The sequence below is a fragment of the Ambystoma mexicanum genome, chromosome 7q, assembly GCF_040938575.1.
Source record: "Ambystoma mexicanum isolate Mex_15411 chromosome 7q, UKY_AmexF1_1, whole genome shotgun sequence".
NCBI lineage: Eukaryota > Metazoa > Chordata > Amphibia > Caudata > Ambystomatidae > Ambystoma > Ambystoma mexicanum.
This window is the reverse complement of record NC_090941.1, coordinates 1,130,689,262-1,130,761,350: the sequence shown is the minus strand read 5'-3', so window position 1 is coordinate 1,130,761,350 and position 72,089 is coordinate 1,130,689,262.

The following is a 72,089-nucleotide window of genomic DNA, read 5'->3' as shown; positions in this document are numbered from 1 at the left end:
GAGACATGAGTGGGGGCCTGGTGGAGGGTGCCCCTGCACTGCTGGGGGGTGGGGGTGGTGGGAGACATGAGTGGGGGCCTGGTGGGGGCTGCCCATGGTGGCAGGGGTGTTGGGGTGGTGGGAGACATGAGTGGGGGCCTGGTGGAGGCTGCCCCTGCACTGCTGGGGGGTGGGGGTGGTGGGAGACATGAGTGGGGGCCTGGTGGAGGGTGCCCCTGGTGGCGGGGGGGTGGGGGTGATAGGGGACATGAGTGGGGGCCTGGTGGAGGGTGCCCCTGCACTGCTGGGGGGTGGGGGTGGTGGGAGACATGAGTGGGGGCCTGGTGGAGGCTGCCCCTGCACTGCTGGGGGGTGGGGGTGGTGGGAGACATGAGTGGGGGCCTGGTGGGGGCTGCACATGGTGGCATGGGGGTGGAGGTGGTGGGAGACATGAGTGGGGGCCTGGTGGGGGCTGCCCCTGCACTGCTGGGGGGTGGGGGTGGTGGGAGACATGAGTGGGGGCCTGGTGGAGGCTGCCCCTGCACTGCTGGGGGGTGGGGGTGGTGGGAGACATGAGTGGGGGCCTGGTGGGGGCCGCCCATGGTGGCAGGGGTGTGGGGGTGGTGGGAGACATGAGTGGGGGCCTGGTGGAGGCTGCCCCTGCACTGCTGGGGTGTGGGGGTGGTGGGAGACATGAGTGGGGGCCTGGTGGAGGGTGCCCCTGGTGGCGGGGGGTTGGGGGTGATAGGGGACATGAGTGGGGGCCTGGTGGAGGCTGCCCCTGCACTGCTGGGGCGTGGGGGTGGTGGGAGACATGGGTGGGGGCCTGGTGGAGGCTGCCCCTGCACTGCTGGGGGGTGGGGGTGGTGGGAGACATGGGTGGGGGCCTGGTGGAGGCTGCCCCTGCACTGCTGGGGGGTGGGGGTGCAGGGGGACATGAGCAGGTGTGCAGGGTAGTCCCCTGTTTTGTGGGCTGCCTGCAGGGGCCGTGGAGGGTGTACAGGGAACACCTGTGAGGACCCACCCAGCCTAATTGCGTGTGATAATTCCCGCACACCCCTGTAATACACGTACCTGGCCAAATCGCGTGTGATAATTCCCACGTACCCCTGTAATACACGTACCCTGGCCAATCGCGTGTACAACTTCCCACGCACCCCTGTAATACACGTACCAAGCCAAATCGCATCTGATAATTCCCGCGCACCCCTGTAATACACGTACCTGGCCAAATCGCATGTGAGAATTCCCGCGCACCCCTGTAATACACGTACCTAGCCGAATCGCGTGTAGAACTTCCCGTGTACCCCTGTAATACACCTACCCAGCCAAATCGCGTGTGATAATTCCCGCGCACCCCTGTAATACACGTACCCAGCCAAATCGCGTGTGATAATTCCTGCGTACCCCTGTGATACACGTGCCCTGGCTAATCGCGTGTAAAACTTCACGCGTACCCCTGTAATACACGTACCCTGGCTAATCGCGTGTATAACTTCACGCGTACCCCTGATATGCATGTTACCCGCTTTGCGTTCCTTGTTTGGCAGCCCTGTGGACTGGTCCAGGGTTAGCGCTGCCCTTTGCGATGATTTAGCGATTTTGATGGCTTTTCCTTGCGCGAGGGCGTTCTTGGGGGCGTTACTGGCGCTGCTGCAGGTTCGCTGCGATACTCTGCACCACGGCTGGTTTGGGAGCCTAAAATCCATGAATACGCTGTGCGCGGAAATCGGTTTTAGCGCACGAACCTGGCGCAGACAATCGCACGCGGACACTCTGCGCCAGCCGCTTGCGACACTTTTCTGCAAAATTCTATGAATTACCCTGTCAACCTCTGTCACATGGAAAAAACATTTTTCCAACTTAGCGAATAGCCAATGTTGTTGAAGTTTCCCAAATACTTCTCGAACATGACTAACATGGTTCTCTTTGGAAGTTGAATAAATAAGAATGTCACCAATGTAGACGAGTATGCAAACATCCAATAATTCATGAAGTTTGTCGTTCATAAAATATTGGAATGCTGCAGGGGCGTTACATTAATGTTAAATGTTAAAGGTATTTGTACTGTGCACCGTCACCAACAGAGCTAGTCCCCAGGTGCTCTGGCGGATCTGCAAACGAGAAGGTGGGATGGGTTAATAAGGTGAAGAGGGAGCAGGATAGTGAGAGGAGTAGTGATCTGTTGGCAGCTTCAACTCGGTGTACACTGGGTGCTGAGCTTTGGTGCGTGTATCAGATCGATATCAGTCCACGTGTGCTGTTGGTGCGGCTTATGTGATGTTGCAGTGTTGTGAAGTGCGTGCGGGTTGTTGTGCGAGAGATGGTTGTGTGAGTTTTTTGAGTGAGATAAGTATGTAGAGGTGTTAAGTATTTTTGGTTAGTGGGTTATATGATATTTAACATACTAATATTCACAATTCTGTCTAAGTGTGGCATATGCTAACATTCACAATCCTGTCTAGATGAGGCACAGGCTAGTGTTCACAATTCTAGGTGTGGCATTTGCTAACCTTTACAATTCCATCTAAGTGTGGCAGATGCTAACATTCACAATCCTGTCTAGATACAACACTGGCTACTGTTCACCATTCCATCTAAGTGTTGGACATGCTAACATTCAAATTTTATCTAAGTGTGGCAGATGCTAATGTTCACAGTCCTATCAAGATGCGATGTAGGCTAATGTTCACAATTCTGAGCATGAGACATGCTAACATTCAAGATCTATCAAGTGTCACATGCTGACTTTCACAATACTATCTTTGTGTGGCATGTGTTAACATTCACGATCCTGTCTAGATGCAACGCAGTCTGAAGTTCGGGCCTCATCACGAGTTGGGCTGTATTCCCGGCTGAAATACCGCCGACTGTAATAGCCCTAGCACCGGCCGGCCTGGTGGTATTACCACCGGATCATGGATTGGGCCTTAACGGTAAATCCCCATTCCTGATTCGGTCCATTGGATCCAATGGGAAATTTTCAGTGCTAATACTGCGGGCTAATACAGCCGGCAGTAATACTGCCGAAAACAGGGATTTTCACCTCCAGAAAAAAGCTGGAGGTAAAACAGCCTATTTTGCACCCAACTCGTGATAGGGCCAGCCCTTAAATGCGGCGGTAATACCGTTACCACCGCATTTAAGGGCTACAGCCCAACTCGTGATGAGGCCCTTGTGGTGCTTGTTAGCCTTCATAATTCCATCTAAGTGTGGCACATGCTAATGTTCACAGGCCTATCTAGATGCAACGCTGGCTAATGTTCACAATTCTAGGTTAGGCATTTGCTAACCTTCACAGTTCCATCTAAGTGTGGCAATGCTAACATTCACAGTCCTGTCTAGATGCGACGCAGGCTAAGGTTCACAATTCTAGGTGTGGCACTTGCTAACCTTCACAATTCCGTCTAAGTGTGGCAGATGCTAACAATGCTAACATTGGAGGTTGGAGCAACGAAGCTCACAGCAAAAACACATGCTCACCTGGCTCCAGAGTGTTAAAATGCCAGGGAGAAAGGTTGGAGCTCTGGGGGACACTGCAGGCGAAGATCGAGGTGGGGGAGGAGAAAGCACCCAGGATAACCTGGGACCGACTGTCACTGAAGGTCAACAAGTCCATTGCCCGCTCCGAGACACCTAGGGTAGAGTGGAGCAGTTTTATGAGGATGGAGTGGTTGACCGTATCAAATGCAGAGGAGAGAGAGTAGAATGAGGACAACAGCTAGAGAGTTGGAGTCAAGAGAAGCGAGCAGTTCCTCACAGGTGTTCAGGAGAGAAGTTTCCGTGCTTCTGGGTGCTTGAAATCCAGATTGATGGTCATGGAGGCAACCAACAAGTTCAGTACGCTGGGTCAGTTGGGGGAAGACCAGCTCCTCCAAGAGTTTCCCAAGGAAGGGGGTGATGATATAGGGCAGTAGTTGGCAGGACAGGTCAGGTCTGCAGAATGTTTCTTTCAGGAGGGGGCACACAGGAATGCTTAAGTGAGGAGGGGAAAGATCCAGTAGCATTACAGAAATCAGCAAGTGCAGAGGCAAGAGAGCCAATATTGTCCTTAATGGTTCTGGAGGAGCGGGGGGAAACCTGTTTGGAGGAGACCTTCATGGAAGGGAAAACTCTGGTGACCTCATCAGGTGTGAAAGGAGAGAAGGTGGAGAGAAAGGCAGTGGTAGTATGGGAGGCCATAGGAGGCAGGGTAATGGAGAAGGGGAGAGGAGGAGGGGAGCAAGGGTGATCAGGGTGGCCTGGATTTTTGCTGTGACTTATGTGGCCAATGCGTTGCAGAGTGCCTGGGAGGGAAGGGGAGGAGGAGACTGCGGAGGGGTTGCCTAGTTCACTGCAGATTTTAACCCCTTAACTGCCAGGCAATTATGCAAGTCTATACAAAAAGGATAAGCATATTCGTCCTTGGCACTTAAGGGGTTAAAGAGTTCAGCCGTTTTGCTGGATGCATCAGAGTACCAGAATAGCAAAAGTTCCACAGGCTACTTTGTCTCTAGGATAAGATCACTGTCATGATGCCTACCCCGGGCATCCGGATCAAGCCCATCAGCCCCGGGAGCAGGCATCCAGACATTTACAAAAACCCCAGCAGCCCCAGCTAGGGGCTGTCTGGGTTCAGTCCTGGCGCCGTAGGCACCAGGCTCATAATAAAAATCAGTCCTGGCGCCATAAGCGCCAGGCTCATAGCCATTACTTACCTCATGCAGACCATGCTGCAAATAAATCCAAGCCAACGTGAGGCCTGGATGGGACTATTTTACTACAGGGACTATTTTTTACTCGGGTGTGGTCCTGGGGAACTTCTTTCCTGGGACTACTTTGGGGGCAATTTAAACCATGCCCGAACAGCAGCACATGCTTCGTGTTATTCTGCATCCAGCAGCGTGACTCTCACCGTGCCTGCAGCCAGCATCCAGTATTCTGCCACGCCCACCTCGAATCCAGAGCTCCAGCACGGCGCCATACTCACCAGTTCTCACAGCATCTTTCGATCCGGCACTGTCTCCATTATTTCTTCACCGTACTCCGGCCCCTAGGGCCACAAGAATAGCAAGGTGAGCCAAGGGAATCAACAAATACCTCTTACCACCATAGACTTACCTGATTTACCACCGGCGGTATTATTCTCCATATCTTCATATGCCGCATCTGTAAAGAGGGAGAAAAACAACACGTTAACGCATGTAATAGTTACCGGACAGCGTTGGGTAACACAGACTCTTACCTGAACGCCAGCAGCAGCTACGAGGCCTTCTTCTCACAAACTCAGTTGCAATTTAAGGAAAGAAGGGGACAGAGTGAACATCGGGCACGTTGAACTCTTTGAACTTGATACTTACCAATCCCGCCTGGGACTTCAGAGTCAATGCTTACCGGAACTCTCCCAACGCCTTCAAACCAGTGAAGTAACTGGTATCTATGCTCCCCTGCAAGACACGCAGGATGGAGAGCTCATCTTTTACAAACATAAGGTGAGGTTACTAAGGGGATATCAGAGGTGATTAGTGGGGGAAAGCGAGAACAGTTGGGAGGCCATCACTAAAACCCACAGGTGGCTAATGCCTGTCTCCACTTGCAGGAAAATACTTCTTCGGGTCCAGCAGACAAGACTAGGCGGGCCAGTCCAAACAGTCATCTCTGCACTACGCATCACGTTGACGGAGACCGCAGCTCTCCGGGTCCAATCGACACCCCTGTGGGGTCCAGGTGAGCGTAACAGAACACGAAGCCTTTCTAAAAATACCCACCCGGGTGTTATGGAAACCTCGGAAACCGACCACCTGGCCCAATTATTGGGGGAACTTAGGGCGGAAGTACATGCCACTCGCCAAGAGACTAATGCCCTGAGGAGAGAACTGATCGTCTCAAAGGAGCGCACTGATGATCTGGCTAGGCAACTACTGCAAAACCAAGCTGGGCAAATGACCATACCTGGATATGGGGGAAACCCAACCCCTGTTTCATCAAGCAATCCTGTGCAAGTGGTTTTACCAGGAAATATTCCGTTAGCCCCACCAAACGCTTTGCTGGGGACCCCAAAAGGTTTGCCGTGTTTATGAACCAATGCCGCTTGCACTTTTTATGCAGACCGGGAGCCTTTCCAAATGACCAAGCCAAAGTAGCCTTTGTATTGTCATATCTTAGTGGCAGCGCAGCGGATTGGTCCATTCTGTTAGTCAACCAGGATGATCCTCTTCTCCGGGATTTTCAGGGTTTTCAAAGGAGCATAGAAAAACTATTCGCCAGACACTCACAGGGTCAAGCCCTGGACCACAAACTTTTATCCTTACGATAGGGTAACCAGGATCTGCTAACCTATATTGCAACCTTTAATAGGTTGGTGGTGGAAACCAGGTGGCCGGAGGAAAAACAAATTACATTGTTTCATTATGGACTTCGGGGAGAGCTCAAAGACGTCTTGGCTCAAGTTCTGAACTCACCTCAGGATTGCACAGAATTTATAGACTTACTGGTCCAGCTAGACCACCGACTTCTGAACCGAAAGACTGATCGAGCTAAGTTCGAGAATCAGGTATTGGTTAAACCCAACGTTGCCCCCAAAGGAACAGATGCATCTGAACCTATGCAGATCGGTGGGGTTAAAGGACACTTAACTCAAAAGGAAAGAGAAAGAAGACGACAGATGCAGTTGCGTCTGTACTGTGGAACTTCAGGAAATTTTCTACGGGATTGCCCTAAAAAAACACCCAAGAAGGTGGTAGGAGTTGCTGATAAAAGCCACATAGAGCCTGATTCGGGAAACGACCACGCCCGACAAGCGTAGAGGTCCGCTTGCCGAGCTTAAAGAAGGACACTCAGACCTCGCATCTGATCATCCCAATGATCCTACTTGATCCCAGGCAGCCATCACGTATGCATGCAGTAAGGGCATACATAGATAGCGGGGCCGTAGGAAACTATATGGACCACAAATTGGTGTCAAGGATGAATCTACCTCTTTGCAAAAAGACCACTTCGGATGTCATCACCACAGTTGATGGAACTGAGATTGCCTCGGGGTCTGTAACTCATTCCACTACAGAGATGACACTGTTGAGTCAAGATGGTCATCGAGAGACTATTGTGTTTGATCTAATCAAAGCCCCACAGTTCCAGATAATACTGGCGATGCCATGGTTGGAAACACATAATCCTTGTATAGAATGGCGAGAGAAGAGAATAACCTTCCCGGATTGTGCACACACCTATTAACTTTGAACAAAGGCCTGGCTACAGTCGTTAAACCAATCGTGCAGTTACCTCAGGAATACCAAGAATTTCAGGATGTTTTTCAAAAAGAACAGGCCAATACATTACCTCCTCACAGATCATACGATTGTCAAATCGACCTCCTACCTAGTGCACAACCCCCATGCAGTAGAATCTATGCCCTCACGGAACCTGAAAATCTTCACCTACGGCAATACTTGGACCAATACCTTGCTAATGGCTTTATTCGTCCTCCCAAGTCTCCTGCATCCTCAGCTTTATTCTTCGTGCCAAAAAAGGAAGGTGACCTTAGAACGTGCATAGATTACCACGCATTAAATCAGAAAACGGTAAAAAACCGATACCCATTGCCTCTGATACCCGAATTACTAGACCAAGTAAAGGATGCTTGTATCTACACTAAGTTAGATCTCCGAGGGGCATATCATCTGGTACGTGTCAAGAAAGGCGACGAATGGAAGACTGCCTTTCGCACCAAGTACGGATTATTCGAATATCAGGTGATGCCCTTCGGGTTGTGCAATGCACCAGCAGCCTTCCAGTATTTTATGAAGGATGTCCTTCGTGAACTCATTGACGTCTGTGTCGTCGTATACATAGATGATATTCTAGTGTACTCCTCCTCAGAATCAGACCATGTGAAGCACGTGCGTGCAGTCCTTGAGAAACTACGCCAGCACAAGTTATATGCAAAATTGGAAAAATGTATTTTTCATGCTACGGAAGTTGAATTTCTTGGATTTATCCTGACTCCAAAGGGAGTCCGAATGGACTCTCGAAAGGTGGATGCAATTCTCAAGTGGCCATCACCCATTTCAGTCAAAGGGGTACAAAGCATGCTCGGATTTGCTCATTTCTACCGGAGATTCATTCTGGACTTCTCCCATGTTATACACCCCATCACAGCACTTTTGCGAAAAAACAAACGCTTCTTGTGGACCGAAGAGGCTGAAAAGGCCTTCCAAGAGCTGGAAGCAAAATTCACATCAGCACCTGTCTTAAAGCATTCACGCCCTGAGCTTCCATACATAGTAGAAACTGATGCATCCAGTTTAGCCATGGGAGCTGTCCTGTCCCAGAAGGATCCTGAAACCGGTCAACTTCACCCAGAAGCGTTTTAGTCCAGAAAGTTCTCAGCACCTGAGTCAACCTATGCGATTACCGATAAAGAGCTATTAGCTATCGAATCCACCTTTCAGGCTTGGCGGTACTACTTTTTTGGTGCCAGGCATGCCATTACCGTAATCACTGATCACCGGAACCTGCAGTATTTAAAAACAGCCAAAGTCCACTCATAGCGACAACTTCGATGGGCATTGTTCTTTGCCGAATTCGATTTCGTGATCACTTATCGACCAGGCCGCAAAAATGCAAAGCAGATGCCTTATCCCGAATAGGGATGGGAGAAGCATATGCAAACCTGGAACCGGTGCCAATAATTCCCGAGCAAAGAATTCTTGGCATAACTACTCTACAGACACTAGAAGATATTCATTCAAAAATCCAACAACTCTTCGATCCAGCAACCCTGCAGGACTGGGTAAAGAAAGGCCTGGAATACTCAGTCGTCAATGACCTACCTTACTATCAAGGACAACTATTTCTACCACACAAGGAAATACAAGAACTAGTCATCTCCAATTACCATGACATCCTGATGGAAGGGCACCCAGGTATCGCAAAAACTGAAGCGAAAATTAAGAGACAGTTCTGGTAGCCCACTTGGCGAAAAGACATAAAGTCATTTGTGATGTCTTGTGGCATTTGCGCCCAAAACAAAAGCCAGAAGAAAAAACCTACTGGCCTTTTACAACCTTTGGATATTCCACCTACACCATGGCACACCTTGTCTTTAGACTTTATTACAGATCTACCTCCATGTAATGGATTTAACACCATCCTAGTTATTGTGGATCTTTTTTCCAAGATGGCCCACTTTATTCCTTTAAAAGGATTACCTTCCGCTTCAATTTTGGCCAAGGAGTTCCTCGAAAACATTGTTCGAATACACAGATTTCCTTCCGTATTGGTCTCTGACCGAGGCAGTCAATTCATTTCACAATTTTGGAAGAAATGTTGTCAATTGGCGCAAATCGATGTGAGGTTATCAACCAGTCACCATCCCCAGACCGATGGTCAGACGGAGATGACCAACCAGACCCTTGAACAGTACCTACGATGCATGCTGCACCAGACCGAAAGCGATTGGAAGGATATTTTATGGATTTCCGAATATGCATGCAATAACTCAGTACATTCTCCGGACAAAGCCCCTTCTATACCATATATGGACATCACCCTCGAACCTCAGAACTCGATTTGCCTCAGCACTTAGAAATGCCTGCAGTTAGCCATTTACACTCTACTATTACACAAGCCTTTAAGGAGGCAACAGAACATTTGAAACAAGCGAAAGAGAAATATAAGAAAAATGCTGATCAACATAGAAGCGATGCTCCACGATATCAGATTGGGGATCAGGTTTGGCTGGCTACAAAACACATACCTCTAAAAGGAACTCAGACTTTTAATCCTAGGTATTTGGGACCTTACACTATTAAGGCCATTATCAACCCGGTGGCCGTCAAGTTGGAATTACCCTCTAATATGCGGATCCATCCTGTCTTTCATGTTTCACTTCTGAAACCAGTTCAACCCGGGACAAGACTTGCCAAACCACCTGACCCCATCCTATTAGATGGAGAACCTGAATTTGAGGTAAAGAATATTATGGACTCTAAGTTGGTTAACTCAAGATTCTTTTATTTAATCGACTGGAAAGGTTGCAGACCACAGGAAAGGTTATGGGAGCCCAGTGACCACGTTCATGCACCTCGGTTGGTGAAGAAATTCCATCGGAACTTCCCAGACAAACCAGGGCCAAGGGGAAGAACAACTTTAGGACGGGCCTTGTGGGGGAGTGCTGTCATGATGCTTACCCCCGGGCATCCAGATCAAGCCCATCAGCCCCGGGAGCAGGCATCCAGACATTTACAAAAACCCCAGCAGCCCCAGCTAGGGGCTGCCTGGGTTCAGTCCTGGTGCCCTAGGCACCAGGCTCATAATAAAAATCAGTCCTGGCGCCATAGGTGCCAGGCTCATAGACATTACTTACCTCATGCATACCATGCTGCAAATAAATCCAAGCCAACGTGAGGCCTGGATGGGACTATTTTACTACAGGGACTATTTTTTACTCGGGTGTGGTCCTGGGGAACTTCTTTCCTGGGACTACTTTGGAGGCTATTTAAACGACGCCCGAACAGCAGCACATGCTTTGTGGTATTCTGCATCCAGCAGCGTGACTCTCACCTTGCCTGCAGCCAGCATCCAGTCTTCTGCCACGCCCGCCTCGAATCCGGAGCTCCTAGAATAAAGAGGAAGAAAAGGACAAGGTTAGAAAACAAACTTATTTCAAATTCCTCACCTGATTCCGGATCCATTTCATCTCCCAACCTGGAAGTACATCAGTCCTGCACGCGTCGCTTTGCCAGCTCCAGCACGGCGCCATACTCACCAGTTCTCACAGCATCTTTCGATCCGGCACTGTCTCCATCATTTCTTCGCCGTACTCCGGCCCCTAGGGGCACAAGAATAACAAGGTGAGCCAAGGGAATCAACAAATACCTCTTACCACCATAGACTTACCTGATTTACCACTGGCGGTATTATTCTCCATATCTTCATATGCCGCATCTGTAAAGAGGGAAAAAAACAACACGTTAACGCATGTAATAGTTACCGGACAGCGTTGGGTAACACAGAATCTTACCTGAACGCCAGCAGCAGCTACGAGACCTTCTTCTCACGAACTCAGTTGCAACTTAAGGAAGGAAGGGGACAAGAGTGAACATCGGGCACATTGAACACTTTGATCTTGATACTTACCAATCCTGCCTGGGACTTCAGAGTCAATGCTTACTGGAACTCTCCCAACGCCTTCAAACCAGTGAAGTAACTGGTATCTACGCGCCCCTGCAAGACACCCAGGATGGAGAGCTCATCTTTTACAAACATAAGGTGAGGTTACTAAGGGGATATCGGAGGTGATTAGTGGGGGAGAGCGAGAACAGTTGGGAGGCCATCACTAAAACCCACAGGTGGCTAATCCCTGTCTCCACTTGCAGGAAAATACTTCTTCGGGTCCAGCAGACAAGACTAGGCGGGCAAGTCAAGACAGTCATCTCTGCACCACGCATCACGTTGAAGGAGACCGCAGTTGTCCGGGTCCAATCGACACCCCTATGGGGTCCAGGTGAGCGTAACAATCACTAGAAGATCTACAATTTGAAAATAACAAACATAACCCAAAGGGCATGTCTTGATATTCAAAAGGCCTGTATTTTGTGCAGAAAGCCATCTTCCATTCATCCCCGTTTTTTACTCTCACAAGGTGATAGGCTCCCCGTACATCCAATTTTGTGTAAATCTGGGCATTTTTTACCTGATACAAGAGCTAGGGTATAAGTGCTAGTGGGTATGTATTTTTTACTGCGATCTGGTAAATTACTCTATAATCTATACAGGTTCTTAAGTCACCCTCCTTTTTCGGTACGAAAAGGAGGCAGGGGCCTTGGACAGGTGTATGAAGCCATTAGCAAGGTATTTATCCAGACAAGTTTTGAGATGTTGGTTTTCCGGCTCAGTTAAGGCGTAAACCCGACTGCGGGGGATTTGGGCTCCGGGCACTAGGTCTATTTGGCAGTCATAAGGTCTATGTGGAGGCAAGACATTTGCTTGATCTTTCTGAAAAACATCTTGGTAATCCAGGCATTCAGGTGGTAGGGAACCTGTGAGCCCCAGTATGATTCCCTTCCTTGGTTTCAGGTTACTGACATCTTTATGATAACAGGTTTCGCTGCAGTCTTGAAGAAAGGTCAGAACTCGTTTTCGCAAGTCAATCCTAGGGTTGTGAGATTCCAGCCAAGGCATTCCGAATATCATCTGGAACTGAGGAGCACCGATGAGATCAAAGGTAATGTCTTCTTGATGGCCATCCTGACACATAAGCTTGACTTTTTCGGCATATTGCGTTACAAGCCCGGATGATAGCTGAGATCCATCCACTGCTGTGACGTTTTCCGATTTCTGCTTTAGTTGAAGGGGAAGGCCTATTCGTATAGCCAGATCTTGGTCAATGTAATTTCCCACAACTCCACTGTCAATGTATGCCTCCAAGGCATGTATTTTTGACGGTTCTTTGTGGTTGACCAAGAGTACCGGGAGGACTAGATGTGAGGTCTGCACAAATTCCTTCTTTGCACTGGACAAGCCGACCCCTACGCTTGCTGGGCATTGGAGTTTCCCAAGTCCTGTTCTTCCTCCTCTTCGGTTTTGTCTGTTGCTCCAACTACTTTCTTAGGCGGGTTCACCGGACATTCTCAGAGGAAATGCCCAGCCTTTCCACAGTACAAAAAGAGCTATTGTCTCCTTTTCTCCCTTTCTGCCTTGGTGAGGGGACTCCGTAAACCTCTGATCTGCATTGGTTCAGGTTGTTCGTGTGACTCGATCTGGTTCTCACAGGGTTGCACATAAACTTACCTTCCCTCTGTTCTGGCTCAATCCATCTTCATGTTCAGCAACCTATGATCGAGTTACACTGTCAGGTCTATGTAGTCTGCACACCCCTCAGGTGGGTTCACAACTTGAGCCAACACATCCTTAAGTTCTCCACGCAACCCATGATAAAAGAGCGTGGATCTCTTTTCTTCAGGCCAGTTGGTCTGGGCTATTAGACGATTGCAGGTTGCAATGTAAGTCAATAGATCTTGATTGCCCTGTCTGAGTGACAACAATTTGTTGTCCAGAGCGTGTCCTTGAGTATGTCGGGCAAACAATTTTTCCATCTCATGTTGAAAATCCCCAAAGTTCCGAAGAAAAGGATCGTCTTGAGTGACCAATGGTATTGACCAGTCCGCCGCGTTGCCTCCTAGATACGTACGAATGCAACTTTGGCTTGATCGTTAGGAAAGGCTCCTGGTCTGCATAAGAAATTAAGACAACATTGGTTCATGAATATGGTGAACTTGTTTGGATCGCCAAAGAAGCGTTCGGGCGGGGCTAAAGGCACTGCTCCTGGAAGGACCACCTGCACCTGTGTTGACTGCTGTGGAGTGGAAGAATGGGCTATCCCTGGCAAGGGAACCTGCCCTGCTTGTGCCTGTAACATCTGTCTCACCAAGTCGTCAGTTCTTTCTCGAGTTACAATAAGATCCCTCCTTAATGCACTGGTATCTTGCCTTGAAACATGTACTTCAGCCTGTAATTCCCCTAGTAATTGGGCCAATTGGTCTCTGAGGTTTCCATTATGCCCAGCCGGCGAGTCGTAGAGGCTTTGCGTTCTGTTACGCTCACCTGGTCTCTGCTGGGGCTTTGGGGCACGGTTGCAGCCCTCCCTGGATTTGGTTCACCCAGGTCAGGCCTCCCCTTCTGCAGGTATGCTGCTGTCCGCGGTGATCGGTGGAACTGCTCCTGCGTGGATATGAGAGAACGTGAGTCTGTCTGTCTATTGCTATGGTGTTCCTCGAACACTTTTTCCCACAGCGTGATTTCAATGCACCGTCCCATAGGCTCACCTGTTATTAATGGATGATGAGCTCTCCGCCTTGCTTCTTCCAGCACGTTGTATATGGGGCCGAGAAACTTCACTGGCCTCTGTAGTGGTAGTCCAGTCCAGCTGCGAGGATGCCACTTAGTAATGGTAAGTGTCTTTTCGATTTTGTAAAGTCATTTCTCGCTTTAAAATATTGTAGTATTGTCCATATCTGCGATTTGTAACAAAGTCCCCTCTCTGCTTTCTCTCCACAGGCGAAAGTGGGGATCAGCAGTGATTTTGGGACTTGTTATGTGGCCAGAATGAAGAAAAAAGGATTTGAGACATTCCGACCACAGGTGAGAGCTGGTTTAAGGGTAAGCGCGAGGTTTGCAATTAGCGCAACCATAAACTGAAGGTTTTCGGTAAAGTCTAACCTTTGTCTTTTGTTTCTTCTTGCAGGTGCCGTTCACGGATGAGCTAAGCGGGTGAGAGCAGTGTCACGGCCAGGATTCGCTTTTTCTTGGAGGTCCAGAGATGGAAGCTGAGATCCAGGCAGTGCGGAGGTCTTTACAGGCGAGAACTGTCCCAAAATGAGTTGAGGAGCTGCCGGTGAAACAGGTTCCCAGGTAAGTAGTGAGGTTGCAGAAGTGAACAGATTCAGGTAAGTTGAACCACTGGAGCTGGATTCCAAGGTGAATCAGCACCCAAGCAGCGTTGAGCGTTACGCTGCCTTCTGGCAGAGTAACGCAAAGCGCTTGCATGAAGTCCGGGTGGGCTTATATAGCCGAGCCCCGGCCACGCCCCCTTAGCATTGGCTTTCTGGCCACACCCTGCCACTCCCAAATTATGTTGCACGTGCTTCTTAGTTCTTCAGCAGCCACACACGGACTGAACGCATGTGAATAGTTTTGTGAATGGACTAAAGTAGCACCAAAATAATGTTTCTGCTCATATTTGTTCATGAGCCTGGTGCCAAAGGCACCAGGACTGAGTCCAGCTGGGTCCCCTGTGCTTAATTGTCCCAAAGGGACAGTTAAGTATGGCATTTCTCCTAGCCTCCGTCACCTGGGGGTGCAGGGTTTGTGTGTTTGGGCCAGTGATCATGAAGGTTAGGCATATAGAAAGAGTGGATGCCGGGGTATGTGAGGGAGGGGGGTAGTGGGTCTCCCTCATCATTTTCCTCTTCTCTGCGTTTGACTCAGTCAACCACTCTATCCTCACAAAACGGCTCCACAATATCCTTGGTATCTCGGAGCGGGCACTGGACTGGCTGACCTCCTTCCACACTGACCATCCCTCCCAAGTTATCTTGGGTTCTTTCTCCTCACTCCCCTCTATCTCCACCTGTGGCTTTCCCTAGGACTCATCTCATTGCTTTTTAACATCTATCTCGCTCCTCTTGCTCACCTTATCTCCACCTTTTCCCACACTTTCAGTCTTATACAGATGACACAAAACTCTTCTTCAGACTACCCTTTGCATCTCTTCTGACCTCCTCTGTCATTCCTGATTGCCTATCTGCTATCCAGTTTTGGTGTACCTCCAAAGATCCCTGTCTCAATGCCAGCAAGACTGAGATTCTTCCAATTGGGACTCCTGTTCTCACTTTTCTCCATCCACTCTGTCCACCCTCTATGGGATCTCCCGCTCTACATACGCTGAGACCAGAAACCTGGGAGTTATCTTCGACTCCTCTCTTGCTTTCATTCTTCACTTCTTGGATCTTGCCAAGAAGGCCCATTTCCAACTCTACCTCCTCAGGGGCATCCTCCCCTTTCTCACCTTCCCCCAGAAGCTCAATGTCTCCAGAGCTGTGGTACTCTCCAGGCTGGACTACTGTAAGAGTCTCTTCCTTAATCTTCCTTCTTCTTCTATCCGTCCCCTCCAGCTAATCCAGAATAGGGCCGCAAGACTTATCCTTTGCATTTCGCCCAGGGTCTCTATCTTTCCAGCCCTAAAATCTCTTCACTGGCTCCCGGTTGCTGCAAGCATCACATTTAAATCCTGCTGCATCATACATGAGGCTGTCTGGGGCCAGGGACCACGCTATCTGCAACTTGCTCTCACCATATACACTCCTTCCAGATTCCTCTGATCCTCTGGCTCCAACTCTCTGCTTGTCAATCTCTTCTCCAAGCAGAGAGCGGGCAGCCACTTCCTCTTTTCGGCTGGCTCCCTCCTCTGTAACAGCCTCCCATTTTCTCTCCATCTTGAACCAGATCTCTGCAAATTACGCAAGCACCTCAAGACTTTCCTATTTTCCTCCTCCTTCCCTCTCTGCCTCCCCTGCTAAACTGCACAGTCACTGTGATTGGGAGCCTAGGCCCTTATGTGTCCTTCTGGGCCCTAGCTTCCTCTCCAATCGGCCGCAGTGTCTTCCCACACCATGCACTTGCCTTCTGGCACCTCGTGGCCTGTGCTGCCTCACAGACCTACACTTATCCCCTCTGTGGATCTCCTAGCACTTACCCCTTTCCTCTGTTTCCTTCTTCTCTCTGCGCTTGCATGATCCAAATGTTCACAGGGCCTAGTTGGACCGCTGTTTTTTACATTTTGCATATTCCATTGTCTTGCTGTTTGCCTTGTTCCCTTCCATGTGCCCTGTGGGTGTTTCAAACACAAATATTTGTGATGTATAAGTGCCTTACAAATGCCAAATCAAATACATAAATAAAATAAATACATTTTGTGGTTAAAAACAGGTTAACACCATTTAGCAAAATGAGATTAATCAAGATGTGTGTGACTTAATATCACGGATCCCTATATGACATATAGGTGCGGTATAGGTGGTAAAAATAATCTTTGAATTATGGTCAGCGAGTTTTATCAAACTGGGTTTGAAGAACAATCATGGCGTATTTGAAGATCAGGCATTCATAGAAAAAAGAGGCTTGACCGTGGGCTCCTGCTTCACCCCATCGTTGATGCTTGGCAGGTGGGAAGAAACACGGGGCAGGAAGAAGCTAGAGTAAACATACCAATATTATGGTTGCCCTATATTGACAATGATGTTCTATTGTGGGACAGTGAAGACTCTCTACTAAAGTCTATCTTGGTTACATACACTTAAATAAGGTAAACTTGGAATCTGCAAATGAATAAATAATTAAAATAAATTTACTGAACTTAACCATTCAAGTATGCAGCAATAAACTAGAAGCCACTTTGTTTGCGAAACCAAAACAAGCGTTCAGATGCCAAGAGAAGCAAGTGCAAGCTTCCCCCCGGGAATCTGTGAAGGGCATGAGATGACATCATTGGGGCAGAGATGAGAACTTTGAAGAGGCATTACACCCAATGCACCACTGTTTCAAGGATTGGGGATACCTGATCAAAGCGATGTAGGAGAGGATCCACATTGAAATAAATGGCCCAAGACTCCCAAAGTTACCCAGAAAGAAAATGGTTGCCATGGGTGATATTTACTACTGCTTTCAGCACACAGAAAGTTCTACTGAATCATGATGACACCCTGGAATGTTTAACTATGGGATGTAAAGGTGAAACAGATGTTGGAGTGCCCCCAGGTTTTACAATAATGCAAGAAAAACAAACATGAGAAATGCAGTTAATCAACAAAGCAGTGGGACATTGCATGATTAACAGATGGGTAATTGGTAAATTTGGTCCACTTGTCTGGGTGCTCTTGCGACCCACGTTGCGAACCAGCAAAAGGTTAGAGTCTAAGGTAGCCCGTAAAGGGAAGACTCGCAAGCAAACTTTATCTTGCCATGCTTGAGCTATTTTGAACTCAACCCAGGCATGGGCTTGACTTGCCCACCCCGCCCTCTAGTTCTGCAAAGCATTAAAAATATTCCTCTTTCAATAATAACTTTTGGGCGATTAAAAATACCACCCTCACTCCACCAACAGTACTGTGCTACTGTATACAAGTCCAAGCCCAAAGCTGCCACACTCCCGTTCTAAAGCGCTCTTCTGGTCTTGAGCGAGGTTCTCACTATAAGCAATAGAGTAAAATTAAACAAAATGAGATGCATCCATATTTAAATACAGGGACACCATTAGGGCATTCATTAGTTCATACATTGTAACTCCACACATGTGATGTATAGTGTCTGCTGTTCCTGTCTAAAGCGTAATTTGGGTAGTAGTATCAATATTTAAAAAAAAATCAAATTAGAAACCATTGAAGAGTCATTAAGAAAAAGGTCCACATATACTTGTTGTCAATACACTAAGAAGAAAACCATGATGGTGATCCATGTTAACTAACATTTTTTGGTGCACAACAAATGCATAACAAATTAAGAGGACAGAATTGAGAACAAGAATTGAGGGAAATGAAGACACGGATGATTGTACATCTCTGAACTTTGACCCCAAATACACAGAATATAAGTGAGGGTCTCTATTTATTCCTTTAAGAATGAGTTGTGAGGGAAAGAACCCCTCGCACCTCCTCTTTTTCATTATTTATAATGATTTTCAAATCTTGGCAAATACATTCTTAAATGTGGATGTATGCGTATACAGTTTCCCTTTTTTATTTAGCTCAGAGAATTATGTTTATGAATTTGATTTTTTTTGGTATACCTCCTTCACTTTGCCCAGAACACTTCTTCTACACCTCCCTCTTTCACAACCCTTCTTTTGACATTTACTTAATCTTCATCTTCACATCGTTAAGCTTAGCTAAAGGGTTAGAGATAAGATCAGGGTTAGGGGTAAGGGTTTACCTTAGGTTTAGATTTAAAAGTAGGGGTAAAGAAATGTTTAAGCTTAAGGTTTTAGTAGAGAAAGAGCACTTGTAAGAACATCATTTAAGTTGAAGGGGCTGTCCAGATGCAGATGCAATGCCTAAAACGTGAGCGCAGGTACCGTCTGAGAAAGGCCCTTTAGCAGGGCATCAGAATCCAGGCAGTGATGCACTGGTCACGTGTCAGGGCAACAGTAGCAGTGCTGATGTCAATGGCCTTTTGATCAGAGATAGTGTGGCTGCATATTAGAGGGCTTTAGATTGGTCTAAAATATGGCACATAGAAACACCACTAGTATATTTTTGTTTTACTGTATAGGTAACTAGGTGGTGTAGTTTTCTTAATGCTAGCAGCACTTGACATCAGATTTTTGCATGCACTGCGACTCTCAGCAAGGACACTGCACAGTATTTTGTTACTTCACAGAACACACATACACAGCACGCTGCATAACATTTTTCATTGCCATATATTTTTGTTTGGTACAGCACACACACACAGCTCATTATGCAACAATTTTCCTCATGTTATGTTATGAAAATACATTTATAAAGCACAGCCTATATAAACAAGGGCATCATGGCACTAAGAAGACAGGATAGAAAGGCAACCCAGGGAAAAACTAGAATAGAAAGGTTTTTAAGAGCCGGCGGAAAGACAGGTGGTCCAGGGTGCCACAAAGGAAGAAGGAAGAGAATTCCAAACCCATGCCGTGGCATCAGAGAAGGAACGGCTCTCAATGCGGGCACACTATAAACGGAGGACCTAGATGCGTAGAGCAGCAGCGGAGCGAAGACAACGGGTGCGAACATAGGGTCAGATTTAAGAATGCAAATACTCAGGTCTAGTTTGGCAAAAGGCCTGATGGACAATGGACAAAGCTTTGAAATTAACATGATTGGTCACAGGCAGACAGTGGAGAGATGCGGGAAGCGAAGTAGTAGACGCAAAACGAGATATCCCAGTGACCACCCGGGCCACAGTGTTCTGTAGAATCCCTGCGGGACTCCACTGGTGCTAAGCATGGGAGAAGAAACAAAAGGAGAAAGAATAAGGAACTTTGAATGCTCTGATAGAAAAGAACAGAACCAGTCCAAGACCAGTCTGGAGATACCCGCAGAGGACAACCAGTTGATTAAGATGGTATGATCAATAGTGTCGCCTACGGCAGAAAGATCTAATAATATAAAACTTGACCAACGTATGCACCTTTTTGCCTTTTGGATTTTCTATACCACATAGTATGTAGCACGTGGCCCTGCATTATTACGTATTGTGTCTGCAGGGATACTCGTTACCAGGAACAAGAGCTTTCCCATTTTTTAGTAGGCCTCAGCCACAGCTGCTAACAATAGTGTTAGCAGGGAGCATTTCAATGTTGTCCTTCCCCACAAGCAGGTTGAGCGCTCAGGGACCTGCGAGGAGGGCAATGAATAAGTTGTTGGCTTATTTTTGCAAGGGTAGCATTTGCCAAGACACAGAGGCCCAGCTCCAGACAGCAGATGATGGCTCACCGGAAAGCGAAAGAATAAATCATGTTGTGAAGGCCACAGGGGGGGGGTGGGAGCTGTTCCCAGGCAGCCACTTGGGGAAATTGGCTAAATACATTGGAGAAATTAGCAGACACAATTGTCCAGGAGCAGAGCTTAGCAGTGGATCTGCCACAGGTTTTGCTATGAGGCCATGGATCACAGAGAGGTTGTTAGAAGATGATGTGCCAGGATGGGCAACATGTATCGAGATGAGGAGCAAGATAGCAAGAAGGGCAGACAGTAGGAAATGGGAATGAATAGAAGAGGTGTGTTCCATGCTGAGTTGCAGTAAGTTTCGACCTTACAGATTTATTTCTGTTTGGTCAGCCTCGGTGGGACGTTGAAGACCCAGTTGTCCAAGGTATCGTGGCCCAATCAGAATTAAAGCTTCTATCAAACAATGTTCTCGAGCTGGGATTGGTGGTTATTTGCTGACCAAGGGGGATGAGGTCATATTGGGTGGGTGGTGTTCTCTTTTGTGATGAAAAGGTCACTGCCAATAGATTTTAGATGATGTGTAGGGTTGTTTAGGGGAATGGTGACGACCAGCCAATACTATTGTTTAAATGATATTTTTTGTTACATGTAATTTGTGGTTATAAAACGTTTAGCCCGCTTTGGGTGGATCGGAGGTGGCAGTTCATTTTCCCGGCTGTGATGTATGAATACATTGTTTTTGTCTTGCAAGTGGTGTACTCCATTTTTGAGTTCTGTGTGTTACATTTTCCCTACTTTTGAATTTGTACTGGGAGCGCCCCCAGCTCTAGAGGGGTCTCCCTTTGTTTTGATCAAGTGAAACAGTCAGTATCAGGGCTAGAGTAAGAATTTAGTTTAGATTTGGTTTCCTGGATCAGCGATATTGTTAGGATTTAGTCCATGGTTAAATTTAAGTGCTGGGTAAGGGCTATGATAAAGGTATGGGGCCTGCTGGAGATGGAAGGATGGGATCAGGAGTAAACCTAAGGCAAGGTATATGGTTAGGTGTGAGAGTTAAGGATGGGGTGGGAGAAGAATTTGAGCTACTAAATAAGGAGGATTTCAGGGGATCTCCCCTTATGTGGATGAAGTGAAACGTAGAAACAGTGAAAGCAAAGGTAATGGATACAAGTGACCAACTGAATGTATGGTATAATGTGTGCCGAAGAAGTAAAGACAGTCACTCTAATTACTATATAATCTCAAACCTTAAACAAAGGGACCAACATGAAAATATGTCAAAACGTGGATGGATGACTTTGATCTCGTTGGTTCTTTTTCCCTTTTTAATATCAGATAAATTATTATGAATTTGATCAGACCTTTTTAATGTGATTCTATCCACTCTTGTGGATAATATTCTATTATAACATAAGGGGCTAAACACCATTTATAGGATTTATGCATGCAATTAATTGGTATGCTCCTGCATAATATATGAATAAGACAAAGTTTGTGTGTAGGCATTTTATCTGTAGCATGACCCCCATTGTTTTATCTGCCAAGATAACTTGGGGCTCAGTGAGTCATTGCTCTTCACCCTTAACAAAGCATCAAATGGGGTGAAACACAATGGGTGCTGTTAACCTCCCACCTCACACTGGTCAAGTTTCACTATGGCCATCTTCACGAGTAACTGAAATGCCTCACCATTTTGTGTATTGACAAATTCCAATAAATATTCAAGAAACAAATAAATGTATTAACCTTTCAATGCTACCAGCTGTTGCATAGGTGCTTATGCTGTCAGTGCACCTTTACCACATGGGGCGGTAGTGTAGTACCTCTTCAGGAAGGCCTCCCAAAAGGATCACTGGGCGGGTCTGTTCACCGCTGAAAAGTTCACTCTTGTCTTGCAATGTGAACATCTGTATTCTCTGACTGGTACATGTACAGAGGACTTGACTGTCCACGGACATGTTTTGGTAACCAATAGTGACTGCCTGATTTGAAGGGGCTCACCCGCATACAAGCAAGGCAATATTCCTAATACACTGCTTTTCAGACAAACAATTATTATTACAGACCAGGAAACTGTTTCAGCATACAAGAAGGATTGTAAAAAAAAGGTCCACTCCTTCCTCATTGTTATAGCATGAAGTAATACAGGGCGCAAAATATACACATTATACTCTTGAGGAGTGTCTTAATTTATTTTTGGTTTCTGACAGATCAGCCACTCAGCGTCTATCTCAACTCTAAGTGACAAGCTCCAGTTCCCTACCTTCTTTCGCACTTTTCCTGGCAACAATTTTCAGAATATCGCCCTGGCCAAGCTAATAGGGCACTTTGGTTGGACATGGGTCGGGATGGTGACTTCTGATGACGAGACCGGCTTGCAAGGAGGCCAGCAAGTAAAGAGGATTATTGAAGAAAGTGGCGGCTGTGTGGCTTTTATGGAGAAAATTCACATCCGGTATGCCAAAGAAAAGGTCCTGCGAGTTGTTGAGGTGGTGCGAGCACATTCCGTCCAGGTGGTGATCATTTACAGTGCTGCAGCCCTCGCCAAAGTGCTAGTGGAGACATTTTACACTCAGAATGTCACAGGGAAGATCTGGATATTTGCTGCATCGTTTGCTATATCTCCAGGATTCTTCGCACATCATGCGTGGAAGATATTCAATGGGACACTAGGTCTTAAACCTTATTCTAACAGGATATCAGGTTTCGAAGAGTTTCTCTACAGGCTCCATCCTAACAGATTCCCTGAAGATATATTTCTCAAAGACTTCTGGGAGAAAGCATTTGGTTGCCAATGGTTAGGTGCAAAAACGGTCATAAATGATGACATGAAACGGTATTGCTCTGGAAATGAGACGCTGAATGAACAGGTCATATCGTTATTTGAACTCTATGAAATGAGCTACACTTATCAAAGTTATTTGGCGGTCTATGCATTCGCTCATGCACTGAAGACGCTGATTTCCTGCACGGCGGGCAGAGGACCCTTCAGCAACGGGACCTGCGCTGATTTGAATGGCATTCAGCCATGGCAGGTAAGAAAGTAATATTAATCTTATACATAAAGATATGACTGGGAATTTGCTAAGAAAAAGCTGAAATGTATTACAAGTGTGGAAATGGTTGTGAGAAAAGAGTAAATTGTGGTGAATAATATGATGTGAGTACAAGTAAGTGTGATATGCCATCAGTCTGTTAGCCTTCATCACCCTGAATCCTATCGGGGTGCCCTCAATGTGAAGGGAAGTACAAGCTGCGGAAATTCTATTAGCATGCAGATGAAGATGTGGTCATTTTTAGTATCAGTGTTTTTGTGGTTTGACAAGCATTTCAGGCCATTTTCGAATTGGATTTAGTTTTGAAACATTCTAGAGAGCATTAGCCAATTGAATATGTCATGGAATGATGGGCAGTAAAACATATTTTATTATGTATTCATTTGTTTCAGTTCATACAAGAACCTTTTCAAAATATACCTCAGAGATATAAAACATCAAACATTAAATCAGACAACAATAAGAAAGCATAAGCCATAAAACATGAAACAGAATACATACAACATACCTTGTTTTTACATATGTAGGTAATTACATATTTAATTTCATTAAATGTCCTTACATCGCATTTACAAATGGTCAAGATAGATGAGTAAAAACCTTGAGTCTATTAGAACTCTTAACATTTCATAATATTTTCGAGAAATGAAATAAAAATGAAATAAACGTAACCCAGCACTGAATTGTCCATGCCAGAGGAACAATTCTGCATATTTCTATGAATTTCTGCATATAGCTAGGCTACATTCTATTTAGATTTTGCAGTATTGAGCTTCATACCTTATGATGCTACGCCTTGGACTTTTGTCAAATTCACCATATCTTTCTTATTGCATTTGGTACTTTAATTGTGACCCAATCACCTTCCAGACTTGATGTAACACTATTCTGTGTACCTTTTCCAGGTAAAAGATATTGTTGCCGGTGTATATTAGCATAAGGGCCTCTTGCCACATTAGCCAGTGTCCTGCCATTTTGAACTAGGCCTGTCAGAGTGAGTTAAAATGTTGGTTATTTAGAACAATAGGCCACATTCCTGAGCCTCTGTCCCTTAATTTAATTAAACTGTATTCCTGCTTCCCCCAACAAGTGTTCAGCATGCCAAGGTCCTTGGAGGAAGGGTGAGGGACAGCACACATATTAGTTATTGTTGAAGGGCGCGGCTGTTTTCAGGAGCTTTGAGTGAAATGTAGTATAACAGTTTGTGTTCTTGACGATAGATACGTACAATAGTTGGGAAGGACATATTTTGGTGTGAACAGAGCCTTTAGTGGAGACACTGCCAAAGTGTCAAACGAGATTGTCATTATACTGCCCCCTAGAGAGTGTTGGGACAACTTGGTCTGCAATAGAATGTCTTGGTAGTACAAATAAATATGAGAAATTAATTTCCAAAGAGTGGAGCCTCAGCTATGTTTTTATCAAGCCACCTGGCTCTCAAAAGATGGCCAGAAGGATGTGTGCCAGGGATAGCAACATGTTTCAAAATGGGTGTTGCAAAGTAAACTGCCAAAAGGCCTGGGAACTGTCTGGATTGCCAAATTGGCTGAGTTTATGGACGAGGATATAGGTCTAATTTTCTGACTTCACTATTCACACTCTCTACATGATTGGGTTGTTTCAGCGGGACTGCACATCAGAAGTTACATGGACTTGTTTTGACCAATCAGGGTATGTCATTTTAGTAAATGTTACATGTATAACATTAGCCAATCAGATGCCATATATTCTGCTGCCTAAAATATGGAAAACTCGACTTGCCAAACAATACCTATAAACTTGACACCTAAAAATACTTCCTTTTTCTTAGAAATACAACAATTCAAAATGTACATAAAATATATAAAAACACGTCACTCACCTTCAGCTGCTCCAATTAATGGATAGATATTCACAATAGCCAAACACAGAACATGTGCACACTCTGAATTTTGGAACCAGAATGTGAAAAGATCACCAAAAGGTCACTTTCATAGCTTTCATAAATCAATAGCACAAAAAGAGGACTGTAGAAAGCAAACAAGTAATCAGAGAAATACTCTTCACTTCTATTACAAAAACAAATCTTGAAACATTTCTCTGTGCTCATTCTTTAGATGATTAATTAATGTTATTTTCCCAAAGAGAAAAAAACATGTACTCCCTGTCAAAAATAGTCCTCCACAATTGCAGCATAAACCTCTAATTTCAAACACTCCATCTAAAATAGTATTATTGAACGAAGAACACATTGTAAGCCAATGTTTTGAGAACACATCACCCATGCCCTCAACATCACTATTAACCCCATTCTCAAAATTCTCAAACTCTCCACAGTCTTCTGAACAATGAACATTCTCTCCTTCTAAAATTGACTGCATGTGTCAAATATCCAATCAAACAATAAAAATACCACAATCTCCTACAACTACAGCTCACTCTCAAGCAATATAAATGTACTATGTAGAAAAACTATTAATACAATAATCAAATATAATCTACAGTTTTATTGGCAAATATAAACATCACTCAAAGAAATACATACTCTGACAGGTTCAACAATTCAACAGCATCTGCAGTACTTGACATCCTATTAGCAGTCACCCACCTCACAGACAATGAGCAACCAATCAGAAAGTACATACAAACATTAGATATTCTCTCCTCAAGAAGTCTTCCTCCATTGCTAGTTCTAATATCTGAAGCAACAAGCAGAATTTCTTTCCACCACACTAAATTGGAAAACTACAAGCAGTGGCTGGAGGACAATTATGCTACCGAGGAAGACATTAAAAAAAGAAGTTGCAGAAGAAAATGAAATAGATGAAAATGCACCACAATCAAGATTGTGTACGTCCATTATTTATATGTATTTAAAATGAGACTAAAAATAAATAACATTTTAAGGAACAAATATCAGTCACCAAACATATATACTTTTCTCCCTACTATGAAATTGGAATACAAACAACACAAATATTTTTAAAGTGTATTTTATCTTTAATTGTATACAAATATTTCAAATATGTTCAAACAGATGAATAATGTTCAAGTATCAAGTAGAATCAAGCAAGAAGCACCACACACAATACCCACAAAACTACTCATGAATTCATTAACAGAATTAAAACAACTATTAATTAATATTGAACAAGAAATACAATCAATGAAAAAGGACATTTAAAATGTACAACAAAATATGGACAGTACAAATTCAGATAATTGGGCTAAAGAAGAAGATATATCATGTGTTCCAGCTAAAAGAAAAAGAAAACGAACAACCATATCCCCACCAAATAAATCTGTTTTCAGCAAACTTTGTTTGCATATGTATTTACCTTTTTAATTCTTCTTAAGTATTTTTTCCACATTTCCGCAGCTAGAAATAAATCCATTGACTCCCCATGTTTTGTATAGGACTGTGTGTGCTTCTTTTCATAAATCGAGTATAAAATATTAATAAGAAAATGTACAGTAAAAAGAGTACATAAAAAGAAGGAACTTTTTGCACTTTACAGCTATAGTCGCAAGTGTAATTGATTGAACCCGCGGCTAGGATTCCCCCCACCCCAGTCATTGCTGTGGTTACATGCGCCTCCAAAATCCAACAGTCCATTGAACAAGACCGTGGTTATTGATCTCTGTTTAAATGAAATAATATCCTTATCTCTGAAAAAATTAAAAAATATTCAGTTCAAGAACACACACACTTTAATAAATACTATTTAATACATACAGTATTATAAAATACCACTACAAGAAATAAACAGGGATATATAAACTGGGTGAGAATAAACAAAGGACGTTATACTGGGTGGTTGCAGGACAGAGTATAGGGAAGGTAAAATAAACTTAGAGAACAAGAGAGAATAGGGTGGGATAATACAATTGGGGAACAAGGGATAGAAAACAATCACACAGGTAGAAACACTTGTACGGTCATTTTCTTCAAAAAATGAACACCACTACTGATAGCTGATAATATGGAGGCATTGGGCCTCATTACGACTGTGTCGGTCCGTTAACAACGTCTCATCTGCCAGGGTCAGACCTGCCGGGTGGAATGGAATCCGCCCGCACATTTTCACAGAAGCACCGGATATTAACGCTGTCAGCGATTCCATGGTCCCCATTCCACTCAATGGGAATGGGGACTTACAAAATTACTGGTGCCTAACTTCCCGGCCATTGTGGTTGTGATACTCTGGTGTAACTGAGAAGTCAGGCGCCAGTAATTGTTTAGGGTCCAGTGGCAAGCCATCAGTATCACTGGCAGGCTTACCGCCAGACCCGTAATGAGGTCCATTGTCTTTTAGTGTTGGCATTTTTATAGTTTTACACCACAAGAGTACCAGTAGTGATGACATTATCGTTCGGGTACCCAATCCATTGCCACCCAGGAAGAAAGCAACTAGGATGAAAACCACTGCTGACAGTTGCCACTTCTTTAAAGTCAAAGAACACTGTTCCAAGAAAGAGGCAGAGGAGGTGCTTTTTACATTTTGCAATAAAACTCTATGCCGTGGGCCTTTCTCTGTTCCATCTCAAAGTCTGGGAAGATCTATTATGATTAATCATCTAGTACGAGTCCACAGGGATGACGTTGCTGATGACTACCGGAAATCGCACAAACATCACAAAAGAAAAGTCCATGGGTCCCATTCCTTTTATAGACGGTGATCAGCAACACCTGCAGCACTCCATCCACCAGTGCAACAACATCACCAACTCCAATGAAGCCTCAACTTCAGCAGCAGTGCCAACTGCAAAGCCTCCTCTTTTACCCAGTCCCCATATGTGTATGGTGCAAGTCATGGGTAGGTGATGCCTCCAATGGGAAGTCACAGGAGGTGCCACATTTAAGGAAAGGGAGAGGTTAATAGCCGAACACTAGATTACTTTGATAATTATTTTGTTTTTTATGTGGCAATTTTTTTCGCCCTTCCAATGTCCAAGGAATGTCAACAATGAGAAACCATCTAGTGCAAATCCACTGGAAAAAGGTGGATGATGCCTATCGGAAATCACACGAGCACCACAAACTAAAAATGCTTGAGGCTCATGCATTATGTGCACACAAATCAGCACCATCTACAGCACCTGCATCCACCAGTACAATATCACCACCACTGAAAGAATCCTCAACTTCTGCATCAGTGTCAACTGCATGTTTCCAATTGTAGCAGCTGCTCCATCTCCACTAGTACCACTATGTTCAGAATATAGGTTGACCTTTCACGGGAGTTGACTGTACAACATCTAGTGGGAGTCCATTGGGATGATGGGATTGATACAATAAACACACAGAAAAAGACTCAAATAAGCTTGGAAACCACCATCAATTCATCTACCTCACAAAACACTCTAAAGACCTAAGAGTACTGCATACCCGATAGGGCATTAAAATTACAGAAAATACAATCAAATAAACCTTTCAACCTTACTAGCATAAATACAAAAGCTAAATGTCTGCATATAAACGTAATTCATTGAAAAATCAAATTTTATAGATCCATATTTATAAAACTTGAACAAAAACCATAATGACAAGCTGATAGCATTGGTAAATACAACTAACACACACACATGAATGCAAATAAACCTTCAAAACTAAAAAAAATGTATTAATACTGACTTTCACACCAGTCACACTACTGCCACCTGCACAGTGAGAGTTCCGGAATCAAAAGGATACAACTGCAGAAAATTGTGGCTTTTATACTTTCTAAAATGAATACCAAAAAGAAGGACTATAGACTACTAAATATATAATAAAGCTGCTATAATGAATGACACATTTTCCCCACAACCTATCACAGTCAGCTACAGAAATAGAAAGGTACCAACAACCAATAATTCCCCCACCCAGCATCTTTCATAGCCATGGCTATTAGATGGGACTGCAGATCCTGCTTTGTACCAGCCCCCCTCCACTTCACATGGTCCTCCTTCACTCCCCTAGTCTCTTACGTTCCCCTAAAACACTGAATGCATCTAAGATGCTACCCCACCCGACACTTCAAACAGCCGCAGCTACCACACATCCACAACCACACAACGTGCCATTTCTCCTCATACAGCCGCAGATGCACAGTGAGGGGGGCTATCTACCCGTGAATAGCAAAGGTGCACGCTGAGTGGCTTCTGGTTAGCGCCGAATAATTATAAGAGCACCATCAACCAATTAGAAACTACAAAACACATGCATCATGCAAACCCTGCTAATACAAACCACAAGAAATTCAAAATAGGAATAATTTTCCTGGGAACAGAGAAAGACTACAGATATCATGGCTGATTTGAAAACTGTTTGGATGATAGGATACAGTTGGCTGTTTTGGTTACTGGCTTTTTGTGAAAAACGAAATATTAACATTGACCTACGTTTCTGAGAGTTTACAATAAAATGGATTGGATTTTGGGGAATGCATTGGTTCCAAGTTTTCCCAAAATTGTTCAGTGTGAAAAGTACAGGGCACCCAGACATCATACTAATTTGTTGTGGAGGCAATGATTTGAGGAATGTACAAGGTGTCCCTTACTTTAATTATCAAACAAGACATTACAAAACTAATGGAACTATTTCCTCACACTAGCTTGTTATTTTCCAATCTGACACAGAGGCAAAAAAAGAGATGGACCACCAGACTTAGGAGACCACAATAGATTTCGAACAACAACATACAGTGCTACATGACCAGTTTCTATAGACCTGACGGACTACATCCAACTGATGAAGGAAATGCTGCGTTCCTTCAAAACACCAAAATAGTACTCCAGATGTGCTAAAATACTACACCAAGTGTACCCAAAAACAGTCCTTTTAAGGACTACTTAAGACATACAAATGCACAAATACAATCAAATAAAAAAATGTTTATACCTGCGGTTACATTTCATTGACCTTTATCATAACCACGGTTACGAAAATTGGATAAAAATGAGGCCTCACTTCAGGCTTTGTACTACGAGAGAGCTTAAAAGATCAATACAGTACACCACTGTTCATGTACTTATGTAAAGTAGCTGGAGATAAAGAAAGCAGAGAATAATAAATAACAGTAAACTGAGTAAACAAATATCCCACAGCCACACAACATAATACCATAGGTAAGAACACACAACCTAAAAAACATTGTTCAGGGCATCTAAAAATAGAATACGATTGATCATTTTTATGTTTATTTTGTTAAACTCATTTCTTCTCTTTTTCTCCAAAGTCTCACATATACAAAAGTCTGAAGACACACAGCCAAAATAAAAAATAGCCCCATGGCCAGTGATTTTTCACCCCAGCGTCACTATACCTATAGAAATACCTTTCAAAAGAAATGAAACACTAACACCACAGAATATATAGCCGCAGAAACAGAACTACTCGTACCTGTGGTTATCTATAGTCCGTTGTAGCCTCGGAGAAAGCCGCGAATTTCAGCAAAACGGATGAAAAAAATGCTTTCCTGCCCCCTCATCTGTGCCCGCTCCCCCCACTCCCTAGATGGCCTCCTCACCTCCCCTGCCCTCTCCATTTCCCCCCCACAACACACTGTTTCTGTGACGCAGTTTGCTTTCAGATGTCGGCTATTTGCAGCTATAGCCGAAGCTATGGAAAGCTTTGTGCTGCAAACTAAGTCCATATACCGCCTTCAACTCCAAAGTTTCACTTGGTGCCTTATACCCCCCCCACCTATACCTTGATGGCATTTCCATATTTTCCGACCTGCAAATAGTTTTTTCCCTGCATTTCATTTTTCCATATCCTCGGCTATAACCGCGAATATCGCTCGCATCAAGAGAAAAACAAAATGGAGGTTGTTTCATTTTTAAAAACACCCAGTTTCGGGTAAATTCCCTAAATATCACTATCTACTTTTGGGAAGGGGCATACCCTTCTCGGTCAAATATTTAAAAACTGACTGCATCGAATAACCCCAAACCATGCATGGATCGTGAGTCAATTCTTCGTGCCCAAGTTGTTTGGGACCTGGTCCAAATCCATCTAGCGGTTTGGGCTGTGTGCTTTGGCAAAAATGTACCTTGTTTGTCTATGGGAAAATGAATGGGTAGTGGGCCGCTTTAAAAAAAAAACCTTTTTACTCTTATTAACCTTTACATTTTTTAACAAATCATTACAATACTTTGCAGTCTGGGGGCACCGGTCTTTAATCAATTTTGAAATGTTGGGTTCCTATGTGTCTCTGATTCACGTTAACTTTAAGGCAGCGACCACCATCCTATAATATATATAAAATAATGTTCTTGTTACTTACTCTCATATGTTGTTCGAAAATGATGGCAGTAGTTCTCTCATTGTGTTTTTCCTCATAATCCCTCCTTCCTGAACTTGCCAGATACGCGTTACTGCGTGTCCTTTTATATATTGTGACCCCTTCCCTTTAATTTTAAAAATGCTCCGAAAATATATGATATGCACTTTATGTTCTATTATGTTGTCTCGAGCATGATAAGGGGTCACTATGGTTTACATTGGTGCTATCCTTGCATTGTGGGAAAATTGTCTACTATTGTTGGGGTATATGTATGTTCAGGATGTGTCTGTATGTGTGTGTGTGTGTGTGTATGTATGTGTGTGTGTGTGTGTGTGTGTGTGTCTGTATGTGTGTGTGTGTATGTGTGTATGTGTGTGTGTGTGTGTGTGTGTGTGTGTGTGTGTGTGTGTGTGTGTGTGTGTGTGTGTGCCGTGCCGCTCTCCCCTCTTTATGGCGACAACATGACAAAACCCTACCCTGATAGCCCTATGTGTTTCCCAATCTTGTGCATAATGCCTTCTCTTTCCATATCTCCAATCATCATAGTGCTACGGATTCATAACATGCTCCATACATGTGTCAAATCCTCCTTATCTCTGCTTGCAATTCTTTAACTGCTAAATGAACTTTCATTAAACAAGACTTTGTTTGCCAAATTAATCTATCTGTGTTCAGTACCAAGAGCAATCACTGTCCTTCAGTTGTACTCCCTCATGTGTGCAGCTCCTAGCTTGCTTGCACTCATTGGTTCTTACCCATGGGTATGTTTTCTCTAAATAAAAACTCTCTTAACAATCTACCCGTTATTTTTGAAAGCCATGTTAATCAGCGTGCCTGTTCCATCCTGTTCTTAAAGTACTAATTCAAATTCTTGTGTATTTACGTAATTAACCCCTAAAATAGTAAATGTTATCCCCTGGTCACTTACTCAAATCTCTCACCAATATATCTGTTAATATGTTGCAAAAAATGATATAATGGTATAAAAAGAGCATGCACCCCTATCCTATAGTGTATGTAACTTCAGTATTGCGCTGCTGAGAGTGCTCCCTCTCATTACTTCCCCACATTCTGAATACAAATGTTTGAGTCAGTGCATGTGCATTTCATGGCACTACTGCAAAAAGTGATTACACTCTTGTGCATTCCTGCTGTACTCATGTGTTTGCTGTGCCTGATCGGGTGCCCCTTGTTATTGCATTAACCTTTGCTGTTGTGTAATTTGCATTTATAATTGTAATTTTATTCTCGGTGCACACCTGGCACCATGTGTGATCGTGGGCATAACATTGTAATGATTCTGTTCTATGCAGTGGGGGATATGCTGCCCCCCTCTTTCTGTCCTTAGTTACTCTACTGACTAGTGTCTGCACCGTCTGGTTATTTGTAGCACTCTCCTGTGCCTTCATTGCAATCTCTAGCTCACTCTTGCTCTGCCATGCCTATTTATTTTTTTACCACCATTTCTCTCATTCTCCTCCCTCAATCACTTTCCCCTCTTCAAACACAGTTCCTTGCCTTCTTGTTGTTACAAATCATATGAAAAATAAACTGTGTGCATTTGCACTTCCTTTTGATAAATCACTGACACATCTAAGAGCCCTTCCAGTTGTTGCAATGATTTATATGCTACTTAACCTACCAGTGCTCATTCATTATATGTTGGAAAACCATTGGGCAAGGCACCTTTCCTTTTTCCAAATGTCTTTTCAATAATGTGCCTAAACTTTAAACATTTGTATTTTCCAGTGCTCAACATGCCTTTCTCCTGTATCTGTGTGACTACCTGTGCACACTTACAGTATATGACTTTTAACATGCACCATCTATTACAAAGAGAGGTACCTACAATGTTTAAATGAGATTTTAAAAAATCAGGTGGGGGGGGGCTCTTGTGTGTGCTAATATAATGTCTATGATCAGGTTCTTAAAAAAGTACCTGGCATAGCTCCAAAAAATCCAAAATAACTAATAAAACTTTAAAATGGGAAGTGGCATGTGTCATTTATAAAAAACATTTAAAAATCTATTGAGGCCAATCTAATCCATACATGGGTAATGAATGGGGACACATTCTATTGTGAAAAAATGTGCTCCAAATTTGGTTAATCATACGCAACGTTTTGGCCAAAACAAAAATACTCAAAAATATAGACCCTTACCAAATCAAAAAACAATCCCATACATGTCAAGCAAAGGTGTCCCAATGGGACCATCTCAACATAACACTTATCAAAAAATCTAATTGTTTTGGGTTTTCCTTAAAAAACATCCAATCCCGAATCCCTTCAACTGGTGTTGTAAAATTAAACTAAAACTGACATCCTCTACTAAAAAAAAAAATATTACTGATATCTTTTTAAAAATCAATGTCAATTTAATGTTTCCTGGCTCTAAAATACTTTTTAAAATGAGAGTGGTACTGAGCCCCTGCTTCACTTAAAGCTCTGTGCTAAAAATAAATGTTTTCAAAATATATCACCATAATCACTCTTATATTTCCTCTACTGACAATGTCAGACTAAAATGACTTTACTACTATATACAACATATTGTTTCTTTCTAAAAAAAAGCTTTTTCTTTTTACAAATCTTAAAAACCTATTTTTGCTCAGAAGTCTCCATCATGCATGCACACATATATATCATCTCTAGCCCTACTCATTCTTATCTCTTACAGTCCACCCTCTTCATTTTTCCAATCTATTTTTCACATGTGTAATATTATGTTTATCAAAACACACCTGCTACAAGGAGATTCGTTTTGTTTTTTTATTAATCTCCTTCATAGCCCCTTTTCCTGTTATATTCACAGAATATCTAAACCAGCCACTCGTTACCTCATTAAAAGGTCCAATATCTACTTGTAGACACCTTCTCTGTGTCATTCCCATTCTGTATATTTTTCTCAAACCACCATTTCAAAACTTGTCCTCTCAATGTCATATCTAAATTATCAGCAAATAACTTAACAGTTTAAAACAAAATGAATTGCCTTCATATTGCATTTCAGCATAACTCAGTGTATATATACTCAGGTATTACATAGCTCCTTAAATACAAGGCACCTTTCATGGATATTGCTATTATCATTGCAGCCCAATCCAGCGTCCTAAAAAGCCCCACACTTCTCCTCATTTCTCCAAGCTTCTTCATAAATATTGAACTGTAAATTATTCCAACCCTACTGACATCTCTAACACAAACTTCCCAACCACACTCTTGTGTCCTCTAAATGCATATTAGTGCAATGACTCTGGGGACCTCAACTACCCATGCTTTGACTCACTGAACTATCTTGAGTCCTGCTCTCTTTCTGAGCCCTCCCCTCTTGTGTTCTACAGAAGGCTGTAGTTATGGCACCAATGGCCACTTGTTTGAAGTCTTTGAGGCAAAGCAAAGGAATGTTATCTCTGCTTGGCAAGACCATAAATTATGTTGCACTTTAGCTGAAATGTTTACATAACAAACCACTGTGTCTCCTTTAAAACTCCTTCATTTGTAGCTAAAAATACATTATAAGATATGCACCTTCTTTAGGCCCAAATAAAAAGGACTTGAAAAACATAGCTGTTTAACTCAGAGCTATTGCAAAAAAGAGTACTCTCCCTCAATTTACACTGGATCCCTCTGTTATGAATATAAGCAGGAAATGCCAACTGGAACCCGGAAACCAACCCACTGTTTTTGACTCAGCTTCCAAGCACATGATCATCCAATATTGTATTCCAATAAATGGGTTCTGTTTCCAGAGCTTCTCTTTGCTCCTGGTTGGTAATCATGGACAAAAGATTATCTCTCACATGTCTTGGTTTTAAATATCCACTTACCATTTCCAGGATAATTTTAATTAGTTGAATATTTTGAGTGATTCCTATTGCTGCATAGCATATGACTATATGAAGCCAAGCATCTTATCTCACAGTGTGTAATCATGTTTTTTATTATTTTTAGAGGGTGTGTTTTCCTTTGAATTAAAAACTCTCCTTCAGAGGAGGGAGTCGCATGTTCAGCTCCTAGCTAGGGACATCATAAAAATGAGAGTTTTGTGGAAATATATACGATGCTTTATAAATATGATTTACATAAACTTGACTAATTTAATGTTAGTTTTAGCAGCATTGTAAAAATTAGCTATTTTGCTTAACATGACATGTTATTTTTCTGTGATGTGGAGATGTAGATAAACAGGGATTTGAAATAGTTGCATGGATGTCGGACTTGCTTGAATCTGTAAATAAAATCCTTTTTAAAACGTTTGGTTGGGCAGATTGAGAAAATATCAATGTATTTGTCGTTGAATACTTCTATGAGGTGCATATGTTTCTCTGAGTTATATGCAGCAATTTAAATGGTCCTTGTTCACTTATTCACATTGCACTTTGCCACTTACATTGCACTTGTCTTTACAGTTCCTTTGTACTGTAGATACATGATCAGTTGTCTATCTGCCATTATAGTGCTACTCCATCTATTTAAGGATGGTGTATTTTGACAGACAGGAGCGTTCCAATACTTTATGGCCATAGGTGAACATCTATGTGCGCCTCAATTCTGTCAGGTAACATTAAATAGAATATGGTCCAACCTCTAGGTATGCATACACAAAAAGGATTTATTTAATGTGGAACTCTACAAACTCAACCAGAATTGTCTTTAGATTGTCTAGTTTGGCTAAAGAGTTATGACATATTAGAAGGAGGTTTGATGGTCTAGGAAACGATTGTGACTTTAACGATGTCTGTGGTCCAGCACATGATGTGATAAGTATGTAAAGCGTTGGTAGGGGCCATCAAAAGTGATAGTCCTTTCCTCTAGCATCTGGGGTCTGTTTGCTGGGGTGCCACACATTGTCCCTCAGAAGCCTTAATTGCCCAGGTTGATCAGGATGCCAGGCGCAGTTGAGGCATACCTGTGCCCTGTGCTTGGCAGAAAGAGCCAAATGAGTCAGGACGCATGAGGATCCATAGTCCCAGCCAGGGCAAGTAAGGCAGTCTGACCATGGTTCTTTGGCATAGCATTTTGCCTTGTTAAATTTTTTGTTGGAAGTGGTTCATCAGCGGTGACTTTGTACTGCTTGTCAATTTGCCACAGCTTAGTTATATGTTGAGTGTTTTTTCATGTTACTTTTGTCAGCAGATTTAAGGGAGCAGGAGAAAAGGGCTTCTCCAGACCCTGGGAAAGTACCAGGACAGGGATGCTGTCTAGGTTTGTATCTGTCCATGTTGCTGTCCCTCATCATCTTTGTTATCCCTCCCATGTTCTGCTTCTCACAGCCAAAAGGAAAGCTAGGCTGTGATCCACCAGAGGAATGTCAACTAGAAAACAAAGAGAAATGTCATCTAGAAAACAAAGGAGATAGGCTCCCTTGACTGCTTTATAAAACATGTATTGGACAAGTTAGAAGCCCACATATTCCAAGCAGAGTAGAATATTTCTTCCCCTTATGGCATGGAGTTTTCAACTCAATGGTCCGGAAGGAGTCTTAATCCTATGGTGCTGTGACTACGTGTATCACAAATCTAACTCTTTCACTGTTCACAGGAGTACTATAGCTATATCATTTGGGAATTTGTCCATGTAACAATCTTCCCAACTTGTGGGTCCTGGATCAAAGAACATTGAAACAAAAATAAGAAAAACAGATCATCTCTGGAAAAACACTCAAGAGAGAGCAACCAAGCACAGTTATAGATGGGATTAGCCATGGTACACCAGAAACAGGTCTCTCTAGTAAAGAAAAGGCTCAGAATGCTAAAGCATGCCAGGCTTACACATTCTCCCTCCTGCAAACATGTAGGTGTCCCAGGAGCACCTACTTTCTCATCTCTTTCCAAATCTAGTCCTCTCTGATATAATGAGGGAAAGTCTCCAGTTGAATTTTTCTTTTTTAAATCCATTGACCTTGTGATCCCTCCACCGGCACTTCTCCTCTCCCTTCCCCTTGCACTTCTCCTCTCCCATCCCCTAGCACTTCTCCTCTCCCTTCCCCTTGCACTTGCACAACCTGAATGACACAAGGTCTAGAAGATTGTTTGTGTTGTCCCCCTTTGTCTCCCCTTCCTTATCTTGTTGCGCCTAGAAACATCTGTGTACAGGTGCATTATAAATGACTTAGCATATCATATCATATCATTTTTGTTTATGTTTCTTTCTGATTAGATTAATGCTCGAGAGCTATAACTTGTGGAACGACCTTATAATCCAACATCTTGAAGTCCTGTTTAAATCTAGTGATGAGAAGGTTAGCAATAGACATTTGTCATGCCATTCCCTACCAGCTACTATACCAAATTGGCATAGCATTTTGCCTTGTTACATTTTTTGTTGGAAGTGGTTCATCAGCGGTGACTTTGCACTGCTTGTCAATTTGCCACAGCTTAGTTACATGTTGAGTGTTTTTTCATGTTACTTTTGTCAGCAGATTTAAGGGAGCAGGAGAAAAGGGCTTCTCCAGACCCTGGGAAAGTACCAGGACAGGGATGCTGTCTAGGTTTGTATCTGTCCATGTTGCTGTCCCTCATCATCTTTGTTATCCCTCCCATGTTCTGCTTCTCACAGCCAAAAGGAAAGCTAGGCTGTGATCCACCAGAGGAATGTCAACTAGAAAACAAAGAGAAATGTCATCTAGAAAACAAAGGAGATAGGCTGCCTTGACTGCTTTATAAAACATGTATTAGACAAGTTAGAAGCCCACATATTCCAAGCAGAGTAGAATATTTTGTCCCCTTATGGCATGGAGTTTTCAACTCAATGGTCCTGAAGGAGTCTTAATCCTATGGTGCTGTGACTAAGTGTATCACAAATCTAACTCTTTCACTGTTCACAGGAGTACTATAGCTATATCATTTGGGAATTTGTCCATGTAACAATCTTCCCAACTTGTGGGTCCTGGATCAAAGAACATTGAAACAAAAATAAGAAAAACAGATCATCTCTGGAAAAACACTCAAGAGAGAGCAACCAAGCACAGTTATAGATGGGACTAGCCATGGTACACCAGAAACAGGTCTCTCCAGTAAAGATAAGGCTGTGGTGTCATAGATGTATGTGCTAGATTCTCGAGCACAGTGGAGTAGCTTTTCAAGGAGGCCAAATGAGTGTAGTTGGCACACCAATCCCATTGCTCCAGTTTGAATGTCATCCGCTTTTTTAGCGTGTGAAAATTATTCTCCTAATTTGGCTTCCACTCAAACTGGGCAGTGCCGGAACCTGACCTGAACCCCATTTCAAGGTTTCCCAAGAGATTTCCTGTGAGAGCCCACTCTGCATTCTACTAGATGACCTCAACCTCGGCTTCCAAGACACCAAAGATGCCAAAGCCTTAGACATCGCTAATACCATAACTGAACTTGATTTTGCTCATCGTATATTTGAACCCACCCATAGCAAATTTATAACTCTTGATTGTTAACAGATCTCAAGTGTAACATCAATATCCTAGCCAACACACCCTGTGTCTGGTCAGACAACCATCTGATCTTCTTTATCATCAAGTACAACAACCAGCGACCCAAGCATAATCCATCCCCACCGATAAGCACATAGAACCATAGGGACATTACTCTTGAGAAACTGCTCCCATTTATTCTACCCATCATCAACAAACCTACCAAATTACATAAGACCCTACTGCATTAGTGGAAAGCTACAACCAAACCCTCCACAAGGCCATCAACTCCATCGACCCCCTTAAACTGCGCAAGCCAAAGCCACCCGCGCATCTCAACTCATGGATCACACCACACCTCAGAGCCTTATGCAAGCTAAAAAGAAATGCAGAGGCGTTGTGGAAGAGCCGCTCCATAGCAACTAACAAGGATAACCTACTGATAGCTACCCTCAACTACAAAGGGCGATTTTTCAGGCCAAAAAAGATACATACAATAACCAGATTATCCAAGCCAATAAGAGTACCAAAGAACTCTTCAACATACTCAAAGAACTTGAATTCCCATCAGTACCCCCCGACATCTGTACCAAAGACATCACATGGTGCACCAATATCCAAAAAGCGCTCCTTGGTAAAATCACGATGCTCCAGGAAAGAATGGAATCCAACAAGACTAGTCTCTCATTCGCCTCACCACAAACTTCATCTCAAACTCCAGCCCTAATTACATGCAAGCTTTTTAACTTCTCCCCACTCTCAATTAAAGACGCTGAAAACATAATACCTAAACTAAAACCATCCAACTGCCAGGGAGACACCTGCCCTGCCTCCATCATCAAGAATACTTCCAAAGATCTAGCTCCTTTTATAACATTCTTAATCATTGCCTCATTCAATACCAGCATAGTCCTCAACAACCTGAAAGATGTGTGGGTTCTGCCATTACTCAAGAAACCTTCAATAGACCCAGGTATCCCCACTAATTATAGGCCCATTACCACAGTCCCCTTCCTCTTGAAAATACTGGATAGAGCAAATCCAGGAGCACCTAAAATCTAACAACCTCTTCGACCTCAGGCAATCAGGTTTCAGACAAAGGCATGGAACCGAGACGGCCCTAATTGACTTGAAGTCTCAAATCGATGCATTCAAAGACAGTGGTAAACTCACCCTCTGCTACTGCTGGACTTGTCAGCTGCTTTCGACTTTGTTAATCACCAAGTCTTATGCAACCACATCATCTCTCCAGCTCACTTTTCCAACAAAGCTACCACATGGGAACAATTCTTTCTTAAAAACAGATCCATGAGGGTCTTTTCCCCATCAGCCACGGCCAACCCGGCACCAGTCACATGCAGAGTTCCCCAAGGCTCATGCGTGTCACCGACTCGATACAACGTGTTTACAAAGCCCTTGTTCGACATCCTCAACCATTTGGGTGTCACCTAGACTAATTATGCAGATGACACCCAAATACTCATCCCCATCACCGGCAACCACATAGATGGCTTCAAAGCAATCAATGACATTTACCTTGTCATTCAGGCTTGGATGGCCCAAAATGGGCTCTGTCTTAATGACGATAAGACAGAACTACTCCTCCTCGCATCAGAACAGGCTAGGCACCTGCTTCAATTCATTCATCATAGATGGCAACTACATCAAAGTCTCTAAAGATGTAAAAACTCTCTGCATCTATCTAGACTTCGCTCTAATCTTAGATAGACAAAAAAATGCCATAACGTCTTCAGCGGCGTACACAAGTAAACTAATCACTGCAAGCAGACCCTTTCTAACCACCAACTGCCAACCATAGCCAGTGCATTAGTCATGTCGAAACTCGACTACTGCAATGCATTATATCTAGGGACTAGCCGACGAAACACCAACAAGAAACACGTATTACAAAATAACGCTATTAGGGCTGCTCTGAATATCCGAGGAGACCAACACATCTCGGAATTCAGACGCAGTCTCAATTGGCTATCGGTCAACCAAAGAATTGCCTTCAAAACACTATCTCTCACTCACAAGTGCCTAGCAAATTGTGAGCCAAGAAGCTACCTGTCTAATCTATTCACAAGTAATAGTTCGGACCTCCCTGTCAGAGCTGCTGAAGCTCACTGCCTAAAAGTCCTGAGGTTCAAACTGCATAAGGCAGAGGGGAGTAGTTTCCCTGTGCTCGCCGCTAAACTGTGGAATACATTATCTACCTCTCTCAGATCAGAGCCCTCCTATCATTCCTTTAGAAGTAAAGTCAAAACTTGGCTTCTAGCACAAGAGAAATAATCCAAATACTCCAAGCACTCTTGCCCAGAACCTGCGGACTCAATCTTGAATGTTGTACATATGTTTTAATGTCCTACATAATTATGCTAATTATCAAATGATGGTGCTCACTGTTATTTTTTTGTAATATATTATTACTGTATATATGTAATTTTGGCAGGTAAAGTTGTATCGCTGCAAAACTATTGAAAGTCCTTTGCAATATGTAAATTAATGATCAATCCTATCTGCAATCTTTTATGTAATGTAAGATGTAACATTCTAAAACATTATGTAAACTTTTTGTTGTAATGCAATATGTAACACTGTAAAACTAAGAAATGCGCCCAGATGCCTAATGGTTTGGAGCGCTTTACAAATAAACAAAATACAAATACAAATGCTTGCCTATCCAAAAGCAAAGACAAGAAGATATTGCAGCAGCAGGAGTGTATGCATTGTAGGTGACTACCGCTCTATGGAGAGACCACACAGTAATGAGCAAGCCAGGGGTACTTACAGGTGTAGCAGGGAGGAAGACAAAAGCAACGGTTCATAGGTGAAGAGGCAAAGAGGCTGATCAATGGCTGGTATTCACCCTTCACTGTTCTGACCTTAACTGGGATGACCCTGGCTGGAGACCCGAGGGAGTTCAGAAGTGATGTCATATTCTCTCGTCAACAATCCAAGATGGCCAGAGAAGTGAAGTCAGTGATCCAAGATGGCCCTAGGAAGTGATTTCACTGCTCCAAGATGGCCGCAGGAAGTGATGTTGCAGAACAAAGATGGCCGCAAGAAATGATGTTACAGACAGAAAGTGAAGTCACATAAAAGAGATGATGTGACATGCTCTAATCACCTGATCACCTTGTCCATCAGTGGTTGGTCTCTCTGATTTTGCTCCTGATGTTGCTGGGATGAGGAGATTTCTTCCTGATTGGTATTCGGTGACGAGTATCTTGTGGCCTTTAGCTGGAGAGTGTGCAGACTCAGGATGGCTACAGGAAGCGATTACAGATGTAGTACATGAACACATATGTACATGTACTCATATATTACAATCCAACTTGGTTTCTGACAGCAAATCACTAAAATTTTACCTGTCCCCCTTTAGGGGTTTCAGCCCCAATAATCTGCAGCTCTATCTAGATCATTTGTTTGCTTAAAACAAAGGGTCCATGTTCTACCCAGTACCATCCAAGGCTACTTTTAACCGATTGTTACAAAGTTCTTTGAGCACTTGAAGAAGTTGACTGATTGTTTCTGACTCCCGAGTCTCCTAATTCTTCGAGGCCTTAAAAGAAGTGATTGGTGCAGACTATTTACCTGATAATATTCTAAACTTTCTTTCCTGGAATATCGCTCGCATAAGGGAACTATATGACATAGAGATCGTGCTAGCCTAATAACGTTGCCTTCAAGAAACCTGTACCTCTGATCAGATTTCTACAGAAGGCTGTCTACATGTTTTATTCCCAGCAAAACATAATAAGGAGGACAGCACTCCGGCGGTGTCTGTAAACCTGGCCTCACATGTTTTTTTTGCCCTGGTGAACATTAACTTCAGTAGTTCTGATATTCAGGTTCTCACTCTGATATTGAATGTAACAATTATTGTAAATTGTTATTTCTCTCCATACGGTTAGAAAGTAAAATTGTTTTTTTAAACTTTGAAACAGGAACATATAAAGTTCACTAATCAACATTTGGGTAGTTCACCTTTAATTTGGTTTGTGGTGTTTTTATCTCTAAAAGCTGTTCCCTGGTTGATAGTGATAGTTATGACTTAAATCATCTGGAGGTGTATGGAATATCACAGCTCAAACTCAAGGACTACAACAATGATTGATTACAACGGTGTCCTTGTATTCATAAATGGGGACTTTACATATGCAATGGGTCGGTTCCTTCCGATAATGCTGCAGCCTATACTGCTTATTTAGGTGCACAAGGTCAACCTACCATTTACTGTTTCATTTAGTTCTTTAGCCCATTTGAATACTATTCCCAAATGTATCATAACTCAACGCTCAGACAGCAACGGAGCTATGCTCTCATTTTACCTGGATTGTATAGCTTTAGTTCTGTCTCCCTTTCAACCCTAATCAGCAATTGTCTACCAGGAGGAGGTTAGTAATACCTGTCAAAGACTAAAATTGATCACAATTTCTGTGGGCAGGGGTGGCGTCGGGACCTTTCAACCTTTTCAGCAGATATGGCGTTAAGCATAGGGAGGCCCCAAAAACTGCCCTCATGTTGCCATTCATCAGTCTTATAACACAGCTATATATTCCTTTCTGTATTACTTTCACTCTGGGGTTTTAAATGTTGCCTTTTAACAGCGGTTCCTCCATACCAGCCACTTGCCCCACTTATCTGACTCAGATACCCCCCATATGTATGTTCTATATGTTTGTATAATAACTTGTCCGCGCTTTCACGCCTGTGCGCATTATAAATACTCTGTAATGTAATGTAAAAAGAAGGATTGTTAGCTTTTCAGTGGGCATTTCATGTTTCAGCTCTCTGCTGGCTTGCTGTCTTGTGATAATAGATGGCTATTAACTCTGGCTGTATTTCTTTGTCTCCATTATAGTGTATGCACTGCACTAGAGCCTAAGACTGTTTTCCACTCTGAGTGGGGGCTCCCAGCCACCAAGTTGAAAGGGGCCCCCACACAGGGGCCTGTATATGGTATCATCTGTTACAGATTTGCTTAACTTAAATGCTGGTTTCATTCTGGTCAAATTCTGCAGGTCAAATTTGGGTGTGTTTGGGAAAGTCAAGTTCGGGTGTGTTTTGGGAAAGTCAAATTTGGGTGTGTTTGGGGAAAGTCAAATTTGGGTGTGCTTTCGGAAAGTCACATTTTGGTGTGTTTGGGAAAGACAAATTTGTGTGTGTTTTGGGAAAGTCACATTTGGGTATGTTTGTGTTAATTAAAAATTGGCTGTGTTCATTTTCTCACCTCACTCCTGCCCCCAAGTGTAACTTGTTAGCCCAGTGACTGCTCCTTTCCTCTAATCCTACATTTCTCCCACTCTCTTTTTTCTCTACTTGCCCATGGCGTTATCTGTTTATCTTATCTTTTCCAATTGTTACTCTATCAACTTTCCTTCCCTTCTCACTAAGTCTGGCAAGAAGAAATTCAAAAGGATATCTTGATTTCCAACCCAGGTCTCCCCATAGCTGATACCTATTCCAGCGCCTCTGCCAACACAAACCCTCACTGACATCCTCTTTTTGGTTCCCTCACCAGATATTTGGACCCCTCATATGATCTCTATGCTCTGTCCTGTCTCCTCCTCTCCCATTAATGGTGGCACCCGCTGGGAAGTCCGTATGGATCTCTTTGACCCCTCTAGAGTCTTCATTATCGTCTATCTAATCGGTACTGTCAAGGTACAAGGCCCTCAGGCTAATCTCCTCCTATTTGATAGGCAGTTCCCTCGCCTCATCAACTTCCTATCATCTCCATCTGTCCCCTACTCTATTCCCATGTCCACCTTACACTCCTCCACATCCTCCTCTGCTCCTTCTCTAGCTCCTTACACACCTCCGCAGGGCGTACCTCTGATCTGTACCCCTTCCCCGGAAGGTCTTTAAGGCGGGCAACCTTCTCCATCTTGCAACTCTCAATTCTCGATCAGCTGTTAAACACTCCTCTGACATCTGTCACTTCCTTGAAGAACTTGACCTTGATGTCCTTGGTCTCACCGAGAAATGTTCACGACCAGCTCTGTCACTAGTTTTGACACTCTCCTCTCCGACGGCTACAAGATCCTCTCATCCCCCAGGTCCAACTGGCCCGGGGTTGGGGGGGTGTAGCCCTAATCTTCCCTGAGTGGATCCTTGCCTCTCTCATTCCCACTCAAGCTTACTCCTCTTTTGAATGCCTAGTCTGCAGGCTCTCTCTCTTTCCTAGCCACTCTCTTATAGTTGTTAACCTCTACCGGCCCCCTGGTCAAATCACCTCTTTTCTCTCCGAGTGGGCTGACCTCTCCACCCCCCTCTTGGCTTCAACCACTCAACTACTTCTCCTTGGTGATCTCAACATCCATCTTGATTCTATCTGCCCCTCATCTTCACTCTTTTGCGACCTCTGCAATTCACTCTCCCTCTCTAGCCTTCCCTCCAGCCCGACTCACTCTGCTGGGCACACACTTGATGTCTTGATCTCATCCAACCTCCCCCTCTCTACCCCCCTTATCACTCCTCTCTCCTGGATTGAACACTGCTTCCTCTCTCCCATCTCTCCATCTGCTCCCCCCAAGCCAAGTCCTCTCCTAGATTGCCTCATACCTTCTCGGATATTCGTCCCATGAAGCGTGTGGCAGTTGAGGCTTTCGCTGTAACCTTCTCCCCCCCTCCTCCACCCCAGGCTGATTTACACACTGACACGGCTCTCTCTCTTCTCTACTCCTCTATTTCTGCTGCTCTGGATACTCTTGCCCCTGTCATGAGGATCCGTTTGAAGCCAAATCCAAGTGCAACTCTTGGTACGACTCTGACCTTGCTACACTTAAACAGAAGTGTAGGGCAGTGGAGAGGAAATGGAGGGCTTCCTCCTCATCCTCTGACAAACTGGCCTGCCGCCTTCTGAAAAGGTAATACCGACTTGCTGTCTGCACTAAGAAGAGAGTCCACATACAAGCCTGCATCTCAGCGGCATCTAACAATTCGGCCGAACTCTTCAAAATCTGCAAGGAGCTGGGCAACCATGCTGCAGTCTCCACCCCTCAGCTCACCTCCCAGGCTCTTTCAATGCCCTTGCCTATCACTTTATCTCCAAAGCCAAGGACATCCTTTCCACCCTCTCCTCCTCTCCCCCTCCTACTCCCTCTCATCATTGTCTTGATGACCCTCCTTCAGCTACTCCCCCTACCCCTCCTTTCCTCTTTTTTCCCCCGATGAGGTAGCTAGACAAGTCCGATCTATGGAAACCTCATCAAAACAGGTCCATCCCTGCTCCTCTGAAACAATTAAGGACCACATTGACACCCTTGCTCCGGCTCTTACCAATTTCTGCAACTTCTCCTTTGCCTCTGGCTCTTTCCCCTCCCCTCTTAAGCACTCCCTTTTGCATCCTCTCCTCAAGAAATCCACGGCTGACCCATCATGTCCGTCAAACTACCACCCAATTTCTATTACTCCCTTGTTTGGGTAAGGTCCTGGAAAAGCTGCCCATCTCTCAGCTTAACCTTCATTCGTACTCTGTTGACTCCCTCCATGACTACCAATCTGGTTTCAGAGTTGCCAGAAGCATGGAAACTGCTCTCCTGAACATCTGTGAAGACCAACTCTGTAACCTTGGTACTAACATTCCCTCTGTCCTCATCTTACTTAATCTCTCCTCTGCGTTCAACATGGTCAACCATACCACCCTGCTCAGTCGTATCCATTTCAACCTGGGTATCACCGATCAGGCTTTGGCCTGGCTGACCTCTTTTCTCTCTGATCGACCCTCCCAGGTACAACTCGGGTCCTTTCTATCTTCCATTTCCCTCTCAACATGCAGTGTCCCCCAGGGTGTCTAGACTCTCGCACTGGATTTTCAGCCGGTACCTGGCAACTCTCGGCTACTGCATCTCCTTTTTCTGCTCAACTTTCCAATGCTATGCTGATGACACCCAACTCATTTTCAGGCTTCCTTCAGCCTCCTCCTCCCCTTCCCTCATCTCTGATTTTCTAATCGCCATTCAAAATTGATTTGCCGCCAACGATTTATGTCTCAATGCCAACAAGACCGAGATCCTCCTTATTAGTACACCATTTCCATCCTTTCCTCTCACTCTCTGGATTGCCTCCCTTGGCCCTCCTCCCACTCCCACCTGCATGGCCAAGAACCTTGATCTTTGACTCTACACTCTCCTTCTCCTCACACATCTCTGACGTCTCCAAATTGTAAAACTTTTTATTGCACCTCCTGACAGGTACTCTGCCTTTCCTGTCCTTCCCTCAAAAGCTCACTGTTTCCCAAGCTCTGATTCTCTCCAGACTGGATTACTGTAACTGCCTCTTTCTAAATCGACCTGCCTCCACTCTCCGCCCTTTACAACTAATCCAGAACAGGACTGCAAAACTTGTCCTTGGCCTCATGCCCTGGGATCATATCTCTCCAGCCCTGAAATCCCTTCATTGGCTCCCAGTGGATGAAAGGATTAAATGTAAAACCCTCTGCATTGTCCAGAAGGCTTTCTGGGGCTTGGGTCCAAAATACCTTCAACTATTACTCCGTAAATACCTCCCCTCTTGAGCCCTTTGCTCCTCTACTTCTAACTCACTCAGGGTTAGTTGTTTTGTAAAGAAACGAGCGTGGGGTAGATCTCTGTCTTCTGTGGGTGCCTCCCTTTGGAAAACCCTCCGCTGCCTTGAAACTTGAGGAAAACCACCTCTGATTCCGGAAGCATCTCAAGACCTTTCTCTTTGCCTCTGCATTTGCCCGCTTCTGCCCTGTTGATCTGTTTCTTCTCTTGGCATCGTGCACCTGGCCACCCTCTGTCATCCGGACCCATGTGCCTACTCACCTTGCCACCCTCCTGCACTGCCTCGAGGCCACCTCCCGCACTAGTGTACTGTATATGTACCCATACAGTCCCCTCCCACTTTTCTTCTGCACTAATGAGATATACTTATCTGACCAACTAGCACCTGCCACTTGCCAGGGTTTTTATCAGCCTTTATTTATTTATTTATTTATTTGATATTTATTTCTGTTTTTCTCTCCTCTGCTCTGCACTTTCACCCCCCTTCTATGCACTTCCCCCTTTTTCCCTTCTCCATGCACTTGCGCATTCTTAGATGTCACTGGGCCTAGTGAGATTGCTGTTATATTTTTTGTTCCCGCTTGTTCCCCTCACGTTTTTTCCTCGTTGCGCTCTGAAACACTTGTGTATGAGTGCGATATAAATAAAATATCATATCATATCATTCAAACTTGCCTGACCAACAATGAAGAGCTTTCTGTCCTTGTTGCAGTTTATGAACAATTTATTGCTCGGAAAAGCGTCAAAACCTGCTAGAAAAAATGATAGTTAAAAGTGCTAAAAATCCCCTTAGCTCAAGTTCAGTTGTTAAAGAGTTTAGAAGCTTACATAAGAAATCTTTTAATCTACAGAGGAAATATTTACCTCTGTCTGTGATTATTTATGTACTGCAGCTTCATCTACTAACAGCAAATACTTCTGGGAATTGGTCTCTGTGGGAACAAGTGTGATCTAATATTTCTAAAGAAAGCCTGAGGGGGAATCGTTCGAAGGTTTACGCCAAACCTAAGTCATTTAGTGTTAATATTTGTGATTCCATTGAAAAACAAATTGAGTCTCCTGATTTTATTCCTGTTCAGTTTTCAGTCAAAGATCTTCTAAATATTGTTCTGAAGCTTTAAAGCAGCAACATTCTGGGCCCAGATGTCATTCTCTCTGATTTGATTAAAATTAATCCTGAAATCTTGCCCCTGTATCATGTAACATGTATAATACTTTTTCAACATTAGGTAGTTTTCCAAAACTCCATTACAAAATGTCTATTATCTTTCCTATTCTAAAAAAGGATTGAGAGACCCCACCTCGTAGCTATTGCTCAACACATTTCCTGGACTCCTGATTGAAGATGTTTAGTAAAACCCTATTGGCTAAATTTGGAAAAGGTGTTGTGAATGACATCCATTGCCTGTAGAGTTAGGTTTTGTGAAGGCATAGTCACCACAACAGCGCCTGCACCTTTTTTTGATAATAGCCAGATCATTATGCATAAATAAGAAGCACTGTACATTGCCTTCATGGACCTAATCATAAGGGAGTGATTTTGCACACCACACACACATGATTTCTAAAACAGTTATCATTTGCGCCTATATTGGCTCCTAATTTTACTTGTGACAGTGAACTTGTTCTTGTTAACCAATGTCTTTTAGCACCGAATGTTCTCTTTTTTAAAATCGAGAGATGATCCATAATGATGCCTCACACAGACGATAATCAAAGATCTTTGGCTAAGTGACTGTGCATTGAAGGTCCCCTGGTATAGACATGTTAAAAAAGATCTCTGAAAAAGTAATATGCCTGTAGACTTTCCAGATCTAGTTAACGTACGACTTTCATGTTTATTATTTAATAAAAAAAATACAAGCCTGACTTATTGCAGAACAAGAATGCAACTTAAAATAATCAAATGCTCAAACAAAATGTACAGAGATATAAATATCCTCACACGTATTATTCCCTATTTTCTCTTGTCAGCTCAGGCTAAACACTGTGCCATTACCACAACATTTAGTTCACCTGTTTGGGTCTAAACTCAGTACTCTTGAGTTTGTGCTTTAGTAATTGCCAGTTATTCCTATGATGCCTACATAATGCATGCAATCAGTCCTATATGTGGTTCCTAATGCAATTTATTTGGAAAGTTCTTGCCTTTTAATAAAATGCTGTTCTATTGTATAGCATGTTTCAGATTCAATCCTGACTGACTGTATCAAGATTGTCTTTTTTTCTTTATGTGTTTTTGTTCTTTACTTTTTTATTGTTTGACTTGATGTTGGGAGCACCAAATGAAGGTGTGATTGATACATAGACATCTGCATATCACTACCTCTCTCCTTAAACCAGATTCTTCATTATCTGAAAATTCTGCATTTTAAGACTCGGAGTGGGCATGAAATATTCTTTGAAGAAAATGGAGACGTTTCCACCACGTTTGAAATTGTGAACATGCAGATTTCTAAAGATGAGGAATTTGGTATGATAAGTGTGGGCAAAATAGATCCCAAAGCACCGGAAGGAAAAGATGTCACCATCAACACCGACAGCATCCAGTGGTGGACCGGGACCTCAGAGGTAAGAGCAGTACGAAAGATAACAAGGGTAGAAACAGACTTCAAAAACTATAAAACTGAAAACACCAGTAAAGCAGCTGCTCTGATAATGACCATCTTCATGATGGAGATACAGGAATCATCTGCATATATACACACCTCACAGCTAAAAACAAATACACAATCTATGAGGGAAACACAGCTCTCTGGAGAGGCCCATGTGCTGCTGTCCTTGCTAGTTAACATGGCCTTTGATTATATTTTCTCACCTTTGACCTCATCAGGTATACCAGTCCTTTATATGCTGCTAACAACTGAATTTCAAAACTATGAGGAGAAACCTTTCTGGTTGTTATACATGCGAAGAATCTGAAAGTCTTCTAAAAGTTCCTAGGTGAGGAGAGAAAGTCAAGGGGAAGAAAGAATGGCTCAGTGCAGCCACATGTACTGAGCACAATTCCAGAAGAGATTCCTTCAAACACTATACTTTTACCTTCCTTCAAAAAGCCTGTGGTGAAAGATGAGCAGGGATATCATTTGGGAGACACCACTGATACCAGCACTTACCCCTGATGACGCCCTGATACCCATGGCATTGCTCTTACATGCCACAGCAGGGCAGTTCTTTACAATGCACATAAACAGGGAAGTGAGTAGGCCTGCTTTACTTTTGGAGCTACTACACCTGTCCCTCCACCGCTTTCTCAGCATCCTCCTATTGGCTGTTCAGGAATTAGGGAAGGGGCACATGCTATTGAAAGGTTAGTGGATGGGCAAGAATTGGGACACACCTTTCCAAACCTCACTGCATCAGCGTGACATTTCGATGTAGTGAGCGGATGCAGAGGAAAGCCACCACCTGGAGAAAGAAGAAAGAAATGAGCATGGTCATTGTCAGGAAAATAATTAGATGTACAGGTATGTGGCCAGTGTTTGATCAGTGTTCAGAGTTTGAGCGACTGTTGTATTCACCTAAGAATTGTATTCAATTGATGTAATGGATAATACAATTAACAGTTGGACCACTGCCAGGCAGCCAGGAATAACCTCGAGTAGGAAGTGAGAGATTGGATAGTGAGCCTCATTCTTTTCATTCCTAAGAAGTCAGAAACTCAAATATTGTTGTCAAATTATGGCATTCAACTAATAATATTGTTTAATATATTAATTAAGGTGATCTGTAACACAATTGTCATTTGAGCCATCGCCAGGGAGCCAGGATAACCCCAGTTAGGACAGGAGCGGTAGATAGTGAGCCTCATTCCTTCAGAAAGAACACTTAATAATTGATTGCTTGAATGTGAAAGCACTGATTTCTCTAATATTCTCCAGTTGGATGTCAAATGTCTCTTGATCATAATGAGCCATTTTAATTTCATCTTTGAAATCAATGAAGCTCATTAAATAATGTAATAAACCATTAATTCTTTAGCCTCGGCATCCCAATGCATCTCATGCTGCTTTGTCGCCTCTGATTGTCCACATTGTCCAGTTTGTCCTGTACCTCTGCCGACAAGCTACTCAATCGTGTACAATCGCTCTGGATAACTCTCTAATTAGTTACATCTCTCTTCGGCACTGTATTCTTTAGAGTATCCCACATTATGAACACAATCTCCTACCCCTGCCAGGTGCGCATCAGTAGATTTACACATCTGAGAAATATCAATGTGCATATTTTTCAGACGTTCCAAGAGGGAGTCTGAGGTTCCTTAATTGCTTTGCCAAGGCATCATCTGTGATTATTTTTCTTTGGTCTTGACTGTGCACTGAACCCTCTCCTCTCAGTGTGCACGTCACTGGCTGATGTTATGTTATGTTATTTTGCATTCACATAGCGCCTTATGTACCATTGGTATGATCTCAAGGTGCTGGTAGGTTGAACGCCCTCGGGAACCGAAGTTCAAGTCAGTAGAGAGAGAGAGTCATAAGGTGCGTGTGAGCACCGGATGTGTGTGCAGCAGGTGTTCCTGTGATAGCTTCTTCTTAGCGGTAGGTGTGGTGGTTGGGAGATCAAGAGTATGTGTTCGTTCTGTCAGATTGTTATCCAGACCGATTCTGGCTGCGTTAGGCCTGAGGAGAACGCCTGGCTGGAGGGTGTGTAACCAGCTGTGTTTAGTTAGGATGATGGGCAGTATGAGGCAAGTGATGCTATGAGAACAGCTATACCGAATGGTGTCATAGTATCGCTGTGTTCTAGATGAGTGGTGGTGTAAAGACGAGAGCAAGCGTGGAGATGTGATATGGTGGTTTACCTTAGGTGCTTGAGATCGAGCACACTCCAAACTGCCCCATGCACTCCAAACCGCCCCATGAACTACAAACCGCTCCATGCACTCCAAACCGCTCCATGCACTCCAAACCGCTCCATGCACTCCAGCCATTCTATGTTGGTTTATGCACTTCAGATCGTTCCATGCTCTCGGTCGTTTTATGCACTTGTGCATGAGTCAGGAGCACTGATCCTGTTCTCTTTCTTCAAGGCACATGAAATGCAGTATTCATTGGTCTTAAGGAATGCACAGAAATTCAGAGCAACAGTAACATCTGATGATGGTGTAGGGGCCTTAGAAGTCTGCGATACATCTTTGTTTCCCAAATTAATTGGGCATATTATTAATGCAATGTTGTCCTTCCCACACATATCCCTTCAGCTCCAGCTACAGAGGAGCATACACGCTGGGCTTTTCGAGCATACACATATTCAGTGTTTTGAAGAAGGGTAGGGTGGCTTGGGTGGATGCAGGATAAAGCGTCCTGCTTTGGGTAGTAGGAGGGGTTTCTCTTTTGTGGTCTCTACTATCACTTGGTTAGACACATTTGTATTCTAACTATCCAATTTCATTGATAATGATCATGGCTTACCTTTCTGCTTAAAATGCCCTCATTAGACCATACATTATTGTCTGATTAAGGCCCCATTGCAGGCCTGACATCGCACACTAAGATTCTTGAGAAAGTTGTCACTTACAACTTCAAAAATTTCTCAATGAACATGGGATATTCGACACATTTCAATCATGGTTCAGAGCCAGCCATGGCCCCGAAACAGTGCTTGTGGCCACTTGGAATGATATTTTGAGGGCTGTCCGCACAGGTAATCTCAGCATGCTTCTCATGCTTGACTTATTGTCAGCCTTCGATAGAGTCGATTTTGAAATCCTCATCTCTCGACTGGTCAACATTAAATGGGTTCCTGAAGATTTGTGATGGTGGTTTGCTTCATTCCTTTCCAAGCAACCTTAACAGGTGAAAATGGGAGCCTATTACTCCGATTTCCGCCTGTTCTCTGCAGAGTCCCACAGGGGTTGTCTCTTTCACCATTATTATTTAATATCTATATCCAGCCTTATTGAACATCTTTTCACAATTGGAAGTTATCATTCTTATGCCGACGACACACAAATCTATGTCTGACTTAAAAACCCTCCAGCAGCAATCCAACAAATAGTAGCGTGTGCTCAAAAAACTGTAATGATTTGAACTGTAATGTAAATATCACTGAGACTGTCAGATCAATCTACTACCAACTTCAATTATTGCAGATCACTCTTACCCTTATTGCCACTAAAGATCGTTCAGCCATTGTTGGGGCATTCATTCATTCTAAATTGGATTATTGCAGTGCCCTTCATACAGGGATTGCATCTTCTACAAGTGGCACAGAACGAGGCCATTAGACTTCTGAATAGTCTCCTGAGAGCCACACCAATGTTATCATTCATCAGAAGCCTTCACTGGCTCCCTGTACATCAGAGAGAATCCTCTGTAAGACCTTCGGCCTTGCTACGAGTATGGCAGAGCGAGAAGGAATTGGTGGTAACAGAGCTACTGCCAAATTTCCCGCTCCATCATACTACGAGTATGGCCCTGGAATGGAGGATTTAACTCCAGAATCATGCTGGAGGTGACTCCTCCAACTCCCCACAGCAGAATCAGAGGAATTACCATGGCGGAATTACTGCTGCAGCAATTCTGGCAAAAAAAGCCCTATAGAATCCTGCAGACTCATAACAAATAGATATTTGCACTGCCACCACAACTTGTAATCCGACAGTAATTCCAGCTGTTCCATATAGCAGTAATGGTAATTCAGATAGGTGATATTTTAGTGGATATACCACTGGAAAAACACCCAACTGTAATGAGGCCAATTGTGCCTTGTTTTTAAATGCCTCCATTTCCTAGTACTGAACTGCCTCATCTCTAAGATTTCCTCTTACTATCCAACCCGCATACTCCAATCTGCAGACTATAATCTCCTAACAATTCCTCCTTCTCATTTTGCTTATCGTGGAAACACAAGTTTCTCCACATTCTCTCCTCATGCTTGGAATTTGCTGCCTCCTGAAATCTGTAACGTACTACATTGTTCAAATTGGCTTCCGGTTCATCATATTGTTGACATCTGCGCATAGATCCAGTTCCTGCCCAGTTCCCTAGAGGTCATTATTCACATTGGCTTCCAGCTCAGCATATTGTTGACATCTGCACCTAGATCCAGTTCCTGCCTGGTTCCCTAGAGGCTATTATTCACATCGACTTCCAGCTCATCACATTCTTCACATCTGCACCTAGATCCAGTTCCTGCCTGGTTCCCTAGATGATATTATTCACATTGGCTTCCAGCTCATCACATTGTTGACATCTGACCCTAGATCCACTTTCTGCCTGGTTCCCTAGAGGATATCATTCACATTGGCTTCTGGCTCATCATATTGTTGACATCCACGCCTAGATCCAGTTCGTGCCTAGTTCCCTGGAGGATAGTATTCACATTGGCTTCTGGCTCATCATATTGTTGACATCTGCGCCTAGATCCAGTTCCTGCCTGGTTCCCTAGAGCAAATTATTCATATTGGCTTCTGGCTCATCATATTGTTGACATCTGAGCCTAGATCCAGTTCCTGCCTGGTTCCCTAGAGGATATTATTCACATTGGTTTACAGCTGATCATATTGTTTACATCTGCGCCTAGATCCAGTTCCTGCCTAGTTCCCTGGAGGATAGTATTCACATTGGCTTCCGGGTCATCATATTGTTGACATCCGCGCCTAGATCCAGTTCCTGCCTGGTTCCCTAGAGGCTATTATTCACATTGGCTTCTGGCTCATCATATTGTTGACATCTGCGCCTAGATCCAGTTCCTGCCTGGTTCCCTAGAGCAAAATATTCACATTGGCTTCTGGCTCATCATATTGTTGACATCTGCGCCTAGATCCAGTTCCTGCCTGGTTCCCTAGATGATATTATTCACATTGGCTTCTGGCTCATCATATTGTTGACATCTGTGCCTAGATCCAGTTCCTATATGGTTCCTTAGAGGATATCATTCACATTGACTTCTGGCTCATCATATTGTTGACATCTGCACCTAGATCAAGTTCCTGCCTGGTTACCTAGAGGATATTATTCACATCGGTTTCCAGCTCATCATATTGTTTACATTTGCACCTAGATCTAGTTCCAGCCTAGTTCCTTGGAGGATATTATTCACATTGGCTTCCGGGTCATCATATTGTTGACATCTGCGCCTTAATCCAGTTCCTGCCTGATTCCCTAGAGGCTATTATTCACATTGGCTTCCAGCTCATCATATTGTTGACATCTGCGCCTAGATCCAGTTCCTGCCTGGTTCCCTAGAGCAAATTATTCACATTGGCTTCCGGCTCATCATATTGTTTACATATGTGCCTAGATCCAGTTCCTGCCTGGTTCCCTGGAGGATATTATTCACATTGGCTTCCGGGTAATCATATTGTTGACATCTGCGCCTAGATCCAGTTCCTGCCTGGTTCCCTAGAGGCTATTATTCACATTGGCTTCCGGCTCATCATATTGTTTACATCTGCGCCTAGATCCAGTTCCTGCCTGGTTCACTGGAGGATATTATTCACATTGGCTTCCGGGTAATTATATTGCTGACATCTGCGCCTAGATCCAGTTCCTGCCTGGTTCACTGGAGGATATTATTCACATTGGCTTCCAGCTCATCATATTGCTGACATCATAGCCTAGATGCAGGTCCTGCCTGGTTCCCTGGAGGATATTAGTCAAATTGGCTTCTGGCTCATCATATTGTTGACATCTGCACCTAGATCCAGTTCCTGCCTGCTTCCCTCGAGCAAATTATTCACATTGGTTTCCAGCTCATCACATTGTTGACATCTGCACCTAGATCCACTTCCTGCCTGGTTCCCTAGAGGCTATTATTCACATCAACTTCCAGCTCATCACATTTTTGACATCTGCACCTAGATCCAGTTCCTGCCTGGTTCCCTAGAGGATATTATTCACATTGGCTTCTGGCTCATCATATTGTTGACATCTGCGCCTAGATCCAGTTCCTGCCTGGTTCCCTAGAGCAAATTATTCACATTGGCTTCCAGCTCATAACATTGTTGACATCTGACCCTAGATCCAGTTCCTGCCTGGTTCCCTAGAGGATATCATTCACATTGGCCTCTGGCTCATCATATTGTTGACATCTGAGCCTAGATCCAGTTCCTGCCTGGTTCCCTAGAGGATATTATTCACATTGGTTTACAGCTGATCATATTGTTTACATCTGCGCCTAGATCCAGTTCCTGCCTAGTTCTCTGGAGGATAGTATTCACATTGGCTTCCGGGTCATCACATTGTTGACATCTGTGCCTAGATCCAGTTCCTATCTGGTTCCTTAGAGGATATCATTCACATTGGCTTCTGGCTCATCATATTGTTGACATCTGCACCTAGATCAAGTTCCTGCCTGGTTCCCTAGAGGATATTATTCACATTGGTTTCCAGCTCATCATATTGTTTACATTTGCACCTAGATCTAGTTCCAGCCTGGTTCCTTGGAGGATATTATTCACATTGGCTTCCGGGTCATCACATTGTTGACATCTGCACCTAGATCCAGTTCCTGCCTGCTTCCCTCGAGCAAATTATTCACATTGGTTTCCAGCTCATCACATTGTTGACATCTGCACCTAGATCCAGTTCCTGCCTGGTTCCCTAGAGGATATCATTCACATTGGCTTCCGGCTCATCTTATTGTTGACATCTGTGCCTAGATCCAGTTCCTGCCTGGTTCCCTAGAGGATATTATTCAAATTGGCTTGCGGTTCATCTTATTGTTGACATCTGTGCCTGGATCCAGTTCCTGCCGGGTTCCCTAGAGGATATGCACAATGCAAATAACACAATACAAAATAATACTACCTTTGATTAATATTGGCTGTGCAGCTGGGCAAAGGTAGCTTTTGTTAATGTTCCAATCCACACAACCCTAAAAAAATGTCAATACTTTGGTTGTCACATCCCAATGAGCAGAAGAAGGGGGAGACTCACTTAGAAGCAATTGTACCAGAAGAGTTCCCACTATTTAAAGTGTTACTGATTTCAGAGCTCAGTACCTGAAGTCTGGATGCTCAGTATGCAAGCCTGGATGCTGGAGGCTCGAGGTGCTGAAAACTGCATGGTTAACTTACATGGTTACAGGATACTTTGTTTCTTCAGTTGCCTATTTAGATATCCATTCTCCGTACAAACACTTTAGAGATGCAGAAATGGTCAAATGGCGTCTGGAGAGTGAGTCGGAATGAACAACAAAAGCAACGCTTAAATCATGGACTCTCCATGACTGAAATAGATAGGTTATCGCTCACTGGACAGGTTTCTTGAAATTAGGCTCTTCCAGCCGCCTGGAATTGCAACAGGACTTGCCTCAATGATATTCTGCTTGAGGACGCCCCAAGCTGTTTGATAAAGCAGCACCGTCTCAGAACTGTATTTACAGTTTACTGAAATGCCATCTGCCTTGGCCTGTATCAGCAATACACATATTGTATCAGAAGATCTTGAACACCTAATAAATACATGGCTGATTGGTATAATGCTTTTGATGAATTCTGTCTCCTCCTCCAGGTGCCGCGCTCCGTCTGCAGTGTCTCTTGTCCTCCTGGGTACAGGAAGGCAGCGAGAGAGGGGGAACCCGTCTGCTGCTATGACTGCATCCCCTGCTCACAAGGAGAGATCAGTATTGGCAAAGGTCTGATTGCTTTTCTGATATTGCCTTTATTGCTTGTCATATCTGACTGTATTTTATTTCTGAGGTGCACGGATGTACATCAGTCATGGAGAGAGCAGCCATTACTGGGCAGTGCCATGTTGGCAGCAGCCATGCTTAGAGAGACGGTGCAGTGACAGACTTTATTGGTTAGCATGCAGGTGAGAGCCCTTGAGGCCATGAAATAATAATATACGCTTCTGTCTGGGGGACAGGTACCCCAGAGATTAGTCTGGTAGCGTCACATGACGGATGACATACCCACCTGCGAACCGGAATGACCGTCATGAGGGTGCTAGCTATGTGATCCGTTCTTGTTTGGCATAAATAAACTGCTGGAGGCCATGGTTTGCAGCAGGAAGTTAAGTCAATGGAATTATGCAGGTCTCGAATTATGCCTTAAAGTGATGCCATCCAAGGAGAGAGGATGTTTTATTAGAAAGTTCAGTGTTAATGTAAATAACGAAATGTATCGCGCTCACTCTTCTGTAAAAGGCGCATTGCACAGAACCCATAGTAACACAGTCTGGTTCCGTGCTAAGGGCCACATGTTTGGGAGTGCCAGTTTCCCTGTCGATTTCTGCGCAGCTGTATAGACATGCATCTTCTCTCAACATGTCCTTCCTGAGGTACAGGATTAGATTTCTGCCGATGAATTTAAGTTTCTGCAACTTGATGCGTAGATACCTCGAATGTGCCCTGCCCAGCTGGGCAGGTGCAAGTAGTACGGGACCACTTCCCCTCGTATCCTTCTGTACACACAAACAATGGGTAAGTGGCCTCAGCAGAACATTTCCAAGGAGTTTCCAAAGGAGGCCTGCCTGTGAAGGTCACTGTTTCTTCTTGGGTTGGGCAAAAGGCTTAGTTATTCAATTGAAGAGACATCACGGACAGATATGCGAAGGATACGATAGTTTGAGTTGGTTGAATATTGTAAAGGAGAATGACAGAGGAGATTGGAGAGAAATAGAGCAGAGCGTGCAATTAACAAGACTTGGGATTATAAATGGGTAGGTACCAGATAGAAGACAGCTGGGCGATGAGTCTGAGAAGCAAAGATGCTGAGGACAGAATCTTAATGAGAACTGTCCCACTACAACAGAATAAAACTAAGCTTCACGTCAGATATGGTAAACTAGAGGATGAAAAGGGCGATACGCAGAATTATGTGAAAGCAGGAAAGAAAGGGGCAAGAGTCAGTCAATGGAGACTAGAACTCCAGACAGGGTCCAGCTGTGTACTTCATGTCCATTAATTATCGACTGGAGACTTAAGAAATGGAGCTCCATGACCACGGGGGACAGACGGCATAACCTCCCAATAGATGGGTCTGACTGCTAGGGAAGAACCAGAAATGTTTACCGATGGGTTGAGAACAGTGATACAGTGTTACACACATTCTAGGCTTGCACAAAACAACTCCTGAGGGTGCTATTTCCAGCCGAGTTATGCCAATGTTTAACTCAAGGGAGTGGTTTGCCTGCTGAGGTCATGGGAACTGGTAATGAAATTGTACAAGTGAGAGATACATTGATACTGAACATTGCAAAGGTGTGTGCAAGAAAGACAGATTGGAGAAGAATTAGTCACTGCAAACAGAGAAAGATGAGTCTCATGCAAACTACCTTGATCATTTAAAGACTGCTTTTACGCATCATTCTGGTATAAATCAATATCCACTGAGACAACACAAGAAGAAGTGGCAAGTGACTGTGTTCAAGGTTTATTGGAGGCCATTTGTGGTGGTGGCAAACAAAGCCTCCCTTGGAACTTGGGTCAAGAACAAAGCATTGTGTTTCTTGTTAAGAGCCAAAAAGGTACCGTGTGCGTGCAAGTTTATGTTTCTTTTTTCACACGCTTTGCAGCAGAAGCCCGAGAGAGGTGAGACTGTGTTTTGTAAATGTGGGAGGTGTGGGGGAAAAGACCCTGAGAGGAAACAGCTGACCAAGGGCAAGAGAAAGAGGTTGCAGAGATGGGTCCCTGACAAGCAAAGTAATAAACGTGGTTTTATGATTTGCAATACAGTGTGTCGCAGGCTAAACAACAGACCAACTGTTAAGAATGCCAGTGGGACTATTACGTCTCTCAGCACATATGGATGCCAGTAGGAGGTCCGTATTTTAAATGGGAGGTCAATGGTAAGGACTGTCCATGCATAATAGACACAGGACAGTTGAAAATCATTCAGCAATGAAATGTAAAGATGTTCCTAATGGTCTCACATCATCTGAAACTGTGCAAGCTGTAGGTATTGCTAATAATCCAGCGATTCATCCTGTCACTGAATCTTGTGGGGTGAAATAACCCCTGGATGCCATGATTAAAGGCTGGAGTCAGTTATGAGGGCTCCCCAAAAATGAAAGTCCTGCCCTGAACTAATGTGGGAAGGAGGCCCTGCACTTTCAAAGCACAAAGGAGTACAATTGAACATTAAATAATTGAGATGCATAAAAGTGGCAATTGCCGGGCATAAGGGAAAGACACATTGCAAAGTTTGCAAAAGTTTTGGAGCACTGAAACCACAGTCCACCAAATGCTAAATGAGATGTCAGCATTGTGAGCTACAGTTGCAGTGAAGCAGACTGCATTTTGTCAGGAGCATTAAAGAAAATGTGTACATTTGTTTTCTCCTTTAAATTAGAGACATACTCATGAAAATGTGTGCAAGATTTGTAATATATGAACTTGGGTTCTTCCATCTGTAGCTCCCCAAAGAGGATACAATAATTCACAGAATCTACAAATAGATGTTGAATTGCAGCAGAATGAAGACTTTTTCACGGCTGAAACTTCAAAAAGTGCCATTGTAATAGTGCCTTTAGAATGACACTCTGAGCATCCAGATGTACAACTGTAGTCTCTAAATATATAATTAGTGTTGCCCTTCTATAACCACTTTGTGCAGGGAAATACTTTGCAAGGGTTTTACATGTTAAAATTGTGTGCAATTCCACAAGTTTATCTAAAAGTAAAATGCTTGCAGTGGGGGGCAGGCCTAATCTTGCTTTCGTTTCTCTGCTGTCTCTTCAATTGCGAAACTAGATTCCAAAGCCTGTTGTCATGGACATTTAATTTAAGTCTGATTTCCCTTCAAGGAGATTTCCCTTCAAGGATGAGTGCTTCTCTTAGAAATACAACCTTAAAACCCAGGAGGGATCAGAATTGTGGTGGAGGTAAGATACAGGCAGCTCTGCTCTCCAGCAGTTTATGATCCAAACCACTTAGGCCGCAATAAAACTGGCTATAGCTGGCTATTAGCTCTTGAAATTCTGAGCTAATATAAACACAGGATCCCCTCTTGAAGTCACAGCCAGGAACAGACCCATTGCAAGCGTGGAGGCCAGAAGTAATGAGTTGTTTCACTCCCATTGTGCAAAATGGGAAATATGCTTTTTATTGTAAACCTTTGGCAATAGTGGTTGCACAATAATTAGGGTAGGATTTTAGAAAGGGTGAAAGTTGACTGCTTCTGGTCAACCAAAAATGATTTTGGTGGGGCCTACACAACCCCAGTTATTTAGGAAAACATCATGGGGCACTCATGGTGTGGTTGAGAGATATGAAAATTGGAGGAAGCCTACAAAATATGATTCATATTCTGCCCCTCGAGCGCCATATTTTTCACAGATATAGATTGGCAGATAAAGAAGGGAAAACCGTAGCTCTGCAATGGAATAACCTACAAACTTCTAAGTTGGGTCTTGTGATTCACCCAAAAATATAGTGTTAAAAAATGCTGTCATATGTGTGGAAATATGAAGAGTAAGGGCACTTGTCAGACAGCGAGGTTTCCAGGTCCCCAAGCCAGACTGAGCCCTCCTGTCAGAATGAGATGATGGATAGCTCTCTTCCCCTATTTTCCCAAAACACTCCTATATTTTCTGGACCTATCAGCCCACTGTCCATGCATAATAGACACAGGATAGTTGAAAATCATTCAGCAATGAAATGTAAAGATGTTCCTAATGGTCTCACATCATCTGAAACTGTGCAAGCTGTAGGTATTGCTAATAATCCAGCGATTCATCCTGTCACTGAATCCTGTGGGGTGAAATGACCCCTGGATGCCATGATTAAAGGCTGGAGTGCATTTGTGAACAGTGCCCAATCCATTCTGCGAGAACTCTGACACACTTATGATGTCACTTGCCTTATAAATAAGTCACTGCACCTCAAATCGGGACTCTTATTATGAAATCCTGAGGTGTGCAACTGTCAAAATCTGGATCCATCCCAGGAGAGTGAGGCCTTGATCTTGCAGAGGAGCAAAGAGGTCTAGTCACTGCCTTGGGACTCCTTGGAGGACAGAGAGAATGATTGACTGGCCCCTTGACTGCCCCAGCAGTGATGCTCTGACGCTACCTGATGTCCCCTCCAGCCCTCGCTTGTAAGTATAAATATTACAAGCCATAGACTGCATAAGCCCTATCCTCTTCAGCATTGCCACAGAGATTCTCCCATTGAAAAAACCCTATCTTATTTGTCTGTGGATTTAAGCCATTTTCCTATTGAAAAATCCTGGATTTGTCTGTGCCTTGTAGTCGTCTTCGCTTTGAAGAATCTTTACTTTGTCTGTGCATTTAAATCATTTCCCATTGAAGAATCCTTTGATTGCCTGTGCATTTCAGTCATTTCCCATTGAAGAATCCCCAGTTGTCTGTGTAGATCCTTAGTATATTTTTACAAGTAAATCAATTAATTTACCCATTTATTTCACAGGATTTGTATCATGGAAATTCGGAATCCACTATCTCTTCCCAGTGAATTACGAATGGTTATAGCCTTTAAAGTGTTGGCCAAAATAATCAATCCCATTGTGAGCTGGAAAACAAATGTGTCCCTGTGTTTAAATTGTGCCCTGCAAAACGAATTTCCATCTGCAACTGTATTTTCTCCTGGCTCTGCCACCCTAATCCTAAAACAGATTTTCCTTTTGTGTGCTATTCCTTTGTCCAGAGCCTACTTGTTATGTACCTGTCATTATACCTAAAAAACAATTTTCCTATTGTGAGTTCATTGCCCAGAGCTTGCCTGTCTTTTGCAGCATCAGTAAAACCATATTCCATTTGCATTTTCTTTTCCATTGAAAGTGAACTTAACCTCCTGAAACCGTTTTTCCTATTCTGTTCCTCTTTCCCTATTTTGTTGTGAAAACACATTTCCATTTGTATTCCCTTTCCAATGCCCATTTGTTGCATATTCTAAAACTGATTTTCCTTGTGTGTGCTAGCCAGTATTCTCTAAAGCCCTGTCTGTTTCCTAAGCATAAGCAGTACGAAGTCCCTTCTGTCTGTCCCAAAGCAGTTGTGCTAAGTAATTAAAAACCCATTTTTTTCATTGTGGAAAAATGAGTTGTTCCCTTCTTTGCTGGCTCACCATATTGTTTCTGTCAGTACCACACACAATCCGATTTTTACTTTATATTCCCACTCCTTGCCACTGCCTTCCATCCAAAACTGATGAGCCTGTTGGAGGCCTAGGAGGGGTGAGGGTTGCTGGGACTCAGGTATCATTGTGGGTGTGCATGCATTTTCCTGTTGTTGCATTCCTTTTCTTGGTGTTCTGAACTTTTATTTGATGGTAGTGGTGAAAGAAGAAAAGTCAATCTGTATTCTCTATGCATTTGAGTTGTCCCAGTGTCCTGCTTGACCAAAAAGGACTATGCCCTTTGTGTTGCCACACCTTGGTGGCTGTTGTAATTGTTCATTCTAATTTCCCATTAAATCATAAATAAGTGTCAAGGACGAGTATGCGCGTTCTTTTTGCATAGACGTGCATAATAGCCTGGCAGTTAAGGGGTTAATGAAATATTAATTGGTAACAAACTGGCCTGGTTCCTAGTCCATTGTGACATGGGGTGCTTGTGGAAACTGGTTTTATTGTGCACCACATTCATTGTTGGGGAAGGAGATCCCTTACTTGCTTGTGCCGTATAATATATTGTGACAATCTCTAGCAGTGTCCATTGGTGGAATCGTAGATACATTTGCAAGCCTATTACGCCCTTTGTCATGAGTACATTTATTAGGAAGGGACTTGTGTACATTAAGGTGTGCCATTTATTGTACTAAAGATGGAGTGTTCTTAGACATTCCAAATGCACATGAGAATGAAGTGATAACATTACTGTAGACAGAAACATCCTTATGAAAAAAGAGGGATGGGGAAGATGATAATAAACAGGCAGTCCTAGAGGAATTGTTGTCAAATATGCTTTCAAAGCTATGGTCACAACATGTACATAATGTGTTACTTATACTTAATCCAGAGCCAGTGCGCATTCAGATTGATAACACTAAGGCAGAAGCAGGTATTTCAGTGGTCATCACATCATTATTAGGGTATGCTATTAGAGCAATGAATAATCCTCTCCACTAACACGGACGTATTGAGATTTGTATACAATATGTGAGCAGTAAAAGCAGCGGTTATACTCACATTCCTCATAATCCCCACTCCACCAACGATATTGTCAACTATTCCCCCATCAACCACGTGTTTCACAGTGACTGATTGATGTTCTTCATTCTTTTCTATTCCTATGCACTCCGAAAGCCAGAGTGTGGTCGACTTTAACTGTTCCGTGTTGTTGGCTGCCACAGGGGTATTTCAACAGCCCAAACCTCTTCTCCCAAATGTTGCAAAGAAAAAGTGCAATATGTTGGACAAGATATATAAGCAGGGAACAGAAGTATAACAGACTTGTCAAAAGTCTAATTGGCCAATACATCTACAATTAGTTAGATTAGGTGCATTTTGGGGATAACATGCTACTGCTGTGAATGGTAAGTAGGTTACACTTCAATAGTTAATCCATTGCAACAAATCACTAAATTACATACACAAGAACCATTACAATAGTCAGAAGCAGCAGAGAATACCTATTTAGGTAAAGAAAAGAGCCCTAGCCAGTGTGCCCGCACTTGGGCTCCCTAATTACTAAAAGCAGTTCATTTTATATTATCATGAAAAGATAACATACAAAGGCATGGTGATAAGCATCGACCAAATGCTGGTCAGCATTAGATACTATGGTGGCAGGGGGTTATGACCTGCTTGCAGTCAATGGCTGACACCACACTAGCCGTGCAAATCTCAGTAAATATAATGCTACGATCACCTCTTATCAAGGCAGTGCACCATGCAGAAACTACACTGTTGCTCAAAACAAAAACACAGCATGTGCCAGCATCTAGACTCACTGTTAATGAATTCTGAAAAACTCAACCACTGTGGCGCTCTCACAATATTCATTGTTAAATCCAGCCTTACTGACCGATGGGGAGTCCCAGGGTTGCCTTTTAAGTACAGCAGCAATAATTAAACCACATCACAACATGTTACCTTACTTCAATGAAGTGAAGAAAATCACGGTTCTTATTTAGGGAATGGGAATGAAGAGTTAAAATTGGGTTATGCAGTGTGTGTTCAGCACATGCAGTGATTGAGATGGGAACGTTTTAAATTGTGCACTCGCCATAAGTAGCTGAGGGTGTTGCAAAGGATTACCGGGGAATATCTTCACAGACTCTCCCTACACAATTGGACAGTGTGATATTAGGGGAAGGAAAGAAAGGGAAGTCTTGCCAGCCACAACAACACTGAATAAAAGCACAAGTAAAAGGGCTTCTGAAATGACTAAAGGTGCCCACAGAGTTAGTGATAGTGAGGTGCCCTGCTCACCAAGCCCTGAGAGATCATGCACGTCAATTCCCTTGCAAATGAGACAGTGAGCAATGCTGCCCTTTGCAGAGATGCTAATGCAAAAGAGACAATCATAGCCTATTGTTCCACCTTACACAAGCCTTGAACATATAGCAGGAATCCTTTTTTGGCTTGAGATAATGAGAACAAATGCATGGAATATAAAAGGTTATTCACTTAATCGTGAGAAGCTTTGGCATTTGTGCAAAGGTCATTTACTTGTCTTAAAGGTGCACTTTCTTGGTTTTGCTTGCATGCCCACAGTGTGGCACCGTTCCCTAAAGGGATTTTAGTATCCAGGTTTTTCATGAGTGACACAAAAGTTATGTCATAAGTGTTTCATCTGCCAACGGCAATATATGGGCTAGCGTGTACATGTGTGACTTCATTCAACTTCTGAACACAAATATGGCTGATTATGATTGCCTTCTTGCTGTTATTGATATATTTTCATAAGGGACAGAGGCGTATTTGATCAATAGCATCAATGCACATGATGTACCGATGGCTTTGACACATGATTGTATCCTGCGGTGTGGTGTGGTGTAAACAGTGACTGCGGCTCACACTTCCTGGGAACAATGATGCTATGCTTTGTAAGATACTGAATAATAAGCAGATGTTCCATTGCCCCGATCTACAATCAGCGGGGGCGTTGGAAGGGCAAATTGGAATTCTGAACAACAAGATTTTGAAAATAGATGCAGAAATAGTGAGGAGTGTTGCTGTTCTGTGCACATGCACGCCACTGCTAACCAGCTTACACGATTGAGCCCTTATAACAGCCTCTCTAGCAGACAAATGCGTTTCTGTAAGATATGTCCAGAAAGATATAACACCTTGACAATTTCTATCAATTGTTCAAATCACACCACTCTAAGTCAATCAGATCTAGTTCAACACATCCTAAAATAGTCTAATACAATACTTGTACTTTGGAAGCAAATTCAACATGTTTTGGTTTGGCTGCTATTAATGCGTGTCAGCAGGTCTTTTTAGTGCATTAACTAGTATATGGATCAGTATGAGTCCAATATGATCATAGTGGGAAGCTAAAGGAAAGAAGAATGCATTGAGAACATAGTATGAACATGTGGCTACAGGAGCAGTCTAGTACCTTAGTGAACATCTACACAAGATACTGTTTACAAGGGCTTCCATGAGGCAGCTGAGGATAGGAGTGTGTCCTCACCCATTGTACATGTGCAGCCTCACCATTGCTTACCCTCAAAGCAACAGACCTGTCTGGCACTGGTGTGTTAGATGTCTGAGGCTTGTCAATAACATTCTGGTAATTCCTTGACCCTTGACAAACATGCCTCACCTGCCCATAAGCCATGTCTCTGGAATGAGTGATTCATAATCACCTTAATTAGCTAATTGAATCGTGAAAGGCACTATATTTATTTATTTTATTTATTTTGATTTTTGTAGGGCTCTAAACGCCCGTAGGCCTCAGTGCTCAGCATATAAGATTGAAAAGAGAATCTGGGACAGTAACATGATCTATTCAGAAAGATTAAAAAGATGTGTCTTCACACGTTTCTTAAAGGCCACAAGAGAAAGGTATTTATTTATAGGCAGGGCTTCCAATCACGAGATGCAGTAAAATCAAAGCTACAATCACCAACATGTTTCAAGCGAGATCTTGGCTGATTAAGAAGGAGGGTGTCCGAAGAGTGCAATGGCCTACTAGATTCGTTCCTGTATATTCTGTTAATGAGATAGGACGGTGCCTTACCATTTTGCATTTATAGGAGAGGGACAGATTCTTATGTTTAATTCTCTGCTTCACCGGCAGCCAGTGCAGTTTCCTCCTAGCTGAGGTACCATGGTCCTCTCTGGTCAGGCCAAAACCCACCCTAACGGCCCCATTATGAACAGTTTGTAACTGTTTCAGGTTCCCTTGAGATGTTTCCATCAGCAAGCTGTTGTAATAATCCAAACGAGAGTTGATCAATGAAGAAGCCAAAAGGGGTAGATTAGTAATGCTGAGGTAGGGTATAATGTGATGTAGAAGTTTAGTACTATATCTGTAGCTTGAGCGAATTTGGGAGACCTGATTTTTCATTGAAAGATTTGCTTCCAGCATTACATTATGAATTTGTCCTGAATTTGCTGGCACCATGTGGAATCCTTAAGAATGGAAGGAGAGGAATGATTTTCCAAATCTTTTAGTACCTTGAATAATTCCTTAGAGCTGGATTTTGCACTATTTACACAGGCGTTATAAGAGTTATTTTTGGACTCCATTATGGTCATCTTGTATTTATGCGCAGATTTCTTATATTCCTCTAAAGTGATCAGGCATGGATTCTTTCTCCATTCTCTAAAAACAGAACTTTATTAATGGTTTCTGCTTTAATGGTTCTAATCTTTTTTGGAGCCCGCATGTCTATAATGTTGTTAATAGCCAATAACAAGTGGTGGAAAGATGTGGATGCATCTCCACACGTGTTTCGGTCTGGTTGGACATCTGCTGGACATTAGTTTTGGTTGGAGAGACTTACCCAGAGACTTACCCAGAGAATTTAGCTTATTATGTTTCACAGAGGAGAAATATCCAAAACATATCAGTCTTTGTCCTGCCCTGCGGCAGTCCAACACGGAAATGCTGGGCAATTCTCCTCTGAACAAGAGTACCAACAGCAACCCCAGACAGGTGCTTCGGTCTGGTTGGACCTCCTCAGTAGGGAGGAGCTGTGCCTCTCTACGAATAGTGAGCAAGGGGTCCACGTCTGGATTCCCCTAGTAACTTAGGGTGAGACCCAAAGTTACTTAAATATTCAAATTAACAAGAGGGGCCCTGGGAGTCTCTCTGCCAGACATTAGTCCTGGTTATGAGAGACTTACCCAGAGTCTTTAGCTCACTATCTTTCACAGAGAAGAAATATCCCAAACATATCAGTCTTTGTCCTGCCCTGGGGCAGTCCAGCACCGAAATGCTAGGCAATTCTCCTCTGAACAAGAGTACCAACAGCATCCCCAGACACGTGTTTTGGTCTGGTTGGGCCTCATCATTAGGGAGGAGCTGTGCCTCTCTAAGAATACTGAGCAAGGGGTCCACGTCTGGATTCCCCTAGTAACTTAGGGTGAGACCCAAATTTACATAAATAAGCAAAAAACAAGGGGGGGTCCTCTGAGTCCTTCTGCCAGACATTAGTCCTGGTTACGAGGGACTTACCCAGAGTCTTTAGCTCACTATCTTTCACAGAGGAGAAATATCCAAAACATTTACATTGTACAGATTGTTATCGCCCAGTTTCATGGATACCAACAGAGAGAAAGAAGAAAAACATTTCGCAGGTAATTGTAGAGCTATCATTGGTATCAAGTTTTAGAGGTGGGCTAGGTAGAACAATCATAGTTTGGTCAGGACATGGACACGGCAAGTTACCAATTGTGGTTGTTTACACCTTGTGCACTAGGAGCCAGTCCAGCATGTGGCCCCCTATGTGTGTGGGAATATTCATCTGCTGAGTATATCTAATTGATTTTAGCGCTAGTAAGAGAGATGAGGCAGGAAGGTCAAGTGGGTCCTCGGCCCATAAATTGAAGTCGCCCATAAAGATAACAGGTGTGTTTATTTTAGTTATGTTGTTCAGAATGTCAAGTAACTGCTCTTCAAATAGTGGGACAGATTGGGAGGGTTTGTAAAGCATGATTAACGTGAGAGAAGTATTTTGGTGAATTTTTATCTTTACTATGAGAAATTCACAATCATCTAGGTGATGTGCCTTAAGCTCATGACAATTAAACGTTTTTCCACCACTATTGCAATGCTCAGCCCTGCTGATTAACCCCATCTGTTCTGAAGATCATGTAATCAGGCGGAATTGCATTATTTACCAATATCTGAGCTACATCTGATAGCCATGTTTCAGTCAGTGCAAGTACATTTGGCCTAGAAGTCAGCAAGGCAGTTTGGTACAGATTGTGCTCCCAACCATGATTTACAGAACTCCTGTGTTCAAAGTCAGGCTTTCCCCTAATCATGTGTTTTACACTTTGCCGTGGATCACTCCTGGCATCATGGCACTTCCAGCTCTTTATTAGAGGAAAGGGCATGGAACCCATACAAGGGTAAATTCTTGCCCAGTAGAGCTGCGCCATCTCAATTAGATCCTTCCTTGCAGGATATTCCTCCCATCAAAACAAATTATTATTGAACTTGTTGAAACACCCCACCAAACCTTTATCTTATGGACGGCACAATTCAGTGTTGACATTCCGGATGCCCCACCCCTTTCGAGAAGATCTGTGCCCAATTTTCTGAGACTAGCATGCCTTGGGCAGCGACTCTTAGAAACAGGTCCTCAAGGGAAGCAACCACTTTACCACTTCATCTGTAGTTACCTGTGAGTCTAAACTCTGACCCCTGCTCTCCTGTTCCTTTCTGCTTCCTGCTTGCATCCTGGCACAGACTGTCTCTGAATATGGTACGTGAGTAAGGAATCCACCGTCCCAGCCTCCTGTGCTGGTGATTTCTACGCCATACAGCTACACTCATCTCTTTTATCACATCTCACGGGTCACCATTGCAAAGTATTCTCTTATGCAATTCTTATATCCCCCAACTCCGGCTTAAAGATAGGATCAACAGCTCACTAAGATGTGGTTGTTCCTTAGAGCATTGTGGTTTGCTAGTGTTGTGTATTAGTAATATGGCTCCATGTCTACCTTCTTTCCCACAACCCTTCCAGACTTTGCTCTCTATGAAATAGTCTCTTTTATAATAATAATCGTGTATTGAATTTCGATCTTGGACTGCACCTTACACAACTGTTAAAATTTCACTATATGTGGTGCAATTCAGGTGGGAAAATAATATCTAAGATTTTAAAACTTAACTTCAAACTGTATTTATGCTCCATTTTTGTATTGGTTAGTTTGCCACAAAGTACATTTTTAATTTTGATTTCAGAAATGATTTAAGCCGAAGCTTCACATCATTCACCCCAGTTATAATTACAAAATATTATTAGAAAATACAAGTTTAATAAATTATGTGCAGTGTTAGCCAGAAGTTGCATTCAAATATGCTCCAAAATAATTTTTATAAAGTATTTCCTATCACAGCGAGAGGGACCCTTTGAACCAATGATTTGCTGTGCATATCATAAAAGCCACTTAACAATGTCATGTCCTTTCTTTGCAGATGCAGTAAATTGTCTAAAATGTCCTGATATGGAATGGCCCAATGAAAGACATGATCAATGCATAAACAAAGTGGTTGAGTTCCTCACCTATGAAGAGCCACTTGGGCTGATCCTTGCCATCTCTGCCACCGCCACAGCCATAATATCTGCTTCCATCCTATGCATCTTCATCAAGTATCGAGACACCCCAATTGTCAAAGCCAGCAACCGAGGGCTCAGTTATTTTCTCCTCCTCTCTCTCATGCTCTGCTTCCTCTGTTCCTTCATCTTCATCGCCCATCCCAGTAGACTCACCTGCATGCTTCGGCAGACTGTGTTTGGGGTTATTTTTTCCATCAGTGTCTCCTCTGTTCTCGCTAAAACTATCATCGTTGTCATTGCCTTCAAAGCAACCAATCCTAACAGCCCTGCACAGAAATATCTTGGATCAAAGACTCCAAGCTGCATAGTCTTCTTCTGCTCTCTGGTCCAAGTCCTTATTTGCACAATCTGGATAATGACTTCCCCGCCATTTCCAGAAATGAATCTTAAGTCTTATAATGAGAAGATTATCTTTGAATGTAATGAAGGAGACGCCATCTTCTTCTACTGCATGCTGGGATACATGGGCCTCCTCGCCACCGTCAGCTTCATCGTGGCCTTTCTCTCCAGGAATCTCCCTCAGGGCTTCAACGAGGCCAAGCTGATCACCTTCAGTATGCTGGTGTTTGTCAGTGTGTGGATCTCCTTCATCCCAGCGTACCTGAGCACGCGCGGGAAGTACATGGTGGCCGTGGAGGTCTTTGCCATCCTGTGCTCCAGCGCTGGGCTGCTCGGCTGTATATTCTTTCCTAAATGCTATACCATTCTGATAAACCCTGAGAGGAACAGCAGGCAATATATTGTTGGCAAAAAAATTATCTAGGTAATAAAAAACTTAAATGAAAATGATCATTGCGGTATTTTATTGTCGTAACCTGCAGGAAGGGGCGTAGTCAAGAGAGGTGTTGTGGGGAGGGATGTCTCTCATCAGGACTAACTAGTAAAATAAAATCAGCCAATAACATAAGACCCAGTGAAATTGCCTTGAAAAGTAAAGAATGACTAGACCTGACTTGAAATGATGAATGCATACCTGAAATTCAGTTAAAAATGTAGAATTTTTTTAAAAAAGAAATTGCATCAGACTCCTGAAAATAGACTTCTAAACAGTTCATCTCCAAACACACATCAATTGTACCAATGTGGATGTCTCCAGAACAAGATAAGGATTTCCACCGGAGGTCTCATGATGCTAACATAGACATTGTTATGGTGAGGCATTGTCAATGATGTAGAGCTCTGTGGAACTGAAGATCATGGGTAAGGGGAAGTACCTAACAATTGTGATGCAGTTTGTTGTTGGTTATTGTTAGAAAGATAAACACATCAATAGGTGTAAGGGTCTCTCCTTGACCTTTACTGATTGATTGATAGATTGATT